At 40.5% G+C, this 72089-nt stretch overlaps 1 protein-coding gene across 1 annotated transcript; it reads right to left on the bottom strand.

Moving 5' to 3' along the window:
- Window positions 1-33176: 33176 nt before the first annotated feature.
- Window positions 33177-67979, bottom strand: kcnj3a (potassium inwardly rectifying channel subfamily J member 3a). The gene is made up of 3 exons (XM_033613033.2): window positions 66434-67979; window positions 64908-65124; window positions 33177-35022 (listed from the first exon to the last, which is right to left on the bottom strand). Exons 1-3 carry the CDS (start codon window positions 67109-67111, stop codon window positions 34430-34432), a joined length of 1488 nt encoding a protein of 495 aa, XP_033468924.1. The 5' UTR covers window positions 67112-67979; the 3' UTR covers window positions 33177-34429.
- Window positions 67980-72089: the final 4110 nt, after the last annotated feature.

Genomic DNA, 72089 nt, shown 5'->3' with positions numbered 1-72089 from the left:
CCTGCTGACTCCTACTGCAGGATGCGCGTTCAAGTTTGTGGAGCCGTGGCTTTGGACGGAGCACTGACGGGAGGGGGAGGAGGGGGTGGAGCTTAGAGGAGGTGCCACTTTCAAATCTTGCTAGCTCTCCAACATTACCAACTATAGCTTTGAGTAGTTGTCTGTTAGTCACTCACTCTGGAAACGGCACTTCAAAATAAAAGCTCTGTGCTGGAAATTCATAGTGAGTTTTTAACAAACTTGACACGTTTGCAAGTCACTTGTGGTCCATTCAGAATGGACCCAAGACCCACTTTTGGACTGTGACCCGCCAGTTAGGGACCTCTGCATTAGATGTTAATACTGTCAGTTATTGTATTAGAGCCAGTGATAGGTCACCCCAAACACACACCTGCATGAAACATGGCACATGGTTATAAAACTCTTACAGAAAACATTTCAGGGCTTCTTACTAAACTCAAAGGACTTAAGTTGCCTGAGGAAAACTGTCACACAAGATTAATATTTGCAAAAAAACAGTCAAGGTTTCCACACCTTCTTAAGCAAGGATTTCACAGGGCCACTTCCCTTAAATCCAAGCACCCAGCACAGCATAGTTTAAGACACAGATCAAGGATAATTACTCTTACACTGAGAGTCTTTGTAATGAGAGCTAGCAGGCTTTATAGACGCTCAAAAATTACAGTTAAATGAAGATGGGAGAGAGGCTTGAATCTGTGAACATTTCTCAACTGTGCTCTGTTACAGTGACGGTGTCAGTTAAACAGAGCCAGAGAATTTCTATTATTATAAGTGCAAATGCAAGCACTTTCATCAACCACTATCTATTTCTTTCCTCTTCTTTTTTATTCAAGTTTTTATTGTTTTTGAGTGCCTGGTAAATGGCATACATATATTATTTTCTGGGCATATATGAATACAAGGCACACATTTTTATAATATGGAGGTGAACTCCAGTACATTAAAGAATAATAATAATAATAATAATAATAACAGCAACAACAAATAAGTCTGGAGGAGAAGAGAAGGAAACATACTAACAAACAATGACATGACATTCATATGTCCTCATGCATCACTTTGCAGGGTTACATGGTCACAAAGCAAGTCCATAACCAGCCAATGTCTATTTCTTACTATTTTTGAAAACTTTTAACTATTTTCACATCAGATAATAGTACCGTTACACAAGTTTATTTTGGTTAACGTCACCTTCTATGGTAACGGTAACAGTTACTTCAGTTATAGCGTAACTAATTAAGCTAACGTAAGAGCGCACATTTAAGCTAACTAACTTAACTGATTAACGTTTGTGCCTCAGTCACAGAGTCAAACACGAGTTCCTGACTACTAAAAGCAAAGCAGGTTATTTAAAAACACTTACTGCTGTTTTTTAACATCTCCAGTTTCTTCAAGGACTCTTCTATCAGGGTGTTATCCAGGTGAGTAAAAAAAATTGCGTGTCCACGTCCTGCCATTCTCATATTATAACCGGAAGTGAACCGGAACCTCGATATTCTTGTAAGGTGCGTCAACAAAACTTAAACTTCATTATCTGGTCACTTTACATGTAACAAACAAATTTACACAGTTTACAAAATCATACCCCTGCTTAAAAGTGTTTTTGTTTTTTTTAATTTATTGAAGTCTCTTCAACATGTGAATGACAAGAAAAGTCTATCAGCCATACATCATTAAATCCTGCTATTTGGTAATTTGTCTGCTGCTTTATTTTAAATGCTGTCTCTTTGTTTTTGTTCTTTTTTAATTGTTCAATTTTAGTTTTTTACTTGTATTTTTGACAATTTCTGCTCTCTGTGGTTTTTGTCTTTGTATTATTTACCCTGTTCAATAAAATTGAATTTAAATAAAAAAGTCACCTCGTGTGAGGGAAAGTAATGGGAGTGTCTCTCTCTTTGTTTGCTTTATGAAACATGTTGATATTTTTTGTGTAGGCTACTACTAAACTATACCATGACTATTTTTATACTATGTTATGCATACTGTACAGAATTAATATGTACAGCACTGGTATGACTTTGGGACACACTGAATGTACAACTAATCTTAAATGTGCTGACCACTGATAGTTTATTTGTATGTTTCAGATGTAAGAGACACAAACTGTTGTGCAATTTTCTAGGTTAATTCCATCATAATCTCCAAATGTCCATCAGATGAATGATTACTGTGCTGCTTTAATGTTTAAATTACATAATACTTACAGTTCCAGAGGGTTTGACAGCAGATCAGTGAAAATAAGAGACTGTTCTTTACTTATCAGAGGAAGGGGTGGCTGGGATGTGATCATTATTATTATTAGTAGTAGTATTTTTACCTTGAGCCTCCCTGAGTGACTTGGGAAAATGCATGACCCTTCCTCCACCTTGAATTAGTTGTTAGATTTTTAGAAAAACTTTCCCTTTGATGTTTGAAAGTTAAAAGTTGAAGATGAAATTGAAACAGTTTATTTTGGGCAAAATTGTAAATGAGATGTAGAATAAAGTGACTTGATTTCAATTTTAAGCTCAGGTGTGGTTATGTTATTTTCTGACGGAAGTGTCCATCTCACATTGTGTTCAAGGACTGACAGAAATTTGAAAATCCAATGATAATTTCTGTTTTTATAGTTTCTCTCTATGGTAAATGATGTAGTTTTGGTGATTTTTAAAGAAAACCTGTTTGGAAGGCATGTTTTCTTTAAAAAATTGGCTGTAAAATAAACACAAAATATAGCCCCTCTCTTTAGCCACATTAAATACATCAAAAACCCTCCCCAGTGCTTAAAAAACATGGTTATGCCCCCTCTCCCCCTCAGTAATAATGAACTGTTCCTACGTGAACATAAAATTACAATCATTGGCATATAATATTGGCAAAAGAAAAATGGATATATATATATGTATCAATAATGTACTGTATTTATTCAGAATAATAAACAGAGGCTGTGGCCATTTCTATATACACATTGTAAACATATATCACATACACAGAAAACAATTTTAAAACTGTATATGTCATCAGAATTCTTCAAAATACAGTGTATCAGACCCCATTTCAGCATCAGGCACTGTCCATGTTATGATCTTATACTTTTTATTTACTTTTTATTTATTCATTTATTTTCTCCATCATTTTGGTTTGCTTGTGTGTCTGCTTTGCTCTGCCTCAGCTGTTTCATACCTTTGAAGTGTCTGAAATGTTGCATTTGGAGTTTAATTCTATTTTCAGAGCCCTTCAGTCGCTGTTACTCTACGCACAGAGTTTATACAATAAAATGCTGACAGGCTTGTCCTCGCTTACACAATGTCACTATTTACGTGATTCAGTTTTGGCCTTCAAAGCAGCAGGAGAGTCATACAACTGTCTCAATCACTGACACATCAGCTGAAATTTCTTCAACTGCCTTCACATCAACTGACCCCTTATCTACTTTCACAGTTGTTGTTGTTGTTGTTGTTGGTGGTGGTGGTTTTAGCTATTTGGCAACCTTCCAGTGTGCAATACAGAAAGAGTGGACGTAGCTTTAAAGTAATTATTACCATAGCTTTATGGGAAATTCAGACCTGCATGGTAAACCTATTTTCAGTGCAACATTTGTCATTTGCTCTTATGATGTTGTGAGAAAAAAGCAACAGTGTGACCAACTACATCAGTCAACATACGTTCTGCCATATTCTACATACATAAGGTATACAAATACAAATTTCAGCCCATTGGTGGTGCTACATGAAAGGCCAAGCTGTCGCCTAGATTAAAAGTATTCATCCTCATAGAGCATATTTATGATTTTGAAAATATCACTGCAATAAATTCTTTATGGAAACAGTGGTATTTTTGACACTGCTTGTGTGAGGTCATCATAAGCATTAGGATTCCTTCTACAATACAAGAACTGTAATTATCTTCATATCAATTTTACAGAATCATGTGTTTACTTTTCATATTATCTTATAAAGAACCATTGTGGTAGAAAAACAGGAATGGTGACCACTTGGTGGCACTAGAGGCAAAGTCAAGGTTTTGAAATATTTAACTATGGAGCAGGTTTGCATGATACAATCCCCCAAAGCCTCACCACTAGCATCTCACTTGTACACTAAATTAATTTGTCATGTTATAGTGCTGAGACATAGCCAAATGGTAAGTCTCCTTTGCTCCCCACTGGCTGCAGTCTGCCAGAACTTTCCTTGCCTCTGTCTCTCTTACAGTAATTGCTAGGCTCAATTTAACCTTACAAAAAGAACACAGTTACATAAATACTAAAGGAAGAACACGATTGGTTGCACACCGAGTCCCATGGTAACACATTTTCTGTGGTGCCAAAACCATCTGGTGAAGGTATTGTATCTGACACGACAGTAAGGGTGTTGCTACAGCAGGGCAGAGGGAGAGAGAGAAGTGAACAAAGGGACAGATAACACATACAATATGGACCTTTTCCCCAGACAAGGACAGGAGCCTGGTGAACAAATGAGCTGGAGCTGTGAACACAGGAAACATTAGTCAAAGTTTGTCCTGTCGGAAGCATTTTATTGGTAGTGAAAACAGTCATCTAATGTGCTGATAACATTTGAAATGAGTGGAGGATGACGCCTGAGATGGTGATTATCAAGTACTACCTACTGAGTTATAAAAAATGATAACACTTTAACAGGTTGATGTGTGAGGTGTTAGGCCTCTTAAGTGTGTTGTCAGGGTAACACTTCTTTAAAATTTAACCAGGTAATAACGAAGCTGCTACATACTTGCAAAGCCTGTCTCTTTACTCTATGTTTAAAGGGATAGTTTGGAATTTCTGGGAGTGGGGTTGTATGAGGTTCCTATCCAGTGTATTACATACAGTAGATGACGGTCAGCACGCCCCCAGTTTGGAGAGGCAGGCAGGAGTACCACCGTGGAAGAAGAAGATTTAAGAAGATATACTTTATTAACTCTGTTTTCACCAAGCCCGAAATACACATGCATGTGCCAACAGGACCTATACAGTTGGGGGTTCGGTGCCTTGCTCAAGGGCAACTGGCACCTCTGCAGCTACCAGTCCACACTCCATACTTCGTCTGTACAGTGATTTGAACCAGTGACCGTCCAGTTCCCAAGCAAAGTCCCTGTTGACTGAGCTACTGCCACTTCACAGAAGCTAAGCAATGCATTGGAGCTACTGGTCTACCACTGCTTCAGTCAGTTAGTTGTTTATGTTATTGTTTAACTTGGGTGAATCATACTAACCGCTTAAAACAACAAGGTTGCACAATAACACAATAAACTAACTGATTGAGATAGCCATAGACCAGCAGCTCCTGTGTTCAGTGATGTTAAATCACAGTTTTTTCAATGGAGTCTTGCTTTCAACTGAGTGATGTAAAGGCTTCAGTTCCTCATTGGAAATAGTGGAAATTGAAAATTAAGTAGGACATGTTTTAGGTGTTTAAAATATGTTTTGGTGCTGATTGCTTAGCTTTATTGTCAGATTCCTGCCTGCTTCTCCAAACTGGGGGCATGCCAACTTACATCTACTGTTGGTAATACACTGACTATGGTAGTTCATACAACCCCACTTCAAAAGATCCAAACTATCCCTTTAAGTATAGTATCCTCTTTAGAAAGCCACAGCTCAAAATTTATGACTTGAGGCGAAAGTTAAGGAAAATGTAAAGTGTATGTAAAGTAAAAAAAAAAAAAGTTCTGTATGTTTCTATACAGAGAACCTTGCAATTTTTATGTGGACAGGAGAAGTGCTATCAGTCATACTTATACCTGTCTGGATTGATGAAAGGCAAATAACGAACGGTGACACATGATGTGAAGCTTAACGTAGACTGCATCCACCCGACTACATGAGCCTGCTTCCTCTTCAACATGAAAGTGGCTGGGGAGAGTGAGATTTGAGAAGAGACTCTGGAGGACTGCAGGGGACATCAGGCTGAGGTCACCAGCTGGGCATCTCCAACTGAAGTGGTAATTCAGCAGAGAGCAGGTAGACACCACCTGCTTACTTTCAGCCATAGAGTGCACCGCTTTGAAGGCTTTTCTTGATAGAGAGAGACAACCTATGATGGAGTGTCAGTTATGTTTCTTTCATTAAGAAGAAACTGAAAAGAAAAACCCTTCAATGCAGTGTTTAGTCTGAACCGTGCAAATATGGTGACAATTCTGCTTTTGTGCATTAGATGGCACTATTGTCCTGATAATATGGTGGTTAGCCTGCAATCAAATCAGAATATCCTTAAGTCAGCATTACTGAGGCAAGCACTCAGCAAATCTGTTATCAACAAGTTAAAGATGGCTTCTATTTTTAGCGGAAACATGTTGCATGATTTGTATTGTGGTATAATATAGTTATGGGTTTGGTGTAATGGATGATCATATAATGACTCGACTGCAGAGCAAGAGAGAAATGTTGTCAACTCCAGGAAGAACCATTGAACACAACTGGTTCGTAACATGGTTGTCACAGATTGTTGCAGAAAATTATCAAATGATAATTACAGTAATTAAAACAATAAAACCTCCTGTGAAGATTACAAAACCAATATGAGTAGATGGTGTTTTTATGTTCATAAGTCGCTCAGCTGCAAAACTTATTAAGGCATCAGGCACCTACATAGTTTTTGTTGCTTTATAGATCCGCAGCATCTCAAATAGCCTATTTTCTTGATTCCTCCTGACTCTGTAAAGCGAGGTTGGTTTGCTTCATGTACCTGGAGTTAATATCCCACAAGCCCGGTGTTGTCATTTTAAATGAAGATGCATGGTGCTAACAGGCCTACATCCTGCAGCCACTTTGCCTTCATGTGTTGTTGCCATACTGACAGATCACCTTGCATTCTCTCTCTCATATCATACATGCTATAGGTTCCCTGTTTTATGAAGAGAAGCGATTGTAAACACAGAGTGTCCTGATTGTGCTCATGAATTATTTGATATAATTTGATCACAGAGGATAAGGGCGCTGAAAAGGCAGATTGTGGTAATCCTATTTGCTTGGAAATATCTGTGAAGGTGGATGGAAGTGTCACGAATGGCCTCCTTATTAATGATTCAGAGAGCAGGAGAAGTGAAGTATTTGTGTACAGAGTGCCACAGGAATATGGCGTGCAACACAAAGGAATAAATATATAATAGAAGAAGCATAGAATCATTTATGAATCTCTTTGATGTCTCTAGAGATTACAGCAAATCTTTCTGATATTTCATGTAAAGACATTATGTGACAGGCGGTTAGTCGCACAATTCAGGCAAGTTAAATTATTTGCAAAATTCATTCATTCATTTCCCGAAACTGTTTATCCTGTTAGGGGTCGCAGGGGGGCTGGAGCCTATCGCAGGGCTTATTTGCAAGATTATCAAGCACAAATAAACATTGACTTCAGCACTGAGAATTAGTCTCTGTTGCTTGGCTGCTTTTTAACCTATATTTAAACTTTTCTTTTTCACTTGCACTAAAAAAAGTAAGGTTTTTGACTCAAGGCTGCATGAAATCTTTGCCACACACATAACACACTGTGTTAGATATACAGCATGTCCAAGATGACAAAAACATATGTTGTTAATACAGGCTGTATAATTACAGTGACTGCTGTATAAAGGTGTGCAGGGGCATTGTATCTTGAATGATTTCTCCCCAAATTTGAGATTTGTTTCAGGTGTACAGTACGAACAGAGTGAGGTATTTTGCAGGAGAAAGAGAGAGAGAGAGAGAAAAACACTGTCTCACAACCCCTACAGAGCGAGGTGGCCCGCGCTCCACATCAAAATGGAAAATCTTCTACACCTGACAGAGCTCGTCTGACAGGAGAGCTGTGTCTCATTATAGGTGACTCATTATCTGTTCTACTCAGTGTGTGTGCGAGCCTGTGTGTGTGTGTGTGTGTGTGTGTGTGTTTGTTTGCCTGTACTCCAGCATGTGTGTGCACGTCTGTGTGATATGACATTTTCCCTTTGAGCTTACATGACAAGGCAAACGAAGGCATCATGTCTTATCCAAACACACTGTGACCGTCAAAAGGGGAGGCAAGTTTTATAAATTGCACATAAAAAGTGACAACAGGGCAAACAGAGGTCAGCGTTTAACTAAACGTGACAATTCTTTGACCTTTGCTGCGTGTCCGCTGTTGTAACTCACACACATCCTCACACTTTCACAAAACAATGCGACAATGTCTCTCTTTCTCCTCTTTGAACTCTCCTCCTCTATACATCCACAGGAGTGTAACTCTATCAGCTCTTGCTGTGGCTCCGAAACCCGCTCTGTTGAAACCTGCCTTACAGTTTCCTGATTTACATAGGCGTGAACAAAATACCACGTTTTCTATTGGAGTGGCTGTAAGGATGATATTAATTAGCATAATTGCAATGACCATGTGGACTGAGATTATTGTGTGGCTGCTAGGCTGTCTGTTCTATTGTAGCTCCTCTTAGAGCCTGTGGATTGCTCATTGACTCACCCAGCAGTAGCGTTTCCTAGCAACGCCTCTTGAATGTACTGTACAGTACTTCCCCATCTCATGGGCGCCTTTAATAATCTGCTTTGCTATTTCCATGTAAGCTTTGTTAAAAGATTTATGGTGCATTTGCAACTGTTGTTTTTGCTGTTGTTCTTTCAGCGTATGGCAGTTTTACAGTGCACACTCATAGGATAAAACACAGTTTACAGCAGAGCTTTTCTACGCATGGCTGTCTATGACATGAGAATTAACATGATGCAAGAATGTCAGGACTCTGGTTTTTACAATGAGGGGAGAAAATGCTGACCAGCGCTCGAAGCTTTGAATGAATTGTCCCAGAATGATAGCAGTGTTCTACCGAAGAATGACTTTGACCTGGGCAATTTCATTAACTGTACTGCGCTCCTGATAGACAGTTTAATAAGTGAGGATAATTTTCACTGAGCGACCCCGTTGTCATGACAAAGCAGTCGCAATGCATACATCATGGTGCTACACAATGCAGCTACGCTTTGGTCTCAATCAGGTGGAGAAATGCTGCACATTTCAGCTAATAATGACTAAATACAATAGTCCAGGCTTCACAATAACAGTCTATATAAAGCAGGAGTGTATCATAAAGCTGTGAGCTGAGGGCAGTAGGAATTGGGAGAGGTTATCTGTTTCCAAGTGATGAATCCTGACATTACATGTATTGTTGTTGCCCGACTCTGGCCATGAAATTTATGGCCCACACAAAGGCTTCTCATCATGTGGCTGACAGACAGTATATATTCTCCAGGACAGGAGATCATGACTTCTGCTGCCTTGAGAAATTGCGACTGAGTTCTCTCTGAATCACCGTGCAGGGGAATCTGTCTACATGTGGGCTGGCATGTAGAAATCAAAGCTCAGGTCTTGGCATGGATTTGCAATATGTTTACCCTCGTGTGTTTTATTTTTCCAAACCCTCACCTCCATCACCTTGCCTTTATCCTGGGTGATATATTTGGAATTCCACCACAGTTATTCAAAATGCCCTGACCCTTCCCTCCTTTCACAAATATATTCTTCAGGGATCTGCTGTATCAGCTGCTACAGCCTCCACCTAACTCGACATGTATAAATATTAGGGTCTACAGCTTCTCAGCATGCAGCAGGAAGCCTCCCAGGAGCGCAACATGTTTCCCCACGTCGTGTTCACCTTCCTGCACGTCCACCTCTTCGCATTGTTTTGTTTTATTCATGTCTCAAATTGAACTTCCTCTCCCATCATCCAGAGCTAAACTAGATCCGTGATTGCCGCTTGACTGCAGCATCCAACATCCCAGAGACCCAGAGTTAGCTCCTCTAATTCTGTCTCACTCCTTGTTTTCTTTCTCTCCCTCTCTTTTATTCACCTGTTTCTGTCCAGTGCTTTTCCCTGAGGTGAGGAAGATGTTGTCTCCCATCTGGCTGACTTCACAGCAGACTGACAGTCTGTTGCAGTCCTCTTGTGACTCCCTGGTGCATAGTGTTCAGACCACTGCCAGAAGCCCCACTGAATTAATCCAGGCATATTCTTTTAATGCAGCCACGGACAGACGCCTAGTAAAATTTTGGGGGAAAAATACGTTGTTGTATTAGGAGAAAAGATCCTTTATCCAATATACAGCACATTACTTGCCGACTATCTGAATGGACCATTTTATTAAGTGTCTGGGATAATAAAAGATGTTAACTAAGTGTGCAGTGTAGTTTTTTTCCCCCTTTGAATCGACAGTCATCTTGCATGCTTAATCGCTCTTTAGCGTCAGTGACTGCGGGGAAGAAATGTGACACTGATATTACCCCACTGAGATAAGATTCTCTTCAAATCTGTGCCTATATTTAACTTGTTTCCCCCTCAACATCACATTTGGAGCAGTTTTACAAGGGGTTCTGAAATCCTGTGACTAATGGCTAAACATATGGCTTACAGCACCTCACATATTCTGATGTTGTAATTTCTTTTAATATGTGTTTTTTTTACTGCAATAACTTGATGTTTTTTGTTGTGTCATGATCTTATTAAGAGAATAGGGATATGAGACATATTTGGTTTGAGCCTAGATTAAGTTCTGTTTAGACAGTTCTAGGTTAAAATATTACAGTACATGTGCAGGATTATACTTTACACCCTGCAGAATGCCTTAATTAAGCCATTAGGAGGCACATTTCCTGGACCTGGATATGTCTGCTGTTAATGAGCCACCTCAGCTGTCCACTGTGGTTACTTTCAGGGCCATGTGGCTCTGTTTGTGCGAGGATAAAATGAAATGAGAAAGCATGAGTCAGCAGTGAGAATTCACAGTGAGGTGATTAAAGGTAGTGGTGAAGGCCCTTTCTGGGAGCAAAAGATTAAGACGATGCTACTCTCTCATCTTCCTCAAAGCCGGAGCCATTTGATGTGGCCCCTACAGGCTGCTTGTCCAGAGCCAGCATTTCCTCGGCAGCAGATCACAAATGGAAATACACATATTCAAATATGTTTTTGATGAGAGTGGCTATCATTAGACGATAAATTGAAAGATTGGCTTGGCACATCACAGAGTGGATTTGAAACTCCTCCTGCTGAGGATCTGGCAACAGAGGAGATTTTGTGTCCAGAGCCAAACATTTCCAAGTATATATATAGAAGCATAGTTTTTCCTGACTCTGGACATTTGTATAAAATGAGCATTTATTACTCTAGTAACTGTAAAAGGAGGAAACATCATCATCATTACAGCAGAAATGATTAGTTAATACATAAAACAGCAGACAGACGAAAAGGAATTGTCAACAATTCAAAATTGCCAAATTATTTCTGGTTCCAGCCTCTTTAATGAGATGATTTGCAGCTTTTTTTGTGTGTGTTTTTTAAAACTGCATTTCAGCCTTAATATTAGCTTTTTTGTTTTCAGTGTTTTGTTTGTTTGTTAATTAGTTTAATAAGGCACAGATTGTCCTATCAACATGAGTCTGACATCCCTTGAACACTGACAGTCTCCTCTTTAACCCTTCACATGCAGATATTTGCTCTTTGTTTAAAGGTCCAGTGTGTAGGATTTAGGGGCATCTATTGGCAGGAAATGTATTCAGTTTTCATAATTATGTTTTTATTAGTTTAGAATCATCTGAAAATATAATTGTTGTGTTTTGGCTATTTTAAAATGAGCCGTTTATATCTACAGAGCAGGTCCTCGTCCACTGAATCAGCCATGTTGTTCACTCCTACAATAGTCCATAATGGACAAATCAAACCCTGGCTCCCTGGCTCCCGAGTTTTCGGGTTAGTCATCGCACTTCTACACACTTGGCACAGGAAAGAAATTTTAGTTTCAGTCTGCAACCTTGTCGCTAGATGCCACTGAAACCCACACACTAGACCTTTAAAACCTATGGACACAATCAAAACAGTTAGTCCTAGAACAGTGGTGTCCAACTGGTCCAGCTACCGGGTCCAGATTTGTTTTTAGTCATTAGTTTAATGTCCACACAAATTAATACATTCAGTGTCATACTTGTGTTTGGCCATGCTGTCAAGCTAGACAGATTGTTACTGTCAAGTAGCTGTCAGTTAGTCACTCAGTCTACAACAGAAAATAGCACTTAATGCAGCTCTGTGCTGGAAATTCACCATACTTAAAAATAAATTATGTTTTTTACAAACTTCACATGTTTGCAAGTCACTTGTGGTCCATTCAGAATGGACCCATGACCCACTTTTGGACCACGACCCACCAGTTGGGAACCACTGTCCTAGAGCATCAAACTGATGGCATTTCCGAGTATTCCAATTTATTCTGAAAATAACAATATGCAGGAGGCCTGACTGAGACATGTAGTGACCCTGCTAAAAGGCTGTGAATGAAGGAAGTAAAAAAAAGCCTCGGGTTAATTAAGGGTAAGAGAAGAGACAGGAAACAGGAGGAGAGAAGGGGGTGACATACAACAAAGGTCCATGGCAGGAACTGAATCAGGGGCATTGCAATTACATGGTGTGCCTTTTAAAGGCGCAGTCAGTGAATAGAACTCAACACATGTTTTGTCAGATTCAGCAAATATCCAGCCTGTTGTCTTGAAGAACTTGCTTCGTGAGTGATCTGGGTGGTAGATATCGACACACAAAGGTATCTTTCTGTATAAAACAGGCAGCGACAGTTGTTGAAGCAGTGGCCACCAACTGAAGTCGTCAAGTACCAGCGCCATGTCATTGGATGTCTGTGTAAGATACAGACGCAAAGGCACCTTTTTGCAGCGTTATGAAATGCACCAGTCAGCGGCTTTGTAACACTGCTAGTAACAAGGCAATATAAGGAGCTGGAAAAATTGGGAGGAGAGGTGAGATGGGTCAACAAACCCTGGACTTTCCCCTGGAAGCCCATTGTTCATGTCCTGTTCATGTCATGTGGATGCTGAGCCAAACCATGATGTCTTTTTCTGATCCTTACCATGTGCTTTTCTTGCACAAGGAAATAAACGTAAATATGAGATGTTTTACAGATGTACCTTTATTTTGAAAGAGGCTGTATTCATCTAATGAGCAGAAACTGTACACTTCCTGTGAAAACTGAAGCATATTTTAAAAAGACAATGTATGTAACAAGCGTAAATTGACAAGGCATCCCAGAACAGACACAGAAGGATAGCTAGACATGAAAGTCCACAGATATTTGACAAGTTGGGGTGAGAATGCATTGCAATATTTTCTTACAAGACTAGTTGTCTGCTCTGCGTGTGCACAGAAAAAAAATCTGGTGTTCGTACACAGCTCTGGCTCTGTAGAAGGGAAACAAACAAGGGACGGATTGAGTCACGCAGCATTTTTTCAGCCAGTTAGCAGCGGGCGGTGTTTGTTTTCGTGCATAGGAAAGAAGAAAGGCCATGCATATCCATGAATTTGAGGGACGGAGCTTCTGAAGAAGCACTGGCAGCACCAGTTGTGTTGAGTTCAAATATCAACAATCAGTCTCCAGAATCACAGACTCCATCTTTAACCAGTTGGTTGGAACTGCTGGTTGGACAAAACAGGCAGTTTTAAGACAATGCTTTTGGCTCTGGGAACTTGTGCTTGGCTTCTTTTATTTATTTTTTTGTTATGATTTTCTAGCATTTTATAGTCTAAAGGAGTAATTGATTAATTGGAAAAGTAATAATGATGAATAACTATCATTATTTGAATGACATGGCAGCCAAAGCTAAAATCATCCTGACCCCACAAACTTTCCCTGACCCTTTTGTTTGACTCTTTCCCTCTTGACTCTGCTTGGTTTATCTTTAATACACACAGTTCCTGGGGTGACAGGCCTTAAGGACTTAATATTTTAATCCGTCTGTTGAAAGCCTCTTCCCTATATGGCGATAATTTGTACCTTATCAGAGGAAGGTCAGAGCCTGTTCAGAAACTTACACAAGCAGCTTCTTCAGACAGCTTGTTTGTGAAATTCTTTGCTGTGTTGGATTTGCGGTCATAAAATGTGTATGTGAACAAGTCCTCTGTGTGTACAGTACAGTATGTGCGTGGGTGTATGTGTTGATGTGCATGTTTTATATTGAATGAGTGTATGTTGGAGTAAATGTGCCTGAAAGGCCTATTACATATTCCACATCCATATGTCCCTCATATATTTCTCAGGGGTATAATCATATTAGAGTGAGTCACACTTGACCTCACATGCAGAGGATTTAAATAGATCATAAATACTGCTGCAGTGTGGTCAAATTACTGATATGTTACTAACATGTTACTTGTATGTTTGCTAATGTGCCATTTGGAAGGCAAACTGTTGAAATGGTAATGGCAATTAATTCATGTAGTATATCAGAAGGACGATCATGGACATTGTCAATGTTCGAGGCAATGAAGCAAATGATTCAGACAAAAGGTTGTTTCGAAGGTATTCACACAGCCGAGGTCTCCCTCCTTCATTGCTTTTGCTGATTTCCTGATGTAGAGGTGGCTATTGTACTGTACGTAGATGATGCCATTAGCACAGATACATTAAACATGAGCCATGAGCCGGCACTGGAATAAAATGGAACAGATGGTAAGCATATTTTGAGCTGAGCTAGAATGAATAATTCCCCCAACTGATGACACAGCAACGCCAGCAACAGCTTTGAAAACTCCCAAATTGTTGTGTGAAAGTTTTGTTTATTCACGTCATCTTTTTTGTTGTTGTTTCAATATCACAAACCTTGGAATGACACACGTTAAGAGAAGTTTTTTGACAGATCTAACACACAAACACAAAAAGAAAAATCACAACACCCACAAGCTCGTCCTTAAACGTCGTCCAGTCGCAGTGATGATCTTTGGTTTACCTTTGTAAACAAGCTATTGCTGTGTGTGACATTCTGCTTTTACAGCAGCTTAGCTTTCCAGGTTCAGATGCTGGATGTTTGTCCTTGAGGGGACAGCTGCCCTCAGACCTACCTGTCAGTTTAAATAAGAGGTGGCAGAGCATTTTTCGGTACATTTCCTGGAAGCACTCGGGGTATAATCCATTTCAAAAAGGTAATATGCCTTAATAGAATATTTTTTCTTCAAACTGAGGTTACTGTTGTCCTTATGTTACAAATGACTTCTTCACAGAGTCAGCAAAGAGTCAGTGACATGGTCAAGCATACTATGTGTTGGGTCAAATTTTTTCCACACCATGCTCACACAAACAGGGTTGTGCATGAACACTAAAAGAGCATTCATTGAATGTGTTCATATTTTTGTTGAACCATGAATTGAACGTATCCATTTGCAACTAATGAATGTGAGCTTCATTAACTCTCGCGACAGTTAACGACGCTCACACATTGTGTTTTGTGTCAAAGACGGTCTCCCTGTTGATATGCGTTTCCCCCCACCTGAATCTGTTCCAAACCCTTTCCTTTACCTAACCGCAGAGGGGGCGCTGCTAAGCAGCCGCCTAGGGACCCACTCAGAGGGAGGGCCCTAACCCCCTCAATTCCTTGTGTAATAGGGGTACCACCTCCAGTCCTGGCAGTTCACCTCAGTGTGTTTATCAGTAAGTGATAATTGTAACATAATAGAGTAGTGGTTCCTAATTGGTGGATCATGGTCCAAAAATGGGTCACAAGTCCATTCTGAATGGACCGCAAGTGACTCATAGACATGTCAGTTTTGTAAAAAATACACTTTATTTTGAAATACAGTAAATTTATGGCACAGCTTTTGTTCTGAAGTGCTTTTTCCTGCTGTAGAGTGAGTGACTGCCAACAGCTACTTGACAGAGACAGCAGGCTCGACAACACAGCCAAAATCAAGTATGATGCTGAATATATGAAACTAAGGGGACCTTGAACTGATGATTAAAGGGATAGTGCACCCAAAAATGAAAATTCACCCATTATCTACTCACCCATATGCCGATGGAGGCCCTGGTGAAGTTTTAGAGTCTTCACATCCCTTGCGGAGATCGGCGGGGGGAGCGGCTAGCACACCTAATGGCTGACGGCGCCCCAGACTAACGTCCAAGAACACAAAATTGAAACCACAAAGTAACTCCAACATGCTCATCCGTAGTGATCCAAGTGTCCTGAAGCCGCGACATAAAAAGTTGTTTCGAAAAACGTCATATGAACTCTGTTTTTAGCCTCACTGTATCCTGTAGCTCTGACTGCTTCTCTGTGCTTCTCTGTGCTCCACACTCACGTGTGCGCACCTGTGCGAGACCAGCAAAAGCATGAGCTTTGCTTACCCGTGTTTACATCACGTGACACATGCATCGCACGGGGAGACAGCAGTAACCACAGTAGCTAAAAGATAATTTGCACTACGGTCTTTTAGCGAAGGACAGCCCAACATGCCTGAAGACTTTGAAATTGAGGAGGAACAGCATTTCTTTGTTGAGCCGTATTTGTTTGAGCCCGAGTATACGGACACGGAACTCAGGCTACTGGACGAAGCAGCCGCCACAGCTCATGAGCCTCAGCCAGCCGCAGAATACTGGAGTCGAGCACTGGAAACCTGGTGGTGTAGTTGTTTCAAATACAAAGCAATGCCATTGGATGAGTAAAGTCTTTGCTGCTCAGACTGGGAATTGGCGATGCCTGCACATGAGAATCTGGACATACTGACGAGACCGCTGTTCTTCAGAGCATGTTGGAGATACTTTGTGGATTCAATTTTGTGTTCTTGGACGTTAGTCTGGGGCGCCGTCTGCCATTAGGTGTGCTGGCTGCTCCCCCCGCCGATCTCCGCAAGGGATGTGAGGACTCTAAAACTTCACCAGGGCCTCCATCGGCATATGGGTGAGTAGATAATGGCTGAATTTTCATTTTTGGGCGCACTATCCCTTTAAGGAGAAATCTGGACCCTGTGACTGGACCAGTTGGGAACCACTGTACTAGAGCATTGATAGGTTTGGTGGAGTGAAGTGTATGTGGAGAACGTACGACAAAATGAAAAAGCAAATGACATCCAGGTCACAGTACAAAATGAAAAAAAGGAAGAAAATGAAATTTTTCAATTTGCACAAATCATATTCCTTAATTGTTAACTGTTCATGAGTTAAATTGTTTATCTCGGTTGATTTCTGTTGTTTTTGCTTGTAATTAATACAATAGCCTAAATATAAAAGAAAATAATATTTTTTTAAGGGGTGTGGTGGGGGCAGAGGAAGCCTACCTAAAGCCCTTTTTAGATAGGAATTGTGCAAATTTCCAGGAATGCCCAATCAGTCTTTTTTCACCATTGGCAGTATATAAACAAAATTGGGGAGAGTGGCAAAATGCCGCCTACCTACTTTTGTTTATACAGAATGCGCCTTTTTCAGGGCAATGACAAAATGTGGAGCTCAGCGTGTGACGTAAACAGTGACGTGGGAGGGAAGCTGCGGCTAGTTAGGCGTCGATAGGCGATTCTCCCGTAAATCACCGTCCCCGTCATCTGACGATTAATGGCCTCTTCGTTTGCGAGTGCAAGGAGGGCATGCAATTCCTTGTCTCCCCAGTTGCTCATCTTCACAATGTCTGTCAGGTTTGCGTTTCCCTCTTGCTACTAGCTGACTGCTAATTCCTGCGACCAGCTGTTTCCTGTTTATCCACCACCAGTGGCGCGCAGTGTCAGCAACAGCTCCTCCCACAAGTCATCGACAGGAAGGCCACCTCGGTCTGTTTAAACTAAAAGGGTTCCACCAATAAGACTGCCCTACAAGGTGGAAAATTGGGCGCCTCAGATCAACTTGCCATTCCGCCTCTGTGTGTATAAATGCTCGCAGCTGGCCGGCAAAACAGCCCAACATTTGCGGAGAATCTGGCAGTGCAAAGGGGCTTAAGGCGCCAAATCTGCCATTGAAAATGAAGAAATGAAGAATGAAATGATAGTAAACTAGTCTTTTTTGTGACTGTAAACTCAAAATTCAAATTGTGATTTATGAACATGGACTAGTTCCTTTAAATCTGTGTGAACTGAACTTTGAGCAATCTCTTGTTAAGTGTTAACATGCACAACACTGGTCAGGAAAGGCACTCCACTAGGCGCGTTTCTGTCCACCTGGTTTTACATCCATTTTCAATTAGTGCATAAAATACAACAAAAATTTGAAAAAAATAAACAACCCTCAAAATATTGAAAAAAAAAGTAAGCTTGGTGGAGGTGAAAAGAGGTTGGTGCCTCGAAAAAAGATAAATGTGACAAAGTGCATTGGAAACAGTTTTAGGGAATAAATGATGACGTGCATGACGTGCCATCATTGTATAGGCCGCAGCAAGCTCCTTTTTAGCGTTTAACATACTTACATATGTACACAAGACTGTTAACAGAACTCTTCCAAGAGCACAGAGCTGTAATATTAATTGTGCCAAACTCTTTATTTTCATTGTCCAGTGTGCTCTCCATATTGTTTTCCTCCTAGTGCCCTCTTCCTCTGCAGTGGTACAATGATATCTGACTGGACAATTAGTGCCACCCACGGCTTATCTCGATAAACCAACACCCAATATCCAAATAACAGTAGTAGACAGAGAAAGTGTATAAATTTCCTTTCGCCAGTTTTCAGAAAATTCGATAAAATTTTAGTTACATATGGATGGAAACCCAACTACTTGTCACTGACAAGAAAAAAGGTGTGATGCCATACTGTCAACCATTTGCTTTCCATTAGTTACACATTAGTTCATGGCACCACCAAGCAGCTTGAACAGCTCACTGTTCAAGTCTTATTTTTTTGCGTATAGCTCACTGTTTTCTGTTTTTTTCCCTCTTTCTCAATCATGATGGGCCTTGACATTTAAGGCAACCCCACCAAACCACCGTGGTCATTATTTCTCCAGCGTGGGAATATTCTTTGCAGTAAAGTTTTGTTTGACTGCATTATGCATTACAGTTGCTGAATGATTTATTCCGTCTGACAAGTAGCCCATAATTGAATGTAGCCTTCAAATGCAATGCTGTGAAAGCTATCACACTCACCCACGTTCGACTTCATCGCCTCCAGGAAGCCTACTCCCCCCATTCTACCCCAATTAAGACTGTTTCTCTGTGTTATTACTTTCAGTATAACTCTCTAATAATGAAATACGAGGAAGAGGAAGAAGAAGGGTCAAATGAAAGTTTGAGCGAACCAATTAGGTGGTGTTTTTATTCAGCAGCACTTCTCGTAAGAGTTTTTGTTTTTAATAGATGGGCAGGACAGTCATTCAGTTGTCTGGACTTAAACAGATGAAGTGTTTGTTCCACTTCTGTGGAGATCTTACTCACTCCAACTGTGGGAGAAAAGCAATTAGCTTATTCAATTGGGAAACTATCATTCTGTTTAATAGAAACAACAGTGTTTAAGTTAAATTACAACACATTTAGTGGATTATCTGAGGCAAGTTTTGTTCTGATGCACCTCACACGTACAGGAACGCTATGTTAAAACTGACCTTACCTTCCTGCGCTTATCTGTTATCTTCATTGTCCTAGCTCCTGTCACCTATTGATCTCACAGGTCCTTTGAAATAACAGCAGGGGGAGGAAATTAAGCTCCATTGTGCTTGCATGACCCCGACAAAAAAAGTAAGACAGGGAGGGAAAGAAAACATTGCTTCACTCTGCAACATTTAGTCCAATCAGCTCCCTGAGGCTGAACGCCAACGGGAGGCTTGGCTCCTGTGGTGAAGGAAAGTGGAGGCTGTAAGCGTGTTCTATTTTTCTATAGCATCAAAAATGCATGTGGGTGAAGTGCATTATGAATTACACGCAGGGCCACGTCTAACAAATCCATATAGTCCATAAAAACATGGCTGTTTAGCATCGCAGGTTGCTGACTGACTGGAAACTTCATGGTGAAGCATCCAGCATGGATTATTAATGAAGAGTCTGTTTTGAAAAATTCAACCGAAGAGGCACAAAAATCTGACTTTTATTGTTATGTACATGTTTGGTTGCTTGACAACAACTTATGCACAAGCAGTACAGATTCTCCAATAGTGGTTTTACATTATGATTCCTTCATCTGTTCATCTGAGAGTCACAAATTTTAGCATATCAACTGCTTGAAAAACCTTGTCTTGTTGTAATAACTGCAGTTAAAGAAATGGGTGAAGGTGCCAGAATCCTGTTGTAATTGCATATTAGCTAGCAGCCAAGTGTGAACAGTGAAGTTTTTTGGCAGCATGTACACACCTGACTACCCAGGGAAGAGTCCAACACTGTTTACAACCAAGGTAACAAATGGAACACAATGTAGACTCCTGAAATATTCATCCCACCGCCACAGCAGGCACTCAAATGGCAGCGAAAAGACAATGATGAAGTGAATGACCGACAGCAGGACAGAGGCTTTGCCCAGCCAAGTGAAACCACCTTTGAATCTACTATGGGTTTTACTCCTGCTGCTCAAAATACAGAGAGGAGCCATGAATCAAAAAAGCTCCCTCCTATAGCAAACATACAGCACACACGCTAAATCCACATTTAAATTAAAACATGTTAAGTCCTGGCAACATGCGGATGCAATGTATTCTGGTTGCAGTTGCTAGGTAACAAGTGCTTCAGGGGGAAACCCTCATTATGAAGTATTTAAAACGCGTCATTAATTGCTAATTTGCAGATAGAAGTATTTGAACACTTATCTTAAATACTCACATCAGCTTGCGTGCATTTAATTTGATTTCTTCACATAGTTGTGATCTTTTTCTAAAGCAATACAAAGCATCACTTGGGAATTGACTCTGTGAGCGATTTGTTTTTGCATGTAGGGTGTGTACAAATGGCTGGATGGGGCACTGTACCATAGATCAAAAGCCTCCATGTACTGTATGTCACGCTCGCAGAGGAACAGAGGCACACAGTTACGTACAATCTCTTTCTCATAGCTCCACACTTATCAAACAGTTGCCTCCACAGCCAGAGCTGGGGATGCAGCCGAGAATCCGCCACCCTCGTCTGAACAGGCTTATTTTTAGCAGGCATGGATTGTGAGAGAGCACTTGTTTTATTTCAGTCCTACTGGCTCTGCCTGAAGCACCACAATTATATGGTGCCCTTCGAGTATGCAGAGTCATTTTCCTCAAGCGTACATCCACCACATGGATGAACAAAAGGTGGTAGGATTTATGAAGGTTCACTGCAGCTCACAGAAACGTTCCTCGTGGCCACGGATGAGCCTGTTTTTTTTTTGCTCATCCTTTAATATCACATCAGTGAGTTAATGATGGGGTAATTTGGCAGAGCAAGAATTGAACTATTTCACAAATACACATGCATTCAAATCTTCCTTTTAATCCTGTTTTTGTTTAAATGCACAAAGAAGCAAAAGGTGCAAAAATCATTACACACAAGAAGTTAGATTAGATCATGAGTCATTCTTCAGTGCCAAATTAATACAGTAATGAGTTTCAAATCCTTTTCTGCTGAGGATCACATTCTTAACTGGATGACACGCAGTGGCCTCCCATGGCTGGAAAAACACGTATACCCTGCACTGCCCGCGCTCTCAAAGAAATATTTTTTGGCAAAGGAGGGCGACAGTTGCTTACTGATCTTAAAGCAAACATGAAATGGAAGGTAGCAGATAAAGCGAGCATCAGGCAAACAGGCTCAGTATTCTACAGAGAGAGTGGGCTCGGTGTGATGTGTCCTCCTCAGCTCCTTTTTCCCTGCGCTGTTGGCGACTAAAGCAGAGATAGATTTTGACTCAGGTGCAAACTGAGCTGTTTTGCAGACGCCCACACCAGCCCGTTATCTTACAAATACAATACACCAGAGACAAGGCATCTGTTGTGGCTGTTTGAGCGTGTGTGTGTGTGTGTGTGTGTGTGTGTGTGTGTGTGTGCATGTGTGGGTGTGAGGATGCGAAAGTATGCAGGGATGTGTTTTTCTGTGTCTGTGAGTATGTGGATGTTGGAAGACAAACAGATGATGGAATTTTTTCGCATCACTTTCTGTTACCATATATAAAACAAACTTCTAAAAATACACTATAAAATATTATGTATATATACAAAAGGGGGGTGGGACTGATGTCTATGTAAACGTCAAAGACGCTGCAGTGTGCTGTCTTGATGGCGGTTGCATTAGGCTGTGGCAGCTGTTTCCACACCAAATTATCCAGCCTATTTGTATTGCCAGGACGGGGAGCTAAGGGATACAGAGGGAACAGTGTAAATGTAAAACAAGTCATGGCAGAATCTGACAAGAGACAGAAATTTCCTCTCTCCCCCTCTGGTGTTCACTTTTACACTCTCTCAACCATTTTAATCTCCCCCCTTTAATACCATCCCTTCCAGACTCAACTTTGATCACTGTCATTTTGCAAACTTACAGGATTGGAAGGATTGAGACAAATGCATTATTCATCCCACACACCAATTTGGGTCTCCTCTGCTGTCTGTAATGCACTTCTCTCATCTCCTTGTCACTTTTGTCTTTTGTTCGGTTTGCTCTGTCGGGGGATGGCGCTGATCTTTGGGGATCTGTAATGGACTGCAAAGTTTAAACCAAAGGAAAATATCTCACAAGGAATAAAATAATATAAATAAATACTGCAATTATAATTCATATTATATTGAAATGTATTGGCTAGTTGATCTTTAATGTCCACTGTGTGAGATTTAGTTGGATTTAGTAGCTTCTAGCGGTGAGGATCGCAGATTGCAACCTCCAGAAACTTCTTCCAGTTACCACAATTTCCTTCAGTGTTCAGGGGTCTCTTCCTCTCCAAAACAAATGGACAGGTGATTAAAACCAGTAAAAAAACTGAATAATGCAGATTCACATTACAAATCAGAATTTCTCCAATGCTGTTCAGCCTGCCAGAGACAGACCACTAGACCCTTTTACTGTTAGTAAACAGCATGACATTTTTTGGTGGGCGGGGCTTAGCTGGAGGCAAAACAATTCTCCACAGACATTAGCTAGCACTAGCTCGCAAGTTCTGTTGACTTGTTTTCGACAGTCAAGGAAGATCATGCGAGTGGTGCGTTCACAAATACTCATTCCAAGTACAAGCTGGACCGTTCATAAATTTTTTAAATTTCATTTTAGTGTAGAGCGTCACCAGACTGGGACCAGACTGGTCGACCCGTATGCTCTCACTCAGTGGACGGATGATTTGACAGGATTGCTGAAGGTGGGATAGCCGGCTTTGTGGTTGATTACTGTGCCAATATTACAAAGGAGGATGACACTTGAATGCTTTCCTTCAGTTTGTTTTGCTATTGACGCTAACGTTAGGTATTGCACCAAAAAGTAAGTGTTACAGAGAAATCCAATATTCCTCTTAATACCTCCCCAATTTCTGATGAGGTGGACATGATAACCCTTAATACACATAACATTATTCATCACTACAACAGTTAAAACTTTTTCCCTAACCTGATATGAAGTGTGCGCTGTACATGTTTTATGATCACCTCTGTCCAGTCCTTTTGTCTTATCACACTTAACCATAGTTGTCTACATTTTTGTTGACGGGTGTTGGCGGCTGGTATGCGATAAAATTTAAGTGTTGAGCCATGACTCCTTCTGTTCTGGCTCCCAGTAACACAACAAAGTGACATTTTAACACTCCTATGTAGCCTACAGCCCAGTGGAGTCATGTTTTGTCTCCAGCTAATAAAATGGGATAAAAACCCTTAAAGGGTCTTTAGGCAAGCACCTACAAATGTTTGCTGACATTTTTCTCAGATAACCCAACATCCTGACATTCAGGAGGTTTTTAGCAGGAGTCGAATTATACGCACAGGTCTCTTTCTCTCTAAAACTAACAGGCCCAGTGATTTTAACTTAATAAAGCAGTGTCACATTAAAAAAAAATCTGTGTTTTGTCAACTCTGCTCATTGTGGAGGGGCTGCTAACTATGCTGGCGAAAACACAAAAAGCCCTATCTAAAGCTGGTGTTTGGTGTTTCTGTTCTGGGCTACTGTAGAAATATGGTGGTGCCACATGGAAATCTCTATAGATGAGGACCAGCTAGATAGAGATATAAATAGCTCATTCTAACACAAGGACTCTTATTTTCATGTACTTATACACCAAAGAAAACATACTTACTATATTATATTCTATCTCCGCCCTAAAATATCCCCCTAAATCCTACACACAGTGGTTAGATATTACTGGTAGATACTTAATTTATCAAATATATCACTGTACACAGAGAATTTTTTCATTTCATTCCAATAAGTAGCACTCCCTCTAGTAATCTGGCTTCAGTTTATGTTCAGTGTCAGAAGGCATGTTGAGCAACAAACAATAATACCACCCTCAAATTCGTTTCATAGTGCAGATATTGTCTAACCACTGTCATGATCGCCTTGAGCTGGAGTGAGCACTAAGCTTCCCTGCCCAACCTGCACCTCGGTAAATCACACCCAGAGCTCATGAGTCAGGAGCCGCTGCAATAAAAATGAATTGGAAATCACTACCGAGGCCTTGAAAAGTTGATTCACTCTCCAGTCAGATGGACTAAAGACTAATCTTGACAATCCGAAGTATGTGGCAGTGACAAAATCTGACTGTCAGTGTAGCAAGGTTACATTTATACCCAGCGGCAGGGCTCACACTGACAGATGAATAATATCTACTGGATTTTCAATATGTGATAAAACTTAAAAAATTATATCGGGAATGTTTCCGAAGTCCCCTCCAATCACTGGTGATCTCTGGGGACAGTAATTTTTTATGAAAGGAAAAAAAAAAAAAACACGCGTTCATCAATGAGTAGGGCGTAGCATGATAACCCTATTGTCTTGCCTTCTTAGTTACCGTTGCTATGCCTGTTAAGGTTTCTGTTCTCATGGCATTAAGTTCATAATGATAATGGAGGCAGATCTACCACTCAGACTCTCAGTGATTATTAAAACAATGGATCCTTGATTTCAGGCAGAGGTAGACAATTAAAGGTCTTTCATTTCCAACCAGCAACTATCGATTTTGCCGGCTGAAATGTCACCAGCAGATTTGTATCAGGTGTAGCTAGCTGGCTAAATAAGATAAAATTAGCCTCCTGAGTTGGTTTTAACACTGGCCTTTGTTAACCTTTATGTTGCCATCTGATTCTTTTTAAACAACAGAGTAACAAGGTCTTAAATATGCTCGCAAAGCTGGGGTAAACGGTTTTATTTTGGTGTCACTTGGCAATAATCCTAGAATAACTTTTAACCTATTGTAATTTAATTGGTCTGGGAGAAAACTAGACTTCTGGATGTTTTCAGGCTTTAAAAAGTCTAGCCCATTTGGCCAATGACATGTCATTTCTGAAAAGAAACCTTGGCAATAAAATGAGCATAGCGTTTGTTGACGCACGACAAGATGTCAAGCTCAGCCTACATCCCAGCTACATTGGCTGATCTCAAACAGCCCAATCAACTGATGGAGCAGCTGATTGATGGAAGGGAGTCAGCTGATAGATCACATGATTCCTTTCTGTGCAACCAATTTCCAAATCTTATTCAGGGTGCCCTATTTAAACTGCTCTGGTCTGCCTACTGTTGCTGCTTCCTCTGCAAGCTGCTTTGCAACTCTCCTCCACCCCAGCTCCTCCTTTTCATGTCTGACTTATCACCGTCATTTCTGTTTGTTATTGATGCTGCTCTGTTCCTGGGGGTCTTTGCTGCTGCCCTCGCTGTCTTAGGCTTTCCATGTAGGCGCATGGAAGGGCAGAGAGGTTTGCTCTCTCTGCCTCAGGCTTTCCTCGTATGTGCATGGAAGGGCAGAGAGGTGTGCTCTCTCTGCTTTAAGGCTTTCCATGTAGGTGCGTGCAAGGGTGGAGAGGTGTGCTCTCTTTGCCTTAGGCTTTCCACGTAGGCATGTGGAAGGGCGGAGAAATGTGCTCTCTCTGCCTTAGGCTCTGCGTCGGCCCGAGGTAAGGCAGAGAGGCCCCAGAACAGAGCCATACCACAAAATATAATACTGCAAATGGAAATCAAATTTTCTTTGACTAAAGTGGTCCTGACTGAACTGCCTACAAGTATGTGTCAATATCAGCGTGTTTCAGGGACGGAGAGAAAATGTTGCCTATAGTTTAGCCCTCTGTTAACTGAAACTAAAGGCTCACGGCTGCTGCTTCAAGTTCACCTTCATGTAGCTAATGTTAGCTTGTGTCCTCGGCCTCACTCCCTGCCACTATAGGCCACCTCACTGGGAGGAGAGCAGGCACCAGCTGCTGACCGGGGCCCATAGTCTGCAGTCGCAACTATCCAAATCTAGCCAGTGTCTGGGGACTGAGCTGCTGGAGCAAGGTCAACACACTTTCTGTTGCTGCCGTTGCACAAGTTAGACCCAGTGCTGCCTCTGTCAACCTGCTGGCTGTGACCCCCCAGCACTGGGGGTTGTGCTGGCTAAATTCAAGCTGCTACAGCTGAGCTGAAGGTCTGTCTTCATTGCCTCTGCCCGCTCTCTTTCTGGTGAGAAGTCCACAGCGCTAAGGAGCAAGGTGGAGGGACTGTGCTAGCTAGCTAATTCTTGTCTCATATGTCGTCTGATAAACAGAGAGAATGTATGAAGTGCATATGCCCATACTCATGCGGTGGGAGGGGCTTAGGGTGGAGAGGGAAGAGCTGCAGGTGGAAGATGTATTTCATTTTCTGCCTTTTTTGTTTTGGGATTTTTTGCCTTTTCAGAATATTGCATATCCCAGCTTTAAAAGCAAATGACATTAACATTTTTTGTTCAGCATTCAGCTGTTTCCTGTACTGTCTTCATTTGAAATGACCTCATATTTCCAAGCAATTGTACTGTTTGTCCTTGTCATCTGTCTATCTAGTGTTTTTATCATGTGATTTTTTTTTGTTGTTGTTCTTTTTTATGATGAATGTGTTTGTATACCTGACAGATACCAAATTTCTCCTGGTGGGATGATACAGTTTGACTTGACTTTATTATACCATGTTAAAAGACTGATGCTAAAGGCGCCAGTATATTCTTAAACAGAAGTGCTTAAGTATAAGAACACCTGAGCCTAGAATAATAAACTTCTTGGTTTTTTAAAGTGGTTGGCAGAAATGTTATAGGAGCTAGTTATTTTTGAGCATAAACCAGCCTTAAAGTGGAGATGAAACACTGAATGATATTACTGTGGTTCATTTGAATTTTAGTTTAGGCAAGATATGATACTGCAATCAAATGTGATAACCACCCAGATTTGCTAGAAAACCAGATGGTATTCCACTTTTTCGCCAGCTGGGCGCAGCTATCTTTCAACAAGCTAGTTGGTAACATCACAAGAATGGTTGTTTACAAGGAGCACTGAGCACAATGCTGTGCTTCAGACTGGTTAAGTGTTGATGTTGGGAGTTTCAGAGTTTTGATGAGATACAAAGAGCTATGGACAAAGGTAAATAAAACAATTGCCTTTTCTTTTAGACAGCTGGTGGTGGCCACTCAGTTTTGTGTTTGTTTGCAAATCCACTTCTCAGAGTACTTAATAGACTTTTAACCTTGTCATGGAGACACCACCAATACCTTGCTGGCCCAAAACACCTCATAACTGGCCTTAAAAAAAACAACATATCAACAGCCATCAAAGGAGAAAACATGCTTCACAGTACCAGGTTTACCAAGCCTAGCTCAACAACTACTGGCGAACAAGTGGACAACAGAGACAAACCATTCTTGTGATGTCACTAACTAGCTTGAGGTAGGCAACCCATGGCTCTTGAGCCACATTCTGCTTTTTGGGATCAAACTACCAATCTTCTGATAAGTGGACGACCTACACTACCTTCTGAGCCACAGCCACCCATAACTGAAAAAACAGTTTTTAACATTTTGTAAACTAAAATGTGCTACATACATCTATGATGCACATCTGGTGCCTTTTCCTGACCAGACCTCAGTAGCGGTGGCTAGTCTCCAGTCTAGCTCGGCTAACAATGCATTCCACATCCAAAAAAAGGAAAGTCATGGAGGAAAATAGAGAACTTAATAATGCATGGACATTTGCGTTTAATTTTTAGTTAAAGTACCAAATACGCATAAATAACCCAGTGGCCCAGTTTATGATGTGGTAAAACATATTAATGAATGCTCATTTAGACCTGTTAGTAATGTTTATAGGATAATTAAGACTTAATAGGCTGTTTTACCTTCATTATCGGGCTCAAATATATTTTGTGGCACCAGACAGGTTTCTAATGAACCAAAAATGTCTCTTTTGATAGTAAATGTTGTCGACCCCTGAACCAGCTTGTTGAAAGACAGTTGCACCCTGCTGGCGAAAACGTGAAATACCATCTAGTCTTCCAGCAAATTTAGGTGGATATCAAGTTTGATTACAGTGTCATATCTCGCCTACGGTAAAAATCAAATGAACCACAGTCATATTGTTCAGTGTTTCATCTCCTCTTTAAAGCTGTATATCCCAGGCAGTATCCTCACCGCTTGATGATCAGTGTGGTTGACATGGATCTAAGAAACAGTTTAGAGCTAGTAAGTCCTATTATTACAGTGCATACATACACACAGACATACAGTACTGTCCAATGATATGATAAGGAGTGTCATTTTATTCCAGCATAACCCTGGCTGGCTGCTTAGCACTTTGACAAGCAATATAGGTTACGGATTTATGCTTCATTGTCTTTGTTTTGGGAGGCTATGTTTCACTTTTAACATTACAGGCAAAAAGCCCTTGGGGTGAGGACTATTGGGTCTTTTGTGGTGAGTTGATATCTCAATCCTGAATACAGTGTGAACTTCCAGGACAGAGGCTAATGTTAGTTGGCTATGCAAAGGGACAAACAAATGGAATCACCATCTAAAGTTTGAAAGGCTCGCTGTACCTCATCGTGGTTGCAAAGCTGATTCATTGATGATTGGACAATCACTGTTCAATGGGAAGGGCTTAGCAAACTATCAGTTGGAAGGCTAAAATGTAGACAGCCTTTACTAAATATAGGCTGACGCATTGTGTGCCTGGAATTGAGTTTTCCATGCCACACTCTGTCCATGAAAGAAGGCTTTTTTTCCTTTTTAAAATTACATGATGACAGACATTCACATGTTGCATCTGAAATGGTAAACAAGCTACAAGGTAAACACAGCAAACCACTGTAATGGTGGAAGGCCATTTGTCTTGCAGTGCAAAGTCACCAACAGTTTGGTCTTATGTTGCACCATTCCTCATATGTGATGCATCATGTATCATTCCATCTTGACGCTGACACATAGTGATGTGGTGCGAGTGGTGACAGAAGTGTTCAAACAGCCAGTCAGCGTGCCATATTCAATTTTGAATGTTTAATGAGGTTTCACTTTCACTTGTCTTTTTTAACAAGTTGAGTCGAGTTATATTTGCAGATCTCTAACTTGGAAAAATGTTTCTTGGGAGGTAAACAGATTTGATTTTGTGCTGTATTTGGAGGGACTATTTAAAATCAATAGAAGCTGCGAAAGGAAATAAATGCTGATATTTCAGGGCAAAATTGTGTTTCATTTGTCCTGTAATTAGCAAGTGATGCCAGCTGTTTTCTTTGCCACAGGCTGCGTCTGTGTGAGATATTATGTCAAGAAAACTGATAATGGAAATTATCAGAACATCTCTCAAAGAATTACGTTTTTATGGAATGCTAACAAGATTTTAGACTCTAAATAACCCTCTTCTTGCCTCCTACTACAAACCTCCCACATCCTCCAAATACACTTGAGTCAATAATTTTAGTACTGAAATGCTATTTCTGTTTAGATGCATTAATGGCCCTGCTGGAGAGACCTCATGTGACAAGACAAAAAAACAACAGCAAAAAAATAAAAACAAAGTGACATCTAGGGCAAAGATCTCCTTGGTGATAAAGGGCGATTGTTTTCTGGCTGGACAAGTGTTGATTTAAGGTGGCCTTAAGGGATCTGCACCCAATCTCCGAGGAGTCAGAGGATAATGCCGTCAGCAGTTTTGATAGACTGATCCATCCCATGGGTTTATTTGAGAGATTCAGGAGAAAGGGTTTTCTCAAGATAAAGACAGAATTAACCCAACTGCCTGTGATACCTAGTCATGGCATTGACTTTATCTCCACAAGTCCTTTAAGGTATGTCTTGAAACACAGTTATTATTTACACAGTGTATTTGACAGCAACAAAGGGTGTACTGTGAAATATGAACAGCAGCGGTGATTACACAGGGTATGATCAAAACAATGAAAGCACAAGAAGAAAAGGCTTCTCGCAGTGACACTGGCTCTGTGTCGATGTGGGATCCTTTATCTGGCACAGTTTTGGTCCAGATTTAGAAATAGATCACATCAATTTGCAGCCCTGCATGTGTTGTCAATAAGGCAAGATAAACGTACAAAAATAGCACAAGCAATCCATTGTGAATGTTGTAGCTTTTGTGTTTGAAAAAAAAAAAAAAAAGGTCTGCAGACTGTACCACTGACTCTAAAAAGATATAATCGTCTGCATGTCTGCCCCTGAGACTTTTGACAGGGTTTTGGTCCAGTTATCTACTACAGCACATGTTCAGTATCAGTAGGCATACAAAATTGGAGTTATCATCCAAGTATATCGTTTTTACCAGGGCTTTTTGTCTTTAAATGTATACATGCACATGTGCTTGGCGACGTTAACAAAGAAATCATTTCCTTGCAAAAACAGATGGTATTAAAATTAAGGTATGTATTGTCCGGTGTGTCAACCAGCTCACCAGAATAAATGTCGGCTTTGTATGTTTCTGCAGACCACAGATACATTACATTTGTACATTATTATGTAGTGTGTAGGCTAGTGGTTCCCGGCTGGTGGGTTGTGGTCCGAAAGCGGGTCGCAGGTCTATTCTGAATGGACCGTAAGTGACTTGTAAACATGTTTGTAAAAAACAAACAAACCAAAAAACCACTTGATTTTAAAGTGCAGCGATTCTCCAGCACAGAACTTTTATTTTCAAGTGCTGTTTCCTGCTGTACAGTGAGTGGCTAATGGAAAGCTACTTAGCAAAGACAGAAAACTGAATGTATTAGACTGTGTGGTACTTGAACTAATGATTTAAGAGAAATCTGGACCCCGTGACTGGACCAGTTGGGAACTATTGGTACAGGCTATGTTGAAACTTTATGTCTCTTAACGTATCAGCCACACTGTGTTTAGTATGGGATTATGTTTACACAAAAAAACACTTGGTCATGGTCAGTCATGTTTTGGCTTAAAATATGCAGTTTTAGTGCAACAGTGGGCCTTTTTAATAGCAGACTTGTCATAGTAGGAAAAGTGCAGGTGAAACTGATGGCATAAACAATGTTTTAGCTCCATTTAGCATCCCAGTTAGCTATTACAGTGAGCCAGCGTGCAAAGTACCAAAGCTTCCCCTAAATGGAATGCAGCCACCAATAATATTGTTAAATACATCTGTGCTTTTCCTACAAGGACATGTCAAAATGTCTGTCGTGAAAAAGGTCTATCCCTGGTGGAATAGTGTCTTGGTCAAAAAGAATTGCTATTGGTAGCACAATCCACGGTGGAGACACAGCAACTGTAAGCTGCTGGAAATGCAGCAACAGGTCACAAAAAATAACCATCATGTTGTTTGTTGGTCTCGAACAGTGGTCTGCGGTGGTTGGCAGCTCGGCAGTTGTCTCACCTAGCTATCCACATCCCTCCACCTCCTGAGGACCAGTGAGTTCACGTACATGGAATCAGAACTATGTCACTTTATATCTCACTTATGAAACATACAAATGTAATGTATCTGTGGTTTGTAGAATGCCAACATTTTCTTCTGGTGACTGGATGTGGTTTGGAGACGTTGTTGCTTTGTGAGAAAAAAAACTGTACATTTTGAGATTAGGAGGAGATTGATACCATCTCATACCTGAACATTAGAAATTAAGCTACAGCCAGCAGCTGGTTAGCTTAGCTTAGCATAGACACTGGAAACAGGGGAAAACAGCTGGCTTGGCTCTGTCCAAGGGGAACGAAATCTGCCTATCAGCACCAGCAAAAAAACAAACAAACAAAAAAGAATAAAATAATTACCATTTCACGGATTACAGACTTTTTTTCCCCTACAGACTGAGCCAGGCTAGCTTTTGCCAATATTTGTGCTAAGTTAAGCTCACCAGCAGCTGGCTGTTGCTACAGTACTTTTTTTTTTTTTAAAAACTAACCTAAGTCTGGAAAAGAAAGTAAATACGTATTTATCCCACATGTAAGACTATGGCTTTAAAGGAATACTTCACCCTCAAAATGACCATTGGTATATCAGTTACTCACACCGTGTTGTGTTGAGTTCAGAGAGAAAACTTGGCTTTTTTTTGCATGCCTCCACAGTTAATGAAGAATCCTAAAACTGAGAAAATTCTTGATGAATTGAAGTCATAGGGGTCGGTGTTAAACAACAGCAAAACTATATCAAAACATCTGTTTATAAACTGTCACACAACTCATGCAGTATAATCCAAGTCTCATTTATCCAGTCATATGTTCAGTTCTTCCCAAACACATGCATTTTCACCAAAACCTTTCTATTTCTACATAAAATGTCTCACACACAGAAGAGTATTGCACCTGGGCTAGCACCCGCTACTCGTATAAACAAGTGTTTTAAATAATTAGGTCTTAGTTAAAATGCATGTGCTTAAGAAGTACTTGGCTTATACTGCATGAATTGCAGTGTTGGGGGTACCACGTTAATTTTTTAACATGTTATTTTTGTAATATATTATGTAGTGAAGTAATGTAATGTGTCACCAACAGGATTTTGGGTAATATCATTACACTCACAATGTCACATAACTCGTTAATAAAACTCATTTTCATTTTTCGTTTATCCACACTGCACCAATTCCGCCAGCAAAAAAAAAAACATCCTTCCAAGGTCGTTGTGTGTTGTCACGTCATTTATTATACACTACCTTATAGAAGGGTGCCAGTGATTGTGTGCCTTATCATGTACTGTGTTTCCGCTGCTGCCTTTTACTCCAATTCATCAAGAACGTTCTCAGTTTTTCAATTCTTCTGCCATTGTTGAGGCACGCTAGAAAAACGATGTTTTCATCATGAATTCAAGGCAACACAAGATGAGTAACTGATGTACAAATGATCATTTTGTGGGTGAAGATCGCTTTTCAGCTGAACAGTCAAAATTGTTATGTGCACAGTGATTTGAATATGCTTAGCTTTGGGCGAAGATCAGACTTATTATACGGTGGTAGGTGCACACGCACGGGCCAGCTCTCTTACAGTGAGGTAAGCATGTTGTTGCTCTTCCATCATTTTGACCACCCCCTGTAATACGTAATAATAACATTTTATTGATTTAAATGGGTAAAGCATGCGTTACATCTAGTCAAAGTAGCAAGATGCTAAACAGTTATGTTAGATCTTTATTCCTGAAGAGATTGGGTATCATACAATGTCTTTGATGCATTTAGAGAAAACCAGATTTCATGGCATGGATTCAGTAAACAGAATGAATATGGGGCTGCGGTAGACCCTGTGGCTATATAAAGATTATAGTCATTATAATATTATTGCTTTCATCACAGAGGAGGGAGATTATGGGCCCTTAAGACAAAGGTTATGATTTCCTTACGGGCCCACCTCTAAATCTAACCAGTAACACCTAAGTTGAAATTCTAATGAAGTGTTCTGTATGACCACACAGGCCTACTGTAGGTTAAGTTGATTCTGTTATATAATGAAACAAAATGATTGCACAGTACTGAACTACCATCCTAAGCAGTTAATTTATGTCCCTTAAATGCCTTCTAATATCACAGGGTATTATATAATGATTACTTTTGTGCTTATCAAGTAAAAGTATTGATTGACTCTTTCAACTTAAGTGTTACTTTAATAAGCAAGTGAAAATTGTGCCCAGTTCAGACAGGTCATATGATGCAAATAATGCATTTTCAAATTAAAAGAAAAAATGCATCATCTAGCAACATATTCTGTAATTGATCAACTAATAAAGTCATAAAATCGCACATGGTAAAATAGTCTATATGAAATACCAAAAATCCAGCTGTGAACAAACATGAAAATGGAAACAAGGTAATATAGTTAAGGCTAAACATCTTTGTCTATTACCTTTGTATAGCTAAGTCAATAAGAGGAGCATGCAATCAACATAACATTGCCACAATTTTACATTAAACAACAAAAGCAGTCAACTCAAAACAAATGTATGTGCCTTTCGTCACCACAAATTAGAACCATGTAATGTAGGTTTTCCACGTCGTAAATCATATGGCTTTGTGCAATTTTTCACTGTCAGTAAATTCACTAATGAAATTGTTTTTGTAAAATAATATATCAATAAATGTCATGCCGGAAATTATTGAGATTCTGTTCTACATGCGCTGTTTCTTACATGCCAGATTGTGCTAATTGTACATCATCCTAAAAAAAATATCAGAGGTCTTTCGTCATAGCATGTACACTTACATCCAGGGACAAATGTGCTCAATTCCATCACCCTACTTTATATAAGGTATTTGTGCACATATTCTACATTTCTTTTAATATAAGAATATTGTCCATTAATAAATCAGGGATAGTACAAGGGCTTCAGGTAGGGAAATAAAGGTGGATGGCATAAGTTAAAATATGTTGCCTGCTCTATGTAAAGCGATCTGAATTCATCTTTCTGAGTTTGGGTGGCAGGTGTCCGTCCATCCTACCCCCTCCTCCCCCAGCCAGTCGCTGCAGCTTGGGAGGTAAGTCCGCCACTGACTTACTCATGGGCTCTGTGCTGATCTTGACCTTACCGGCCTGCTTATCATCAGAGACGCCGGGAACAGAGCTGATTCGCTGCAGCTTCATGGGCAGGTCTCCAAAGCTGTAAGTCATCTCTGAGGTGGTGGAGCTCATCCTCAGGAGCTTCTTGGGCAGGCCGTCCCGTCCTGTGATCTTCTGGAGCTTGGTGGGCAGCTTGGTGGTGCTGTCATTGTCCTCCAGGGTCTCCAGGCAGTCCAGAGAGCTGTTCTTCTCCCCGCTGTTGCACAGGGACGGAGCCATGAGGGGCGAGGAGAGGAGCAGGGCCTCCTCCTGCTCCTTCACGCTGTACGGAGGGGTGGGCACCTCGAATGTGGCATGGAACTGAGAGTAGTCCACCTTAAAGAAGCCTTCCTCCAAGGAGATAACTGGGAAGAAGCGGTGTCCCCACAGGACCTCGTCCTCGGTGTATGATGTCCTTGCTTGGCAGGTCATCCCTGTCAAACACAAAAAATAAAAGAGGAAAAGACCATCGACTGGATGAGTTGTCAGATTTATTTCTACAAATTCAAGACCTAAAAAATTATGGCAGCTTATGTGTCATTCTCGCTGCAGTGGAAACTAACATTTAAAGATGAAATGTTTCACGACTCTAGTATTAAACTGCAGAGCCCTGATTTAATTATATGCTTGGCACCGTTCCATGAGAATCAACAACATGCTATTCATCAGGATTCTTGCCATTTTCACATCACAAAACAAACAATACTGCAAACAAAAGTGCCTCCATGAATAAGTACTTAATGTATTACAGAGCCAGCTGCCTAAATAAAAAGCCTAATTGATTTTTCAGTTTCCAAACATGATGTTCATGAGCAATTTCCAGCCTAACTTGAAAGATAATTAAAAGTGCAGCTGAGTTATTTGCTGTGTGTGTGTTTTATAAGAATAGCTTATTATTTAATCACACAAGGCCAGATCCATTCTGAAATTAGTGTTCACGAGGAGATGCCAAAGCACTTGTACATTTGATATCAGTATATTTCTTATGGTATTTTATTTTTTACCTGAGGTTTCAACATAATGCATTCAAAACAGGTCAAGGCTGATCCGAGACAGACACAACACAATCACTAGAAAATATGTTGGCATTGTTTCTGCAAACCACAGATACGTTACATTTGCGTTGTTATTATGTAGCAGATACACTGAAACCTTCCTTTAGAACAACGCTGTGGTTAATGTGTTTTGTTAAGGCACAAAATACACTAGGTTATGGTTATGAAAAAACTGTGTTTTGGTTTAAAATATCCGGTTAGGGGGGCACAATCCCTGCAGGAAAAGCAGTGATGTCTTGGTAAAGAACAAGTGCTTTTTATGGCACTATACCCACTAAAAGCCTAAACAAAAAACAAAGGAAACACACTACTGGGTTGTGAAAAAAACACCCATGTTTAAAGCCTAAAAAGTCGATCAAAACACAGATGGATTGCTACAAAGACCCACATTTGGAGCCTAAAATGCCAATGGAAATACACAGACAGGCTGCTAAAAAACACCCATGTTTGGAGCCTTAAAAGCTGATGGAAACACATCAATGTGTTGCTGAAACATACCTATGTTAGGAGCCTAAAAACCCGCTGGAAAAACATCAATTGGTTGCAACAAAGACCCATATTTGGAGCCTAAAATGCCAATGGAAATACACAGATAGGCTGCCACAAAACACCCATGTTTTGAGCGTAAAAAGCCGATGGAAACACATCAACGTGTTGCTGAAACATACTTATGTTTGGAGCCTAAAAATCCGCTGGAAAAACATAAATGGGTTGCTACAAAGACCCACGTTTGGAGCCTAAAATGCCAACGGAAATACACAAACAGGCTGCCACAAAGCACCCATGTTTTGAGGGTAAAAAGCCAATGGAAACGCACTAACAGGTTGCTACAAAACACCTACATTTGGAGCCTAAAAACCTGCTGGAAAAACATAAATGGGTTGCTACAAAACACCCACGTTTAGAGCCTAAAAAGCCAACTGAAACACAGTTTTGTTGTTTGTTGGTCTTGAACAGTGATGTGGAGCTTGGCAAGTGTCTTGCCTTTTTGTCACGTGATCCACAATCTCCTCCTTAAAGCGCATATACTGCGTCACTTTAGAAACGTTGATATGATGCACTTGCAATGTGCAATGTGCAATGTGCATTTGAGGGAGAAAAAAACTAACACTTCATGAGGAAGAATACTTGTTTCAGGGAGAAAAAAGCAGCTTCTAGTAAAAAACGTAAGTATTCTCTACCAGCACCACTTACACTACTTAACAGTTCAGTCCACACCTCAAGCTTGGCTAGTAGCTCCAAAAGATAGAGGATTAAGATAATCAAATTGCTGGAACCCACAGGAGTAACAGCTGCAAGCAGAGGCTTCAGGAGGTCTAGCTCACAGTAAAAATTTCTTTGGACCTCTCTGACACGAGAAAGGGAATCCAATATAATCCAAAGCACAAAAAGTTACATGAAGTATCTGTTACATAACATTGTTCAGCTGCAGAAAAGCCAAAACGAGTGTGACAATTTAGTTAAAAGCGTTAAATTCTGTCATTTGGGAGGCTACAAATTAAAACGAAATATCCTACTACTCTGCATTTTCTGGGTTTGTGTGTGTGTGTGTGTGTGTGTGTATGTGTGTGTGTGTACCCATAAACCCTGCTCTGCAAATTCAGCACAAGATAGCAGAATATGATACACTTAGACTAAATGTTCCCTCACAGGGGACTCTGAATTAAAACCCTGCTTAAAAACTCCCCTCACGTTCTCGGAAACAAATTAATGCAATTAGCAAAATCATGAGCTTTGAATTAATGATCAGCAACATTTTTTTATTTTCATGCAAAGTTATTGGATGCTTATTAGTGATTACTCATCACCACTATTCAGCAGCTGCTGTCATAGCTGCCTGTGCAATACATCGTACTACACTGCTCACAGCAAAGCCCCATCCATCTTGGCATGTTTAATATTCTGCTGAAAAAACAACTTTCATTTCTCACTGAACGTGAGTATAGAAAATCTATAATTAGGTTTACATCTGAATCAAAACACTAAATTGGTTATATCAGCCCTAAAAAGCCTTATTTCAGCGAATGGCTGGGGGCACTCATGTTAAGACTTGTTGAAATCCATTAGGAAATCAGCGACGGCAGTAGGTTATTATCACATGTTTTAATTACCAGCTTAATATTGTTCTAGCAGCGACAGTTGGGTCCAAACTAAGACGAAGCGCTCGCACACAGTGAGACACCGCTGCTGATTGCCGGGATGTCATCATCGAAACTGGAGGCATCTGTGATTCCGCCCGATTCCCAAGGTCATAAAATAATTCACTGATAACAGCTCTGTACACAATCGCAGATGTGCAAGAGACTGAACATCAAGTGCATTTGGGGTATTCAGAGTATTACTTCTGCACTATTGCTTCAGAGTCCCGGAGCCTTTAGGCATATGGAAGTGTGCTGCAGTGAATAAAGCGGGCAAAGCTAATGAGAACTTTAGGGCCAAAGCGATTGAGAGTTAAGTGTGGATGGAAATCTCATTGCATTGTGAGCCTTTTAAATTGCTTCCAGCCAAAACACAGTCACCACTTGATTATCAACATATAGTGATTCTGAGAAAACTGTGGTGCAAAACACTCTCTGTTTTGGTTTCATAACAGCTACTTAATCACCACCAGCAGTCAGCTGTACCTGCTTTATTGAATAGCAGAGTCGATGCTGCGGCGTTATATTGACATCCATACAGTAAATACAGGACTGGAACATCAATAGCAACTTTGCTGGTGCATGATGAGGAAAAAGGTGGGAACAAGTGAAATGAAATTGCGCCTGAGGCAAAAGGTTGCTACAGTAATACACTAGACCCAAATAGCTTCATCTTACATCTATTAATAATGCTCTATTGTTCCTGCAGATAGTGTAGGAGTTACTGTAAGACCATAGTCTCTGGAAACACATGAACCCTGCTGGCCTCGGGCTGAATCTCTCTTCAACCTGTTTCCCCTTCTCAAGATCCACTCGACCCCAACCAAAAAAAACCAAAACAAAATAGAAGAAGAAATCTCACTGATGTGGATGGTCTAATTAACTGTACCCTTTTTCAAAAACCAACAATGGCACTAGACTTAATCATGACCATTAATATGCATTTAATTTCCATACATTATTCAAGCGCTGACGCCTGAGCCATTGCATAATTATAGACATGGTTGCATCACATATGTAGAACTGTGTTGATAAAGACCAGCTGTTGTGCAACACCCACATTCATATGGCATGCAGTGTAACAGACACAGCAATAAACCCTGCGTCTTGACTTTCAGTCAGGACACACAGTTCGAGTCGTGATGGAAGTTTACACATTATGTAGAGAAACATGTTAGGCAGAGACCTCAAGATCGGAGTATAGTTAAAGAGCTAAAAATAGCACGAGTATAAAACAATAAAACTTGATTTCTAAAATGTCTCCACTGGATATAATATTCCTAAAAATAGTAATCCAGTCAAAAGAGAATACCCATATCGGTGTGTATTTCGTATTACTGGTAAAGGCTTATGTAACTCTAAAATACACGCCTGCCCGGGAATCAGTGTTTCTATGGAAACAAAACTGTAGGAATGTGTGCATGTGACAGCCATAAACCTCTTCACTGCTGAGTTTGGTCAAAAGTAACAGCGACAACACAAAACAAAAGTCTCTCTCTCTCTCTCAGATCACGACATCCAAACTGCTCAAAATGGATTTTCTATTTAGGGCAGGGTCAAATCATCAATACGGCTCCAGAGTCAGACCAAAATGGTTTTACTGTCTCTGAAACGTGACCTTTTACAACACAAGAGGTAAGTCATATATTTTGGTGACTTCTCATCAGTGAAGGCCGGAGCTCATATTACAAATGTCATCTTTACTAAAGCACAGAATGATTTTCTCTTCCTCCACCATCCATCACTCTTACAGTATATTGTTTTATATCTGTGTCATCTTCATGGCACCACAGTCAGTATCATGAGCATTGTGTCATAAACACACACATGTGCACGCACACACACACACACGAAGCAGGGGGAAAACAACAATCCTATCCTGTCTCTGCTGCAGTTTGCTGCCGGGAACATGCAACTGTAGAACATCTCACCAGCGAGAAAGAAACACCTCAGATGTGTGGTGTGCAGTGTTGTCACAGCCAGTTAGAGGTGTTGGTAACATCACTTAACATACAGTATGTCAAAAAAGTGAAACCAAACAAGCTCACACAGCTTCAGAGTATTTTCTGTACGTATTTTTACACTCTCTACGAGGCACACCTGCCTCTATCTTTTTTTTTCTTTAAGATCTTTTATGCTGTTTCTGCCTTTGATGGCATGTTTTCACAAATCATAACAGGAGTGTTGCAGTGAAAATGTCCGCCTCTTCTTTAACCGCTTAGACACTAGAAAAATCTGCATCTTACTATATTCAGTATAATAGCAAATTAATTATACTGGCCTGAAATGATGTCATCATGTACTGTGTGTCAACTTTTTTCTTCCAGTGTGTTTTTTTAAAGGTGTTACATAATACATTCAGAACATTAATATAGCAGCAAACTACTATTTGCAATGTAAAGCTATAATGAGTCCTGAGCAGAGAATTAAGTCGCGGTCCGTCTCTGTGAGTTGTAATCCAAGCTTCTCTGTTCTTTGTTTTAGTAGCCGGTCCAGCCACATAATTATTTGCAACCCATTTGGGGGCATTTAATCCTACAGTTCATCTGAAAATTTACAAATTTAAAAGATCAAAATATTATACAATTGGGCCGCTGAGTAGATCAGTGGGTAGAGCGGTACAAAGGCAATTTCCCTGCCACAGCAGCCGCAGGCTCAATTCCAGCCCTTGACCCCTTGCTGCATCTCGTCCCCTCTCTCAAACCCTTTCACACTTGAAACTTCCCTGGCAAAAAGCCAAAAAAAAATCAGTTTATATATATATATATATATATATATATATATATATATATATATATATATATATATCCTGCAATTATTTTTTTAATCAGCTAATTTATGATTTTTGCAGTTTCAGATGGATTATCTGCTGCCTTTTCTCTTATATAAAAGCAAATTAAATATTTTGGGTTTTGTTTGTCAAGGAAAAAACAATTTTAATAGGCTGACTTGGGCTCTGGAGGAATTTTGAAAATATTTTCTGACAAAAAAAAATTGGTTTACGGTGGAAGTAATTGTCAGATTAAATGGTGATTAAAATCATCTTTTGTTGCAGCTCTAACGAGAATCAACACAAAAATCAAACGTAAATCAACACATAGCATATTTATTTATTAATTCTTCAAATCATTATAATAAAAAAATAGAGTTAAACCACACTAGCTTTATTTGGGGGAAAGAAGAGTGCAGAAGAAACCAGGAGGGAAAAACGTCATTGGAATCAATAGAGAGACAATTCCTCACTCAGCTCATTAGGAGAGAAATTTGTAAGTCTGTGGATCTATTACACTTCTAATTTCAGTAAATGATTATCTGTTCCCCTCTGTGACTCAGTATAAGCCAATACTAATACATTTCAAATCTTCAGTGGTGTGATCCTTGCCAATGAAGTGATGCACTATAAGAGATCTGTACCACCTTGTTATATAATCTCTGTTTTAATAAACAGCAATGTTCGGGTATTTTACCAATATTACATACATATATTACATGTTTCATGGTCACAGAAACACACTGCTGTGTGTTCAACATCAACTTACAGTATCACCTATTTCTCAGCAGCTGTACAATGAAATATCTTTGTGTAGATAATGATTCTGCAAATGACTGTTATGCTACCAGTCTCATCAACATGTGAGGGTATCCAAAGGCTCAGTTCAAATACTATCAAAATAATTAATCAACCTAAGTGGTTAAGAAGTACCAAAAAAACCCAATGATAATAGTTTGTTTGCAATCACATGACTATGGTGATGTGCAAAATTCAGATGGAGGGCAGGAGGTGATAAATCCATACACTGAGTGACCTGAAAATTGAGGAGAGTGACTACATTAAAGGGCTGGATCAATCTGCAGGCAGCAGCTATCATCAGAAAATTGAAACTGGTGTCAGATGTGATCTATACAAAACAAAGAAAAGTATTTTTTTTTCCCACAAATTGATCAATTTCCCAGGCGTGGACATAATCATTAATGCAAATGACCTCGTCCTCCAGACCACCTAACGCTACTAAAGTTGCATCGCGAGCCAATGAAACGTACACTCTAATCTATAGTTCACGATAAGCTATATACAAGTCTATATAAGTCTAACTATAAGATGGAGTATAGTGGACTAAAACTATTTTGTGTGCGAATGAGTTCACAACTGAAAAGAGTACCATCTCGTTTTAGGCCAGGTGAGTAAATGTGCTTGGGTATAATATATACGTCTATTATATTTTAGCTCTTTACATGGATGCACCGCTATCAGGCTAATGTTAGCTAACTGCTGTTTTCTACCTGCTAGGTCAACTGTTCCCAAAGGTCTGGTGAGACGCCTATAAGCAAGTCATGTTTTACACACTTCACCATCTATGTTTGAAATTAGACTGAAGAAGGAGGTTTTTGGTCCACATTTGTCGCTGTTTCTTTGTGACGTTTTTTGTTTGTTTTTTTACTTCTCCACTTTACATTCTACTATTTTCTGGACTTAAAATGGCCCCTTTTTTCCTCTACTTTGGTCAACTGGAACAGCTGTAAACAGTGCAAATCATAAGCATCTGTGCAGTGTTTGTAGTGTTTGCCTCCATCTGGACAGCATACTGATGTATGACGTCATATGCAAAGACACTAAAATCCTGTATTTACAAACTACTTAAAGCAGCACTTATCAATAATTTCAAATAAAAAAGGTGTAAAAATGATGTGTAATTGGAAAGGGTCACTTGTCGTAATAAACCCACAGAAAATAACGTTTGCAGTTCCCCTCAGCTCTCCAGAACATTTTAGCACCTTTCAGCTCTTTATTTTGGTTTTACAGCCCACGGCTTTTGAGTCGCTCCCATCTCTCTCATCTGCATCATTTCCAGCAGCAGCAGGAGTGACATAGCTATAAAAACCTCCTCTACACTACCTGCCCAGCAACAAACAGCAGACAGACACAGTGAGCCACTACCTGGTGAACATAGTGGAGCACTTAGCGGCTAAAGAGACAGATATCTCTCCTCAGGAGTTGTTGGAGACCTTTAGACCTGAACAGAGCTAAAAGAGGAGTGAGTAGTGGACTCATATTGCCCAGGTGGCCGCAAACACTACTTTGAATGAATTCAAATGTTGCTTCGTGTCTGCTGGAGATACAATTAGCCAACTGTTTGCTAACACATTGGCTGTAACAAATTTGTAAGGTGTAAATGTGTCAATGCTGTGATTACAGTTTGCTCCACTGCTCCCAAATGCTTAAAAATCAATACAGCCATGAGTAAAGGAACCAAGTATTAGATGAACATGTACTTAATTAAAAACTAAATCTATTTATTGAATTATAAAAACATGTAAGAGATATTTGAATGTTGTAATAGTCCAGCTGTCACATACTGAGGTTCACTTTCAATTTATTGTTGAGTGTAAATTGTCTGTTTTATTATATTGTTGCTGTGAGCAAAAAAAATGTCTCTTTTTGAGGATTTTCATGTTTTGAGAGGGTTTCTCAGTTCACTTGAGCATCTCATTTTTATCATATTTAACAATTTAAATGCAGTGTTGGGGTAACAGGTACTCAAATTACTTTTCGTTGTAACAAGTAATGTGTTAGTTTTGCAATTTAAAGGAGCTATATGTAAGAAATCTAAAGCAAATAGTCGTAAAATCCTCCTAATATGTCACAGAGACTAAGGAATAATGTTTGTATAACATACTGATCTCACTGACAACAATAGTACAGCCAGAATATTCGCATTTAAAAAAAAAATTTACGGTCCGCAAATCATGTTTATGTTTTGAATTTGTGTTTTGGTCTGTTGCGCCACCCACTGCCGCCAGTAGAGTCTCAGCATCAGTTACAGTTACGACTGAACTACAGCAGCACGGCAAGCAGCATTAGCAGTGTCCCGGTACATAGCATTAGCAGTCTCCTCAGCTGTATCCCGGCAGCAACGTTAGCAGCAGAGAAGCCAGACTTGCTTGAATGGTCCGCTGGAAAACCGTCTCCAGCGTGCCGCTGTCCAGCAACCTCGATTCTGTAGGGGAGGGGGGGCAGACACGACTCGCGGCAGTGTTTTGAATTTGAGTGCAGTAACCGTTTTGGCCACATTCTTACATACAGCGCCTTTAAGTAATCAGTTATTTAGCTGCATTTCCAAATAAACAACCTATTACTTTAAAAAATAGTATTATATTTTCCTGTTTCTTTTGTCACCACAAGAAACAACTACAACAAAAAAGAAATGTCCAGATGTATTTGCACTGGGGTTTTTTTGTTTTTTATGCACCTATTTCTACTTCTTCACAGGCAGCTGTGTACTCCAGCAGAGAGGACAGCCCATTGTGGTAGTATTCCTATTATTTTGAATTTGTGGGTGAAAAAGACAAGCCTGCAGAGTTACAGATTATGGGCTCTAGACTAGGCTATGCAATGATGGTAGAGTCAGTACATTCAAAGATAGGCATACAGTAGGTTACAGGCCCTGTGGTAAGTATAACCAGGGGCATTGTTTTGTGGGGGAGAAGTGGGACCGATTACCCAGGGCCCCAGTGGAAGGGGGCCCTGGAAGTAATGAGTGCCACAACTACTTCAAGATTAGCTGAATATTCCGGTTGAAAGATTGAACTTTGTATAAAAAAAATAGTGGAAGCCCACTGAGGCTCCTGGCACCTCTTCAATAAGCAAAATGGTGAGTCCACCTGTGCACAAGGATTCATCTCTAAATGCAACTTGAGCTGAGTGAGTTACTGCTTATGCTGCTGGGGCACCAACGTACACTTTTTCCCAATTAAGGAAAATCAGGGTTTCAAAAAAAGAAAAAAAAAGTGAAAGGGAAAGAAGCAAACTGACTTAAAAAAAATCAAAAGGTACATCAGAGGGACATGGATCAAGAGAAAAAGGGTAGGGGGCCCACAGAGACTGCTCATGCATAGGGCCCAGATTTTGGTGCTACACCCCTAAATATAACCAACATGCACAAGGAGTCGCAAAAGGGTTTTTATTTTGGTAACATAAAAAGAACTCTAAGGAGTTACTTTTCTCAGTAGTATCAGTAGTAATATAGCGTGTAAATGTACAAAAGGATGAGTTACAACAACACAATTAGAAAATAAAATATGATCTGACACATTGAAAATGATATTAACATATCAACCAGTGGGAGCTGTTCCCTGACATCTACAATATTTCTATGCCTTCAGTGTAAAGGTTGCAGCATATATGATCTTTCCTGACTGGCCAATGCAAATCTTAATCCTACACAAGTGTGAAATCCCTTCAGAAGTCCCTCATCGCTGAAGTTCACCAGGCAGTTTACTGCTTTCAAACTGTATGCAATATCCATGTGACAGCATGAGCGGCATTAGAATAATCCTCTGCTGAATCCACGAATTCAAGACAGATGTAGAAAAAAAATGCATCTCATTAAAAGGTAAATTTCAGAGAGGAAATAACATAGAAAGTAGAAGAAGATGCATTTTCAGCATCGATGTGAGCCGGTGTATCACATGCCCAGATTTTCCTGCCATCTCAGCAGCAATCGTGTTTTCATATGAAATCTCCAGGCATAACCCAAATATGAAGAATCAAATGGAATTTTTTAAAAAAGTGGACTTTGGGAGTGACTACAGCAGTGCGATGGGATGTCTGTCTGGAGATTACAGGTGCTCTATCTGCACCGTACAGCATATGCAATATTTCACAGACTCCCAGCTGATTCCATTATGGAGCGGTGAGAAAGAAAAAAACGTAAAGAGGCAGGAAGTGTCAAGAATAAACTTTGAGATTTAGATGCCCAAAAGCCATCTCAGCTTGAAACTCTAAATAAATGCACTTTCCCTTGATAACACAGAGCTGGCTGCTTCTCTGGTCTAACAAAGTGAGGCAGCCGCGCAGTCAGTGAGGTGACAGCAAAGATAAAATGGGTACTTTGGGGGCTGGAATAGAAAAGCACTGTAAACTCGGAGGCAGCCTGCCAGTGTTTCTTGATAGTAGCTGAAAAAAAAAACAACCTAAGTGGTATTCACAGACTCGCATCTAAAAGAAGCTCATCCAGGTTGTAGAAGGATCATATCCGTTTGGTGCCTGGCTCAGTCAAATTCTCAGTGGCAGATCTGCACTTGACACACTGAGGACGGAGTAAAGTCAAGGGCTGGACCTCAGAGCACAAAGCTATTTATTGCAGCTCTGTCAAACCATCAAATGTCTCAATGTAGATTTTTGGAGAATAAAAACCAGCGCTATTATATGATTCAACGACTGACAGGCACCAGGCGTTGCTCAGAACTGACGGAGAAAATGGAGGTTTATTCAAATGACTTCTCTAGATGAAAAAGAAAGGTGGACGTCGAGGAGTTCTTTGCAACCTCTTATTTAGTTACAAAATCACAAATAACCTCCCGCTCTCTCTCTTTTCTGTCTGCCTCTCTCTTTCACTAAGTCACTCAAATGGTCACACACCCACACACACACGCGCGCGCACTCTCACACAAACTCACTCACCAGTGCAGTGCTGTCAGCAAAGTCCCCTGACAGTCTATCACGGCTGTGGAAACAGCTCAAGTGTTATGTATGAGAAAAATGCTAGCAAAAACAAGCATGAGAATCTGGACGGTGCACACACACAGAGAGCACGGCCACACAACACCGTCCAAGATTCATCCTGCTCTCATTGTTGGGCACTTGCTGCGGCCAAGGCTGTCCACAAAATGCCTTTGCTGCATTGCTGGATTGCGAGGAGCGGCAATTAATTCGAGACAATTATCCTGTTCCTCATTTTGCAAAACAGGAAGCAGAATTCCCCTTTGTCTTCTTTTAGGATCCGTGTTACAACGTATTAAGCTGCTGCGCTGAATACTGGAAAGCTGAGGCGGAGGAGAATATAGGGATGCTGGGTGGTGTGTTTAAGCTTACTGACGAGAGGGAAGTTCAATTCACAGGTCGGAATAATATGGTTCTTTGTAGTTCGGCTTTTCACTGCTGACTTGTTATTCTTTTCAATGGGACGTTACAAAGGATAGAACAAAATGTACCTTTTATAGAGTTAAAAAAATCTCATTTAGATACAGATACTGCTATTGTGGCCACAAGTCCTGTCTGATCATCTGTTTCTATGGTGACCACCATCAAGTGGTAAAGTGTAGACAAATCCACGAGCATTCAGTGACCTGTTTTTCACAGTTTGACTTCTCAAAGATGGAAATAAGTCCCCTCCCTCCGTTAAATACTGTTTTCGTGCATGATCCATTTGTGAAGGTGGCTTTCCAGTTGTTTGCGGTGCTGATGTTGATTCCACGCACACAGCACCGGCTGAGCAATGTGAACAAGGGGGAAGCTGATGGAGGGAAAAGGCAGGGAAAGTGCACTGCTGTGGGGGAGGGGAGAGCTTGGATGCTGAGGCAATTGCTTGAGTGTGGAGGCTGTTGGAAAGGGAAGGAAGGGAAGGGAATAGGAGCAGGGGCTGCCAACCATCTCCACACAAGGTGGGGTGTCAGGCAGGCTAGAGGAACATATGGCTGTAGGCCATTAACACAGCCAGGAGAGCACATATTACCAAGTGAAGGCAATCTCAATACTGCCGTAAAGGGAACCAGTTGAGCAAAACGGCAATTGATGGATTTCCTTTAGGCCAAACAACCATTATGGGTCATATAGGAAAAATTACACTGGGGAGGTGTCCAACCCAAATGGGGCTATGAATGATTTTTTTTCCTCATTATACACTGAGTGAAGAAATGATCAGAAAACCATTTTCTTCCCATAAAACAGACTGAATGAGAGAGAGCTGTAATCTCATATTGATCTCGGCTATTAAATCTACTTAACCCATGAAGAGGAGTTACAGCTGAGAGGGGGTGACACAAAAGAAGGATTTTTATGCCTTAAGAGATCTCAGTCTTAGGTGGTGCTAAAGAGGAGTTACGTGCTGGTGAGCAAGTACCCCTATTGTTTTCTCAAGTTGGTCACTTAAACGGATGTTTCAGATCTTTTCAAGTGGGGTTGTATGAGGTACTTATCATAAGTCAGTGTATTACATACAGTTAATGTAAGTCAGCAAGCCCCCAGTTTGGAGAAGCAGGCAGGAGTCCGACACAGAAGCTTAGCAATGTACTGATGTGGATGGGGGCAGCAGCAAAACCTATTTTAGATAGCTAAAAAAGCTTTGCAAAAAAAAAATCAATATCAGTTTAAATATTTTCACTGTTGTCAGATAGCGATTTTTGATGGGGAAATTAAGCGATTATACAGTTCTCTTCAAAGCCAGACTCCATTGAGAAAATATTGATTTAATACTGTTCGTAATATCGTTGGATCACTTAGTTTGTTTGTGTTATTGTGTGACTTTGGCAATTTAAAAGGTTAGTTCGGATTCACCAAAGTCACACAATAACACAAACTAACTGATCAAAGCACCAGTAAGCTAGACCAGCAGCTCCCATGTTCCAAACTTACTGTTTTTGTCAGTTCAGTCTGGAGGCTTTGATGAGAGCGTAGATGGGGAACTGGAGCTTCCCTGTTGTACTTGGCTGTCTGACAAAAAGGTAACGTGATAAAAATAGCTTTTAATAAAGCAGGATTTTACTTCTGCGTCAAGTCGACGCCATACCCTGCGCCGCAGCCTGACGTGCACCTCCCCAGACATGTAACTACAAGTCGCAGCAACACAGACCTCTTGTCTATTTTTGTAAGCTGAAACCTTTTCCCTCAGTGGAAACGAAGCTTGTATTTACTTTAATTTTGCAAATAAAAACAATAAATTGTGAAGACAATAAACCTCCACAAAAAGACTTTTGTGTGATTTATCCTGGCTTCATATGAGCAGAGGAAATCTCAGCTAGTCGCTAGGCTAATCTATGTGATATAAAGTGCCATAGGCTTGTGCTAATAACGTTAGCATCGTATATTTTTAGTATAAGACAGTTGTTTTGTCGGTGAACCTTGTAAATTGTAATGGAGCTGAATTTTGTAATGTTACCTTTGTTAAATGTTGCTGTTGTCCCTGGCTTCAGATGGGTAAAGGAAAAGTCCTCTATCCACTAGGCTAATTTAGGCTATACAATGTAAAATGCCATAGGCTTGTGCTAAAAACATTAGCATATTGTGTTTGTGGGGAAAATGTGTCCAGCAAAAGACAAATGCTTTGTCTGTGAATGCTACAAGTTATAGTGAAGCTGGTTTGTGTACTTGTATTTGAAATTGTCGCTATTAAGCCATGTTTAATGTATGTTTAATGTGTGTTTAATGTTTGTTTTGAATCAACTAATCTTTACAGCACTTCGCAGAAACCCCGTTGCTGACTAGTGTTTTGGAGGTGTAACTGCAGCGTGACACAGACACACCACCACACAAGTATAAATGCTCACAACAGCATAGGCTGACACACAAGAATAAATCCTGCTTTAAACTGTTACAGATTTTTTTAGGTGGGACTTTTTTAGGTGGCTAAAATACTTTTTGCTTCTACTGCCCATCCACAGCAGTACATCACTTAGCTTCTGTTTCGGCATTCCTGCTGCTTCTCCAAACTGGGAGCATGCCAACAGACATCTCCTAAAGGTAATGCAGTGACCATGGATAGCCCCACTTCAAAACATCCAAACTATCCCTTAAAGCTAGAAAGCAGATTATTCCAGTAAACTCAAAACACGTCTGAGTGACAAAAACAGAAAGGGATGAGTCCCAGAGGAGAGTCTCGCTAGAAGACGAGCCTTAAGAGCAGCATGTTCATGTTGCTCTGTGCTTAGGCTGCAGGATTGATTCACCTGCACTTCAGGGACAGTTGCAGCCCAACCAATCAATGCTGCCAATGACCAACACTGCAAGTGCATCACAATCTTCCTCATAACCTCCGAGACAAGTGGAGCGACAATCTTGTCTCAATTATGGCCATGTAACACTTTGCCCCCCAAGTGTCCATCCTCCATCTAGACAGGGGTTAATAGTGAGGTCTACAGTTTGTGCTGTTAATTAATAAAAAAAGAGATCATCTCGCAGCTGCACAGTGTGCATGTCTTCTGAGGTAAAGGCAACCGAGACCCAGTCAATTATTTCTAATTCTTCGCAGCATGACGAGAAGACTGAGGCGTTGTTCGCGAATGTATTCCTGGTGGTTTCGTCACAACAGTTCATCCCAGGTCTACCACCACACCTCCTCCGCCAGTGATTTATTGCCATCCAACAGGGACTTGACAAATCCCTAAAGACACAATTATCGTGCTCCCCCTTGGGAAGCCAGCACAGTTCATCTAAAAGGGGATAATGAATCCTGGATGTCACAGTCGGTTCGCTGCAATGCCCATTATGTGGAGTTCATCCCCAGTGCAATTACTGTATGTACAGTAGACATAAGAGCTATATCTCACAGATATGTTAATAGAATACCTGTGTTTGCTTATCTAAAATTGGCAAAGCTGATTTCCTCTCTGCCCTTCAGAGTGAGTTGTTCAGCAGATGCCAATACACAGAGAGTGGACAAAATATCATGAACACCTTTATAATGTAATCAAATACAACAGCTTTGCAGCAAAGCTTTAGCCAAGCTTATAAAGTTCAGTGAATTTGTAGATTGTGTGAGACTACTCTCTATGGTGCTGAGGGTGCCATTTTTCTTGTTCTAATGAGCTGACTTCATTGTAAATATAACATCAGTGTACAGTCCATGCAGTATACAGTCCACTACAATCCAGTACAACACCAACACCATAATCGAGACTAAAAAGTTGGTCGAAACAACACCTCTCTGACAGTCTCAAAAAATGGAACATACTGGCAACCCTGTCTCAGAGATATTAAGTTTTTGTTTATTATTAAACTGCTTTCATAAATATGCTGTGGTGACAACGTAATTGCTGCCTGGATTATGCTCGGAGACAGCGTTTCTTTGAGTTAATGAAACACTATATTTATGTACTGCACTGGGAGACATACAAAGAGCAGGACTGTGACACCTGACTCCTGGGTCCATGTCCAGACTTCCTGTCTGAAGTTTGGTTTAAGCCCCAGAAACACCAAAACTGACATCAAAGAACTAGTTGTTGTTGCATCGACTCATGTCACCTGTGTCTTGGCCAAAAAGTTGCACCTGAACACATCACAAAGACTACAACCAACGGCCAACTAGCACTTATGTTCTGCGCCTGCATGGGAGGAAATAACTCTTCATGCTAGACAGGGTGGATTCAAGATGCTAGTTAGCACCTTTAAAACCCAACGCTATTATATTGACATGTGCACTAGCAAACAACAATACAAACAATGATGAAATGTTTGTTTGCAAAGTTTGTTTTGATCTCACTCACTCTTGACTTTAATCTTTGTGTAACTTTCTCACCTCTCAGAACACATTCTCACTCCAACCTCGTCACATTTTGATGTTTGGTTTTCACGTCCACACATAACATGCAGAGTACCCCAAGTGTGTTGGTATGATCTGAGACACCGTGTCAAGTTCTGCCTGTTACATGCATTGTCTTCCGTTTTTGCAGGAAATTTAACGTTTACATACAGTCTCTTTCAAAATAAGCGCAGCGAATTGATTTTCCTTGAACAACAAACACACATGGTTGGGTTTAGACAACAAAAGCACGTGGTTAGGTTTAGGAAAAAAGAACAGGGTTTTGCTTTATAATCTTACAGGACGCAAACACCGTTCTCTCAGGTTAAAGCCATGGTTTGTTGGACCAGGCCACTACCCCTCCCGTCTGCCCCACTCGGACTTTTGCGGCTTTATCTTTCATCCTTGTCTTGCCGCATTTCCCTCTGATGCCACTGGGCGCTGTTAAACTATAACAGCAACCGTATCATGCCAGTGTTAATGGAAACCTTGTTTCGTTGGTTTCTGACATCACGAGTCACTGCCCAACTGCCGGATTTCGTTGACTTCAGCATGAGACCGGGCTCTTCCATTCCTCTTCTTGTGCACTGAGCTGAACTGTCAATCAGAGTGAATTCACTCACAGATGGGCATTGCTGTCTCCAACACCGACTCAACAAGCTAAATTGGCTGAAAAATGCCAACAAGGGCCGATGAGGGCTATCAGTACGGGACACAACGCAAAATCTGGTGTGAGAGACACTCACCGACAGCCCAACAGTGACCAACAACTGACTGTTGGTGGCTTTGTGTGTCAAGGCCTTTAGGCAACAAAAGCACTTTGGTTCAGGTCAGGGAATAATAATAATAATAATTATAATAATATTAAGAAAGGTAGTAAGAAAAAAATAATGCTGTAGTCACTACCAGTGGATAGTGTATGGCAAGATCACATATTTTGGCTGACAACCAATGAAATATGTTGTCAATGAACATATGTCATATCAACATTTTTGTGATACTACAGCAACATCTCCTCATTATGTTGATAGAACATCATTTCTAAATGTAATTTAATTGCTATTTTAAATTAATTGTATATAAACTTATATTCTAGGAGACAGGACACTGCAGGACAATTATAACAGATTGCATTACATTATATAGATCTTCATGATTTTGTCTCTGTTCCTTGCTACTGTATGTATTTACTGTAGCCCATATAAAGTATTATAACATCAAGCCTCGGAAATCATTTCAGATCTACCAATGTTGCTTTTACTTTTACAGTAAGAAATACAATCCTGTGTAAAAAACCAGTGGTGTAAGAAGTATTTAGGTTCTTCACTCAAATAAAAGCATCACATTGTAAAAATACTCCATTTTAAGTGAAAGTCCTGCACTTTATAATCCTGTATTTTACCATGAAGATTACCAGGAAAGTGTGTTTTTGTATTCAGGTCCAGACATAATGTATCACTACACCCTCTTCGTGATGCTGCAAATATTACCCACATTTGTCATGCTGAAATATACAAGGCAGGTAGTTGGAATATGTGTTGTTAATAAAGTCAAATGAACCAAAAGCATGAAATACATTTTAACAAAAGAGCTGTAAGGTATCCAACACATGGCTTATCGCTCTACAGGTGGAGCTCAGCAGGGACAGCCGCCTCTCTCCTGAGCTCTCACCCTGAGAACATTAGATTTAATTGGAAACTCCCGCTCACACCTGATCTGCGGGGTTAACATCCCCACTGAACCCGCTTTAACCCTCTGACCCGCAGGGAGCGTGACACCAGGAGGAGAGGACACGCTCTCGGTGTAATGACTCAGAATGAATTATGGTCAGTTTCTCCAGAGGACGGCACAGTCTTGGCTCATATGCTGGTTCACTTGCGCCAGTGTTTACCTAAGCCGGGGTGCTGCTGACATCAGGCGACCCAAGACCTCCAGGACTACGGCCTCCTGCTCATATGATTGAAACTATTAGGGCCTCTGGTGCAACAGAGAGCTCTCCATTTTCATTTCAATTACTGCTGCTGATGATAAAACACAGATCGGGGCATGACTTTGGCTGCATTGCTAATCAGTGGCAATAGATGTTTCCAATTAATTATGCTGGCTGGCTTTACAAGAAAGAGCCTGCATCAATGCAATTATTACTCTTAATTTAATTTCTAAGTATACACTTTATGTGTATTTGTTTCACAACAATAACTTAATTGAAGCTATGAGGATTATTATATAATAACATTATTGTTAGGTCAGGTAATTACTTTTTTATTTACCTAAACTGAGTGGCAAGACTCACTTTAAAGGAATACTTTACCCCCAAATGTTTATCACTTACTCACCCCATGTTAAAGTCATGAAGAAACCTTTGTTTTTCTTGCATGCCTCCACGATAAAAGAGGAGTCCAAAAACAGAGAAAATTCTACATGGATTGAAGTCATAGGGGTCTACGTTCACAACTTTACTAAAACAGAAATTTTACCTCACTGAATATGGGAGTTGCTGCTGCCTTGACCGCTGGTTTGTCTGTGTTATTGTATTAAAGGGCTTGTTGGGATTCAGCAAAGTCAAAGAAACTAACTGTTCGAGATTGTGGTTGACCAGCAGCTCCCATGTACACTGTAGTAAATCACCCTGGGTGTGAAGAGAGCATAAATTTCACTTTTAGTTCAGTTCCCCTTTGTAAATGGCCGACCGTTTGAGAAGTACTGAGCATACTTGAACTGCACCAGTTGTGTGAGAGTTTGTAAACTGATGTTTTGATATAGTTTTGCTGTTGGTAATCGCTGACCCCTTTTGCTTCAATTCATCAAGAATATTCTCCAGAGACTTCCTCACAAATTCAACACAACACAGAGTTAGCAATTGACATACAAATGATCATGTAGGGATGAAGTATTCCTTTAATGCAAAGGGTGCTTTCAGACCTAGAGTCACGGCAGCATTTGTAAGTGGACCAGATAAAATACCTTATCCGAGAAAGCTGTTCTTGATTGGTCAGAATTTCCATGTGGGAAAAATCCAGAAAGTAAAGAAAATGTTGAAGATTGTAAGATAAATGTGACACTTTCTAATGTCACAATGGAGGGACAGCTACATAGGTTGATTTTAGCGCTGCTCATCGTGGACTATATTGCTGTCATTTTTCATTTTAGGCAAACCAGACACAGCTTAAACTAGAAAACAGTGTTTTGATGCATTGGATGTGCCGAATATATATTATTAACATATTAAGGCAGTACAGGAGGAGGAGCACATTAATCCTCCAGGACTGCAACATGCTCATGTTTAACCCAAACAATGTGTAATGTGACTGCAGTTGGTTCGGATCAAGGTCGGAACAACGGTTGTTTTGGTGCACACCCTAGTGCGATTGCTGCGTTCACACCTGCCCATACTTAGGGGGCAAACGAGCTTGAGTTTGATTGAACTGAACCAAACAGGGCAGGTGTGAAAGCACCCTAAGTTAGAAACGAATATATCTGATCATAAATCCTTATAGATTTATCAATGTTCATACACTCGAATCATAATATTTGTGCTTCTACTCCTCAAACTCTAACTCTACAGGTCTGAACCCTGACTTAATTTGAAAAACACAGTTGCGCAGTTTGAAATATGGAGCATACAGGTAGGTGGTTCATTATTTAAAGCTGCTCTCTCCAGTCACATACTACATTTATGCACACATGAATATATATTACCAGTGGATCCAGTCTATATGCAACTAACCCCCTGCCACCCACACTCATTTTAAATTGAGCCAATAGCTGGTATATTCTATTTTCTATTCTCTCACAGTGAATCACAGGAAAGCCTTGTAGCAGTATGAAAAGAGGGGGCTGGCAGCAATCTTTGAAAACAATCGAAATCAACACACGACTTTATCGAAGAGAAGAGAGAGCGCTTTTGATCTTTTTGCTGTCATCTGCCACACAACCTAATCAAGAGATGAAGTGTGACATCACACACGTTCAGTGGGAAACCATTTACAAACGTAGGGGTTATTAGTTAGTTCGGTAAGCAGAGAGTGTTGCCTGCAGTACAAATGTGCTGTGTCGCCAAAAGAGTGAATTAAAGTCTAACTGAAAGTTCTCTGAGCAAACAAATACAGACATTTAAATGAACACCAAGACAGCGGTGTTTATCATGAAGTAAACTTCCTCAAAAACGTTGTCAACTTTGCTAAAAAAAAAAATCTAAATATGACATATTTGCAGCATTTCATGCATACCAGCAGTATATGTAATGATCACACAGAGCACATTTGCATGAAAGTCAAATCACTCTGAAAAGAGAAAAAGGTTTATGCTGATAATACAGTTTATGCTCATGAATTATTGCTTTTTATAGTCGATGAGTGAATTTAAAAACACTTTGCACATTTGGTGAAGATCTGCCACCATGTTAGACCCCAAACACCAGACAAAAATCCAGGGATTGACTAATGGGCTGACAGACTTCTTTCTGTTCTGTAATGAAAATGAGTTCCCTGTGAAATAAATCATCAGCTTGTTTTTCTTTGTTAGCTATTATTTCTCTAATCTGAAAACTGCCTGGTCTTAAATTATATGACATTAGATCTCCAGCATACAGGAGCTGCGGCATTCAGATAGGAGTGCTGTGGTGTAACTGCATCATGTACAAATCCAACACTGAAAATAATGAAATGAATTTAGTTGCAACACACTGATTAGTTTCATGGATGGAGGGACCTAAACGTCTGTTACTGGCAGCTACAGTTTATTTTGGGTTCTCCAGAATCAGCTCCACTAATGAACAGATTGCCTCTGGCTTGGTATTTAAGCCTTTGCAGTGCTGAGCAGCATCACTGGTGTTAATGGGACACTTATCTAAACTTGTGACGTATTTTAAGACTGCATGTAGTAGTTCTGAATCAGCTGATGAGTCAAAGTTGGGTCATCTTCAAGCTCTGTAGTGGCACAGTGAAAATGACCTTGCAATGCTATTAACACAGCATTATACCACAGTTTGTTTGTTTCTTTTCTTTTCACATTCTTGATCAACTTTATATATTTAGAAGAAGCATTTTTCCCAGACAACATATTGACTTGTTACAGCAGCAAAAGAACACTTGTGAATTTAAGCAATAAGCTACAACAGGCCGAGGTTTACAGTGATTTTAGAAAAGATACTGTAAGTTGTGTTGAGTAATTAAGGTCAATGTGTCTCCTTTTTTAAAAGCTTCTTCCTCTTCCTGTCCATCTTTTCCAACCATTCAGCCCACCCAGTCAATCAAAATGTTCAACAAAATCTGACATCTTGAAACAATGGTTAATTGGTGCAGTAATACTGATGTAATGTGGTTACAGCTTCGTAGAGTATTTGAAAATGGCTTTTAACATGTTTAAGCTGATCATAATCAAGGACTTGAACAATCAATTTTATAAAATCACATTAATAAGATTTAGATTTCCATTTATCTGCTTCAGTTTCAAGGTCCTGGTTTTGTGCATGCCAGCACACTGTTATTCTAAGTTTCATTTTTGTGTGCATTTTTAATGTATGCATCAGTAAACCTGAGTGGAAACACTGAAAATAGAAAACCTTGCAAAAAACTTTGACTTTTTGGGGAGATGGAAAAGACTGAGTACTGACAAAAACAAAATGCTACCAAGTGTGAGGAAAACAGATTTAGCGAATATGTCATGACATACGTGACAACATGTTCTCACTCCCAACTCATCAAATACAGCAGCTTGGTCAGCAGCTGTTTGCTTCAAACTATGACACTCTAGGAACTCTCTGGCGTCAGTTTTGGACGTGTCGATTTCCAGTCTTTAAATGCATACAGTGTCTTTTCAAAATAAACTTCTGTGTTGACAGGAAATGTAGGTTTAGGCAACAGAACTACTTTAAAATTAGGAAAATATCATCATTTGAGTTAAAATGATGGTGACTTTTGGTTTCACACAGGACTCTCTCACTCTTTGTACTATGTCAGTTGTGTTTGAGTGTCAAATATTGTTGCAGCTGGGTTTACACTGGAATAAGCTGAAAGCCTGATGCGTCTCATACAGACGCCCAAGGGTGCCTTCTGTGTCAGATGCCAAGGGCCACATCAAAGTTGTGGTATTTGATGACCTGGGAATGAGAACAGGCTATACATGATCATGTGACTTGAACGTTCACTGAAGGTTACGCTCCACTGAAGAGACAAATTAATACATGGAGCAAACATAAATGACATATTTCCATCACATGTTCTACATTGTTTACCATCATTTGAGGTTTGACTGGCACTCTTTTGATTGATTACATCATCTTTCTGCTACCTCTTCTGCTGCAATGGTTTGACCCAGACTGGAGCATTAGCATTAGCATTAGCTGTGTCTCTCAATGCATCAACTTGTGATGTTAAGACAACAGTGATGGATGGAAACGCGCATTAATTTTCATTTTTCTTTCACAGGTCTTCTGGAAAAATGCATTTGCATGGAAACTTTGCTCCTGTCATGGCTTCCTGGGGCAGTTGAACACAACTGAGTCAGTGTTAATGTCATTAATAACACCTGTGCTTTACCTACAAAATGTCAAAATGTGCCATTTTGTAATACTGTCCAAATGAATAGTGAGAATTATTTGCCCTATATAGTGGACTCAAAGTATCCCACAATGCATTGTGACAAGTCGTATACAACCTAACCCAGCTCTAAATACCATTAATCATTGGGCTGAAGGAAAAATGCCAGACGTCGAGAAAAGAAACACAGGCACAATTACAACCTGTGTTGAATGATTTTAGGAACAAAGAATGATTGGTATTGAGTGGCATTTCCACGGAGCTCTAAAAGCTGTTTAATAAAGAGTAATATTAAGAAGTATTTTTTCCTCTTATATCGACGGGCGCAAGACGAATCCATGAGTTGTGGCGCGAAGATAATAGACCTATGTTTAATATGACCAGAGCAGCGCATCACATTCATGTATTTATCACACACATTTTTATTTGGAACGTTGGCACCAATGGCGTAAATAACGGCAAAGAGAAAACTGATGTATTCAACTGGGGTTATGTTTATCATGTTCACAAGAAGGGTCAATATGAGCACCCGCCTTGTGTTATTCACAACCTGGAAAATTTTCGTAGAGCTACGAGTTCAAGACTTTGTGTACGTGGTTTTCCGTATCGTAAACATGAGCTCACAAGTTGAATTTCAATGCAGCAAATGACCACTTGCCACAAAGCTACATAGTTCATTTTTATTGCTTTATATATATATATATATATATATATATACATATATATAAATATATACAATATATAAACCAATGGCGTTTTGCCTTTATTTGATAGGTAAATGGACGCACTTGTACAGTGCCCTTCTAATTTTCTGACCACTCAAAGTGCTTTTACATCATGTCACATTCACCCATTCACACACAGATGCACACACTGGTGGCCGAGGCTACCATACAAGCTCTCACACATAGATGGAACAGGCATCGGAGCAATTTGGTTTCAGTATCTTGCCCAAGAATACTTCAACATGTGGACTGAAGAAGCCAGGGATCGAGCCGCTGATCTTCAGATTAATGGACAACCCACTCTACCTGAGCCACAGCCGCCCCTAGGACAGATTGTGAAAGGGGGGGCAAGAGAGAGAGGATGACGTGCAGCCAAGGAGTGTGGGCTTGAATCAAACCCAGGCCGCTGCGGCAAGGACACAGCCTTAATACATGGGGCGCCCGCTCTACCAGGTGAGCTGCCGGGCACACAGTTAATTAAAGGACCTGTGCACCCAGGGAAGTGTTTTCAATCACTCTGTCTGATTAGCCCACAAGCCAGGCTGAAGCTGGGTGAGGTTCTGCTGGAGATTACATCATGTCACAAAACTCCACAGACCAATAAGAATGTTGTCCTGCCTTAAATGGTAAATGGACCTGCATTTGTATAGCGCCTTTCTAGTCATCCAACCACTCAAGGCGCTTTTTACACTACGAGTCACATTCACCCATTCACACACACATTCACTCACTGGTGGCCGAGGCTACCATACAAGGAGCCACCTGCTACTCGTTTATTTTAACACACTCACACACCGATGGAAGCATCATCGGGAGCAATTTGGGGTTCAGTATCTTGCTCAAGGATACTTTGACATGCAGACTGAAGGAGCCGGGGATCGAACTGCTGATCTTCCGATTGGTGGACGACCCACTCTACTGTACGTCTGAGCCACTATTAAACAAACAGATGAATCGGGGAACTGTCACTCAAGCCCCGTTCACACACACCCACACAGCTCTGAGAAGAGATCTAATTAGGCAGTATAAGTAAAAACACCTGTGTGAGTGTGTAATAGCTTTCAGATGGTGATATTATTAGCTGAAATTATGGCAGAGCAACGCAGAAAACTTCATTTACAGTGTAGCCTACTAATTTGTTTTGCCAGTTACGTTTCAAGTTGGCAACGTGTTTTTCTCGTTTAGTAAGCGCCTTATGTGTGTGAAATACAATACTGAGATTAACTTTGACACTAGAGGCTGCATCCTGATGGCTCATTTATTCTAAACACTAGATACATATATATATATATAATCTTCTGTCAGTACTCTGTGTTTATTTTGTTCATATTTGTGCATGTTGCTTGAGAGCTTACGGATATGGCCAAAACGGAACAGTACCACCAGAGATCATGGGGGCAGTGTAGGGTAGTTCAAGCAAGGCAGAAAACAACAAAGACATTATTAAAAATGGCAGAGCAGAATGAACTTAAAATTTAGTGGAGAGAATTCTCTGCTCACATGTTAGGATGTATTTTATAGCCTCACAAACCACCGCTGTTTACAGCACTGCTTCTGTTAAAAGGTACTCTGTGCATTCCAATACCCATACTACCATACCATATAGTATGCAGGAAAAATATTTAGTGTGTTCTAATACATAGTATGTCAGATACAGTATCCCAACAATACCAGGATGTTCTACTACATCTGGTCTGATTTTGCAGTATGCAAGCCAGCACATTGACTGAGCCGCAAACAGATGACAGCTGATAAGTGAAAGTCGCAATTATGGATGACAGTGCATTCAAGTGATTGATGACCAGTCGAACGGTAATAATAGCAATACTGATTATTTAAGTGAACAAAATAATCATAAATATAACGACAATAGGACATATCCATAAAAATAACAAACTATATACATCACAAAGTAACAACAGCGGGCTCTGTGGGTTGACCTCCATCCGAGTGCTGTCTGTTTTATCTCCATGGTAACGTATATAAAAGCAAGAGGGTCAAAGTTCAGGGCGTAATGTTATGAGACAGTAGTATGTCTCGATTGTGCTCATACAACATGGATCAGCACATACTTTTCAAGGGTAGCTGCAGTACCTACGAAAAGTAAAAAGAAAAATTATGCGACTTGGAACGCACCCAATATTACGACCTCCTCCGCTGTCGCCTTGTTTGTTGTTGTGTGAAAGGTTTGACCCTGCTTTCTGGTGCCATCTAGTGCAGTGGTTCCCGACCTTTTTCCTTATTGGACCTCCTTTTTGTCATTTCGTAAACCAACAACCCCGACTAAGTGACATATTTTATGGGTATTCCATAATATATTCATTCCATAACAATAACATTACAGAACAATTAATAAACTGTACGATTAACCCAAAGTTAGTGAATGCGATAACTGCAGGAGAGTCTGTGTAAACAGGAGTTTTGGATAAATTCCAGGCAGATTATTTCCTGCACATACTGTATTCCCTCATAGATGGATGTTCCTGATATTGTTAGGAACTTTTTATTCAATTCACTGTCTGCGTTGCTTGATGTTTTTTATCAATCATACATAGCTTCTCAACAGGCTTCTTTCCTTACATGTTCATGCTTTCTTCTGCCTGACGCTTGGCCATGTTCTGTTAACTCTTTGGTTATTTTAACAGGGTACTTTTCTAATGCAAGTTGAGGCTGTTTTGCACAGAGGGAAGGCCCTGTGAATAAAGCTTTTTGCTCAGGTCTTCACTGTGCCCCTGTCCCACAAGATTTTTAAAGATTCTTATACTTGAAATTAATTTAGTTTTCTGCGCAAAAATGATTGACATTGACATTGTTAATTTAGTTCAATCAAATATAACTTTATTTATCCCGAAGCAAATTCTTGTGCCAGAGAATGCTTCAAATTCTAGTAACACAGTAACCACATATTAACAACCAGTGGGTTCCCCGGGTCAGGGTCACTCACTGGGCCCAGTTTTAGAACTATAGAGTACTAAATATCTGGCAAAAATATACAAATATACAAGATACAAGTGTTCTCAAGGAGCAAAAGCAAAACCAGTGCCTAATAGAGTAACAACAGGAGTATGATAAGTACAAGACTTATTAAAAATAACCTAAAAATAAGCTTAAAGCCCTAAAAATCCCCAAAGCCCAGGTTGGGAACCAGTGATCTAGAGAATGTGAAGGATATGAAGGACACATGGAAGTATGTGGGTAGTGGGGGTTACAGCGTTTGAAATCAAAGTATCTATTTTTGTATGTAAAGGGAGCATCAGTGAGCTTTTAGTCCCACACGTGTTCATGTTTACTTCCTCGAAAGTACTGTGGTTAATGTTAGAAGACATTGTTTTTCAGTCCCATTATAGAAGTGAATATGTTGTGTCTCGTATGTCAAATCACTTTTGACTTTTCAGTATTAAACCATGATCAAGTCCTTAAACATAACTATTAAACTGTTAAATGATGCTTTAGTTGCTAGAAATAGATATTGTAAAGCAGGAGGGGATACTGTGGAGTAAACAAATGAAATACAGTGTCAGTTAACAAAAAGCATAGTTTGGCCAGCATTACACTTCTTTCAATAAGTTGCTGTTGCAAATAATTAATCTATATTGTGCACAGATATTAGCTGATCATGTAATAATTAAAGGAAACAATATTTTGATGACAGAAGAGAAACTGTGATCCGTTTGTCCAGCTGAATCCACCATATCACAACTGAGCAGATGTTACTGCACTGCGGACTCTGAGAGAATTAATACGCTCATTGTTCAACTGCAAAATCTATTTTTATTTTTAAATTTAAACTTCAATTCATGTATTGTATTATTATTAACTGGTATTATCACTACACACAGACATCTGATATGAGCTGAGCTGTAGTCATTACTTGTTATTCACTCTTGCAGTGTTAAACTCATCTTTTTATATCCAAACACCTGTTGTTCCTGCAATGCACAAATAATGCAGGAGTAACTCAGCTTGGTGTTATTGTGCCGAGATTCACATCAACAAAGTGGCAGGGGGATGACGCGCTCACACATAGAGCCTGACATGCATATTTGCTCTGTAGCCAATGACACTGTAACACTCTATAAAGATACTCGTCGTTGAGTGATGCGGTTTTTGTTGCTCGTATTGATTGTTATTGTGTCAGACATTATCCCTGTTAGTGCTGTTAACTCAAGCAAAACGTGTTAGCACAGGCGTCTTGTTTGTGCTTCTCCCCCCCTCCCTGCAGCTATCCTGTTCTGCAGGGCAAGCAGTCAGACGGCATGTACAGTACATTAATTGCAACGTGATGTAAAGCCAATTCAACCTCAGCAGCATCTTCCTCAGCTGCGTTAGAAAACCAAACTCAATACCACAAAGCCACAACTGGCATGAGTCCAGAAGAAAATCTGCTGCTACCAGACAGCCTACATGTCTCATTTGGAAGGTGCATCATACTGAGGTGGTGATCAAAAACCCCTTGGGCTCCTATTCAAAAGGAATAAAGAATAGCTCCTGCCTTTTTATACAATGTAGAGGTTGTCAGAGGTTACAGCAGAATGTAACAATTCTTAGCTCCTACGTGCTAAGATATTTTTCTTTTCTTGAATATAAAAGAGAACTTCAGTCAGTCCAAAATATTTGGCGTGATCTCTGGGAACAAAAGGTTACTGTGTCAAAAAGGGTACAGAGTTGTGTCTGTTATCATCTAGTAAGAAGGACAAAGAGTCAGTGATTGTGTAGCTTTAATCTGCAGTGGAGAGTATTTTAAGTTGTGTTCCAGACAGTGCTTTTTTTTTCACACATAACCTCAAAAAAAAACAACAACAACATAGATCTTGGGGAGTTGGGCAGCTTCTTCACTAGTAAACACCAAGCCTCATAAATATTTCATCTTATTCTTTCCCTGCTGTAACACCTGTTCTGGCAAGCACTTCATGGTACAGTAACGCCTCCGTGTGCTTTTCACATTTCAGAAGAGATCCTCCTGAATAGCAGGCGACGTTGTCAACAAAAGCAATTTCATCTAATGATCAGCACCGCATGTTTGCCTGTTTTATTGCTGGAATTGTGTTATGATTCCTATACCATAGGAATAAAAAACCTAAGTTTAGGTGCAGTGCTGCAATCCTGAATACTCAAGGAGAGGTTGCCATGGAAACAGAGTTACATTGGCCAGAAATGAAAGCATCTGAGGATTTAGACTTTCACTGTACATAAATTTTTAACCATAGATTGTTTCTACATCAGCCTTCTCGACCGACTTCACATGACCACATCTGCTCGTCGGTGCAGGAGTGTCTGTGACGTGAAAAATGTGAGCACAACAATCCCGAAACGTGAATTCAAAACTGAGACTGTGACTATTATAAATGATACGATGACACATGCTCCTGTGACAGCCACTGTAATACTATTAATAAATGCTAATATATCAATGATAACTCAGTCACATCGCCGCACTGAATATTCTCATATCTTAAAACCAATCTGTGCAAAGCAGCAGTATCACAATCACTCCCATGAAAAACATAATTTTGACGCTGCATGTTCACTGGTTATTAACTGAACACATAAGAAGAAACAGAATCAGGTGTCCCAACCAGATTTTGTGGGTCACATCTAACACTGTACCCAGACTGCATTGACACTCCATACTGTAATACATTTACATCTATGCACACCATGCTTGAGAATATGTCAGCTCTCATCACCATGACATAATGCTGCATGTCATAAACTGAGGAATCTGCATCTCAGCCGCAAACACACTTAAACACACTACACTAAAACTGCACTTAACGATCAGTAGCACCTGAATATCTTTGCTAATTGCTGCCTGCAGTGTCAGCCTCCCTGTCACATCTCCATATGCTGTTTTCTCCGAACTCTCCCATTACAACCGCTCCTCTGTTCGCTCTACAACACCCAAGGAGCTCTCCCCACACTATATCAGCTGTGTCAAATAAACGGTTGAATTCAAAATGACCACAGTGGAGAATTTTACTCGGGGCATTACTCATCTTGTGGAAATGGAATTCCCTAATTCCAAAGGGACCTTAGAAAGCAAATTATTATCCCCTCTGAGAATAGCAGCCATGAGGTAAGTGCTGCACGGGCACAAAGGCGGAGGGATGGAATTTGTTTCAGATGAGAAAAAGAAAATGTATGTAGCCTGACAGTGACCCTGCTGGAGTTTGAAAGTGTTCAACGGCTTTTACTGTAGCTTAAAACTTGGCTCTACTCCTCCAAAACCCAGAAGGTGTTTTAATGCACAGATTAAAAACTGGTTAACTTAATGCCTGCAACACAAAATTAATCACCTATGATGTGGAAAGCTAACCACTGCTATTGGTAGCTTCTCTATGTTTGCCACAGAACAAAAATCAATACAATGCAATAAAGGGGTCAATAGTGAGTCTATTTGGATGCCAGCTATTATCACCTATGTTAGAGCTCACTGTAATTTATAAGATTCCAGAAATAGATGTTGCTGCACTTAAAACCCATTGTAAGAACATCTCCAGCCACTTAGCCTGCAGCCACAACATGCAGCACAACAACAGCAGGCCTACAAAAATGTTTGCAGTTACTCACCTGTTGTCTCTACTATCCCTTCTAGTATCACCACAATTTCAAACTGCTCTGTTTGCATGGACCTCTGGGAGAGGTCGTAGAAGGGGCTTTTGGTGTCAATCACATGGCAGATCGTGAGTGGTGAGACGAGAAAGAGCTGGTCTGCCCCGGTACTGAAACCCACGTCCAGCTCCAACTGATCCAGCGGAAGAAACTCGCCCTCGGGCGTCTGGCGAGACTAAGGAAGCGTACAAGAAGAGACAGAGACAGAGATGTTTGGTGGGGGAAGGAAGGGGTAAGATAGACTTATCTACAGCACATCAAGAGCCTTTGTGGGAGCTGCTCGGGGTTTTATTCGCAATCAGAGCAACCAGTCATCAGTCTATCAGGAGAAATTGCTATAATTTCCTTAAATGGCACCTAAAGAGGCATCTATACTGCAGGAATATGCATCTCAGCATGTGATTTAATATACCGCTGAGACTTAAAACAACTGAATCAGGCTGGTTTTAATTTACTACATATTGTTGGATTCATCTGCCTGATACTCACCTGCTGTGACAGCACACGGAAACTAGAAAAAATCCTTAATTCTCTTTATGAATAACGGTTTTAATAACCTGCTAAGATAGATGTGGCTGCAGTGTGTCTGTGGTAAAACTTACTAAGTTAATACTTACCTTAAACTTTATGACAGTTACACTTAATCTCCTTTATTATCACTACATATGATATGATAATTAGTGGGAACGTGCACTGTAGAGCTTTAAAAAGTTTGTACAAGTTTGCTAAAGAGGAGGTGGACAGCAGGGACATCCATACATGATGCTCTCCTGTTAAAGGACAGCAGGTTGTAACCCACTACCACTTTGAAACAGTTTAAATGTTAGCACATGAACAACAGGGCTACAATGGACAATTATTTTCTCGATTAATCAGTTAGTTGTTTGGTCTATTAAATGTCAAGAAATGGTGACTCAAGAAATGGCCCTCACATGTCTTGTTCTGTCCACAACTTACTGTACAGTGGAGTAAAGAAACCAGAATATAGCTATATTAACATTTAAGAAGCTGGAATTAGAGAAGGCTGACCTTTTTTCCCTTCAAAAATTACTCAAACTGATTAATTGACTATCAGCTTAGTTGCCGATTAATTTAATAGTTGACGACTAATTGATAATTGCTGCAGCTCCAATGGACAGCATGTTTGATAAAGGGACACGAAGGCCTCTTTGCAAACTTGAGGGATAAATGTCCCCCTATCAGTTGTGCAAAATATGTAATCTGTGAAATACATAAATGTCCTTCTGTGCTCTGTCTTGCTCCTGGTCTTGTTGACTTGCTGTAAGGTCTATTTGTGTCTGTTTGCATCACTGTAGTCTCTGAAGCTTTGTCTACCATGGCTTCATGTGAGGAGTAGGCTTAAATGTCAGTGTGTAGGCCTTTCAGCATCAGTTTCCTAAAAAAAAACCTGGACTGAGCCATGATATTAATGGCAATAAAACTGAAATACTGCTTGCCTCCCGACTAAAAGTAGCATCACTTACTTTCAGTAATTTGCAGCGGATCTGTGCAGAGACCATATGGCTGTTACGCAGGTTGCCGACCCTGAACATGAGAGTTAGTTTCCCATCTCGCATAGAAATCGCCGCATGTTCACTGAACATCAAAGTCTCGGCCCTCTTTTTGGGCTGAGACATCTTGATGAACATGCAGCCGATCAAAAAGGCATCGACGATCGATCCGAGGATCGACTGGAAAAGAAAGAGAATGATCCCCTCGGGGCATTTGTCTGTGATGTATCTGTAACCATATCCTATAGTGGCCTCGGTCTCTATGAAGAAGAGAAAGGCCGAGGGAAAGTTATAGACATTGGCCACACATGGAGTGTACTTGTCATTGTGGGCTTTGTTGAGGTCTCCTCGGATGTATGCGATGAACCACCACATAGAGGCCATGAAGAGCCAAGCGACCGTGTAGGTGAGGATGAAAATAAATAGATTCCAGCGCCATTTCAAATCTACTAGTGTTGTGAATAAGTCTGAGAGGTATCTGCTGGTTTCACCACCCAGGTTCCCATGCTGGACGTTACATCGCCCGTTCTTGTCCACGAACCGCTGCCTCTTCCTCTTTTTCTCTGGGGGAGGCTGATTGAATCCAGACCCGCTAGATGAGGTGGTCACTACCTGATAATCGTCCCCAAATTTCTTTCGAAGTGCAGACATACTACGATGACAGCAGCGAAAGAAATAACAAAGGATTCAATGGTATAAAAAAAAGTCTGGGTTGTAGTTGCTGCAGTCGTTAATGCCCGTGCGCAATGTCTCCTCTTTGGAAATAAGGCGATAAAAGTGCGCTGTCTTCGCCCCAGTTAGTCTTGCACCATCCTCTTTCGCCACACACTACTGTTGCTACACTCTACAGCCATGAAATATCAATAATGTAAGAGTAGTTTACAAACCCCGAAGATAGAAGCCATATGAAAAAAATGATAATAATAAGCGACGCACAGGATAAGGTATCCAAACGCGCCAGTCGCAGTCCAGGTTTTACAGGGTTTATCAGTTGCTGCGTCGTGGATTACTCATCGCCCGTGAAGGTTGGGGCTATATCGACCTGTTCAAAACTGTACTCACAGAGTAAGTTCTCATGCGAAAGTTCAAAATCCCTTAACGGCCCATAAAACACCAATATCTCTGCGTAATTAGTCGCTGGAAACGGTTTCCAGGATGAAACGTCTCTGTGCGCACTTGAGTCTAAGATTATTCGGTTTCCAGTCCTTCCTTTGTGATCTGTAGACATAGGAGATGAATTGCATCCAAGCATATGACTGTAAAAAATGACGAGATGGTGGAAGAAAATCACTGTCCCACTGTCGTCATTTTTGGCTGCGCGCATCGACGCTGATTGCCAGGCTCTTTCTTCGGGCACCTTTTCCCCTCTCTCAGAGAAATGTCGACAGGATTCTCATGGTTCAGCGGTAGAGATCCACCAGATGCTCTTTTGGCTGCTTAGATCCTTCTTTCCCGTCGATTTCTCTGCGCGGCTCCTGCGCACTTCCACGTTTCCAGTGATGCACTCACTGTTGCCTAGTGGTACTACAAAGACAGACAATTTGGAGGAGGAGGATGAGGAGGAGGAGAGGAGGAGGAGGGAAGAGGGTTCGCCTGATTTGACAGTTTTTTTCTCTTCTTCTCAAGTGACCAAATATGTGAAACTCCAGCCAAGATGTCATGATGACTTTCAAATAATCACATTTAAAGCCACATTTAGCCTTTAACAAGGGAATAAAGAGGCCTCGGGCTCTTTGCAGCATCACTAAATTGGTTGATATGATTATAAAATGGAAATAATAAAAATAACATTTTTTACACCTTCATGGCTGTGTTGCAGAGGCACTACAAAGCTTCCTGGTTTCATAATGCTAAACGTTATTATTATCCATTATTCACCCTAATTTTCTCTCCAGTGTATCTGTAGCCCGAGGAAAAGTCTTCCCCTCTGCAGTGGACATTTACAAATGCACCTTGTTTACCGCTTGTTTTCTGGGTCACCTGTGTTAACAGCCACTGATGACCCCGCTTCCATCCCATGGGTGACTGCACCCACTTTATTCCTGTGATAGCCACACACACAGGAGATCTTAACAGAGTAACAAGTTCTGCAGGAAAGCTGCTGACACTCACAGCAAACTGTATTAGATCTCAGGGGGAAAGACGGGAGCTGCAACCAGGATGCACTGCTCAGAATTCACTCATCGTATTACCGAGATCATGGCCACAGAGGAATACACCCACACCATAGTTACCCAGGCTCACACTGTGTCTCTCAAAGACACATGAGGCAGTGTGAACATACCACCACCTCTACTCACACACAGCTTCTCCACCCTTTTACCTTTCCTCCACTCCACATTGTGATGCTGTACTAAATCAGAATGCTTGGGCAATATTTCCCCCTGTTAATTATTACTTAATCAAGAAATCACTAATGACTGCAGCTTTGACATTCACATGGCAGTCAGTTTCAGCTGGAGACAAGGTGTATCAGCCACAAAGCAGTTTGGGGATCAATTTTGATCAAATCACCCCAGAAAGAGTAAATATCAGAAGCTAAATAAACGAATAAGCCCTCAAATTAAATCTCCCTCTGAATGAAGCTCATTAGTCACCCACTACTGTATAACATCGCACACAATCTCATGTGAATATGAAACATAATCTTTTCTACACTCTGCTGCCATCTCATGCGGCATCTGTTGATCTTTTATATGCCAAAATAAACTGTAAAAGGTCTGCAGCAGCTTGTTAATTTCATTTTTTAAACCATTTTTGGATCCATTGTCTGAGCTCACAGGAATCAATATGGTGTCGAGTCAGTCTGGTTCCAGGCGCAATCTACTTCTCCTATTATCCTGCAGCTCCCTGTGGTTTACCCCATGATATTCCATGTCCAGTCTGAGCCCAGCGTGCCCTACTGTACAAATGGTAGCTTCTAAAAGCAGCACCAAGGCCTGACATAACCACTTCCAAATGACCGATTGCATGGCAGTGCGGGTGCTACGCTGATGTGTCTCCAAGTGTTGTCTGTGAGGTTCTGTAGTTCAGTCCTCTTGAGGGGGACAGACAGGAAAAGATTTCCCCATCAGTCACCAGGCCCGTCATAATTGCCAGGTGAACATTAGCTACAGCTTCTGCAGGACTCTGTGCTTTTATAATGAGTGTGAGGGGACACAGGTCATCCACCATGCATTCTGGCCCTCATTAGGAGGAGAAGGCTATTCACATATTTGCAGAGCAAAAATAAGGCTATTAGTTTGGACTGGCCAACAGCCAGCCAGCCAGCCAGGCAGCACCATGAGCCAGACATTTTTAATTGCTGTATTTCAAAGATATACTCATTGAGACAAAAGTTTTTTTTTCTCCCTACAACTCTTGTCAAAATGTCTGTTATGCATACACTTTCAGAAAACGCAATTAACTTCAGGATACAGTGGGTTGTTTGATGACACAATCTGTCTGCGTTACTATTCCTGAGTTTTACAGACCCTGAAAACTTCACATCAGAATATTCCTCTATAATATAACTGACAAGATATGTAACATTCCTCCCTTACAGTGTTTAAAAAATGATCAGACCTGTATATTTTGTGTACCTGTGTACATATGTTTCCAACTGTTTTTTTTAAACCCAGGGAAATCTGTAACTTTATTTGAGGTAATGGTGCATTTTATTTGGTCGCCTGTCAATGGCATAATATAACCGTCACCCTCTCTAGTTGCCCTAACTTTGGGGGAAACCCATGAAACACCTGATGATACGTCAGAGAGTGAGGAAGGAATCATCACAGAATACTAATCAGAAATAGTGATACAGCATTTTTTCTGCCACACATCATGATTTTTTTTATTAATTGGATGCCATTTTTCAACAGATTAATCCAGTAGAGACCTAATTTATTGGTATTATATTTTAATATCCTTCCAGCCCACTAAAATGCTACTATGACATATGGGTTATGCGAACTAATGTGTACAGTAACTTTTCATATGATTGTTTTGACCACAGATAACAGTGCTGGGCCGACCCAGATTCACTCCATTGTTGTCAAAATCTAGCACTTGAGCAGTGACTTGCGGCGTCAGACACTGACAAAAGGACATCAGCATTTAACGCAGCCAGTCGTCATTAAAGTTTCAACAAACACCGACTTTCACCCAGGAGAGCAGTCTTCGCATCCCATAAGATTCTCAAGCCAAACCCTGTTCTTTTATGGTAAACCTAACCATGTGTTTTTGTCACCTAAACCTAACCACATGCATAAGTTGTTGAAGGAAAAAAATCACCAATTTGTGCTGTTGTACTGATGTAGTGCGTTTATTTTTGGAAGAGACAGTATGTAAACGGGAAATTTCCTGTGAAAACATAAGTGTATTTTGAAAGAACAGAACTTGACACAGCGTCCCAGAACGTCAACAACCAACGCACCCAGGGTACCTTTCATGTCGTATCTAGATGTGGAAAGTCCATGACCAAACATCGATATGTGACGAGGTTGGAGTGAGAATGTGTTGGCTGGGCTACCACATTTCAATTCACCACATAACATTAGCTACAGCAGCTGTACGGGTAGGTCTGATCGCCTTAATACGAATTAACATTACGTTATCCAACGTTACTTGTGATTAGTTCATTACAATGAAATAACATAATATGAATAAATATAACGTGAATAAAACTTTAAACTGTTTCCTCGTCCGAGAAAATGTTTCTTGCCTGTGTCAGAGCAGTTGGATTTTCATGATGGTGGTTGTTTAAAAATGAAGACAACTCCTGTCATGCTACATCATGATGTCATCAAAGTCCATCTCTTGTTATTATTTTGATGGTGACTTCCAGCAGCAGAAATTACATAATGTCAATTAAGTCAAGGGCTGGGTGGAAAAATGAAGCCAATTCTTTGAATGGCCACTTAAGGCTGACTCCAGAAGCCAGTCAACCCCACCCAGGTTAAATTGTCCAAATTTACAGCAGAAATAAACACGTTTACAGCCTGATACAAGAAACGATTAGCTATTAGCTAATTTTATCATTCTCAACAACTGTAGGGGGTTGAATTTTTACATAACTGACCTGAAATTTATAAAGGCTTAAAGTTATGTACAATTAAGGGTGCAGCAGCTTAGACTGACAGGTGGGTGCCATCTGTTGACAAGTCGCTACCATTGCAATAACTTTTCAGTCCATAAAAGTTAACTGTAACAATTTGGTCACCTTAAAAAAATCTTGTTTAGCATTTGGGTGTACTGAAAGACCCTCTGAAGAGTAACGGCCGGGGTCCACCGGGCACTTCAGCGGCGCGACACGTCTGCAGCGCAAGTCCCGTAGCAGCTCGCCCCCCTGTTGATCAATTACAGCAGCTCCACCGCCAACGGGAGCGGCGCGACAACACCCGTCTGCCGCGCGACAACTCTCTATTTTACGCGGCTCTTCTATTTTTGTCGCGCTACGCTCCCCTACGCGACCCTCCAGCAGATAAAAACTACATGAAATAGTGTACTAAACAAGCACAATGTGTTTTTAAATGAATAAACCATTATCAGAGGTGATATGTGATGATTTTTTTTCATGCATTTACCCATGTTTATCCGTGACATTGTGTAAATGTCCGTGGCGGACATTTGAAAGTGATAAGATGACAAA

Source organism: Epinephelus lanceolatus, chromosome 14, assembly GCF_041903045.1.
Source record: "Epinephelus lanceolatus isolate andai-2023 chromosome 14, ASM4190304v1, whole genome shotgun sequence".
In the NCBI taxonomy this organism is placed as follows: domain Eukaryota; kingdom Metazoa; phylum Chordata; class Actinopteri; order Perciformes; family Serranidae; genus Epinephelus; species Epinephelus lanceolatus.
This window is presented reverse-complemented; position numbering and strand designations above follow the sequence as displayed.

Excerpts from the sequence above, each read along its gene's own strand:
- kcnj3a (XM_033613033.2), bottom strand. The coding sequence starts at position 67,111 with ATGTCTGCACTTCGAAAGAAATTTGGGGACGATTATCAGGTAGTGACC. Across the intron at positions 65,125-66,433 it reads TCCGCTGCAAATTACTGAAA|TCTCGCCAGACGCCCGAGGG; the intron begins GTAAGTGATGCT and ends ACGCTTCCTTAG. Across the intron at positions 35,023-64,907 it reads AGGGATAGTAGAGACAACAG|GGATGACCTGCCAAGCAAGG; the intron begins GTGAGTAACTGC and ends TGTGTTTGACAG.